Below are 72089 nucleotides of genomic sequence, written 5' to 3'. Positions count from 1 at the left end.
AAATCGGTGGAATTCCCGGTGGAAACAGAGTATGATAGCTAAGAAGAAGGAGAAAATTCTGGCATTTGTTTACAAAAAATGTGGAGGGAGTCAAAGAGAACACACAGAAGGCTGTTGTATAAAACACCTGCCTCCGGATTACATCTTCAAACTAAGGGCAACCATGGCATCCATGACAGAGAGGGCGTTCATCCATGTATACGGTTACGAGAGTTTAGTTAGCTACATTTTCAGACATTATACGTTTCTAATTTTGTCAGAAAGTCGTGGCTGCCCGACATGATTCAAGCTCATGACAATATTTCTATTCAACATGCCCTACTACCTAAGCACTGCCTGGAGAACGCTACTCTAGCTCTCTCTAAATCATCTCACAGTATCTCAGTGATTTGGCTCCACATTACAAATGTAGTTCTGCAAGTTCATGATTGACTTACGCACAGTTCAGATGCTGAATTTATGATGAGTTGAACAGAATAGAAATTAAGAGCGGGCTGGCACAGTTAAGAGCTGAGTAGAAATTAAGAGTGGGGCTGGCAAGGTTAAGAGCTTTGCTTGATATACCGATTGGTTTCATACAACTGCTCTCAACACCGCAGCAGACTTTGGGTAAAATTCAACCATAACAGCAACCTCTCACAGAAGTGTTCCACCTGCGAATCTGAGGCCATGATTGTGCTTCCGTTGTGGGTGTGGTAGAGAAGCAACCTTTCTTTGCATGCAATTAACGTACACTGAGTGTACAAAACATTAACAATATCTGCTTTTTCCATGACACACTGCAGACTGACCAAATGAACCCAGGTGAAAGCTATGATCCCTTATTTATGTCAAGTTTAAAGTTGTAATGTCACATGCACAAGTACAGTAAAATACCTTTCTTGCAAACCCAAAATTCAAGAAATAAGAAAAGGAAATATGAACTAATTTAATAAAGTAAGTAAGCAAGCATACTACATACAGGACATATTTAAAAAGTCAGTTCCAATAGCATGTTTACATCAAATCAACAGGATGAATCCACTTCAATCAGATTAGATGAAGGAGAGGAGACAGGTTAAAGAAGGATGTTTAAGCCTTGAGACAATTGAGAAACGGATTGTGCATGTGTGCCATTCAGAGGGTGAATGGGCAAGACTAAAGAGTTAAGTGCCTTTGAACGGTGTATGGTAGTAGGTGCCGGGTGCACCGGTTTGTGTCAAGAACTGCAAAGCTGGTGGGTTTTTCATGCTCAACAGTTTCCCGTGTGTATCAAGAATGGTCCACCACCCAAAGGAAATCCAGCCAACTTGACACAACTGTGCGAAGCATTGGAGTCAACATGGGCCAGCGTCCCTGTGGAATGCTTCGCCACCTTGTAGAGTGCATGCCCCAACGAATTGAGGCTGTTCTGAGACCAAAAGGGGGAAGGGTCTTTTAGGTCTTGAACTTCGTGAAAATTCTGTCAACTTCCAGCTAGCGTTTACTTTGAAAAATTAGGTTGTACAGATTTAAACATTGGCAATGTAGGCTACTGTTGCTATTTGATCATAATGTAGGCCTACCAGAGTGGCCTACCATCAAAAGCAATGGAGGAAATACATCCAATAACATTTGAACATGAAAATTGCTGTTCTATCATTCAGCCTGCAATAGCAGCCAATGTGTGTTCAATGTAGGCCTACATTGTCACGCTCGTCGAAAGGATTGGACCAAGGCGCAGCGTGCGTAGAGTTCCACATATTTTAATACATTTAAACTCATGAAACAAAACAATAACGCACAAGAACAAACGAAACATGAAGCTACTGTGCACACAGGCAACTATCTGTAGACAAGATCCCACAAAGCACAATGAGGAAATGGCTGCCTAAATATGATCCCCAATCAGAGACAACGATAAACAGCTGTCTCTGATTGGGAACCATACCCGGCCAACATAAACCAATAATCACCTAGATGACCCACCCTAGTCACTATCATGCCCCAACCAACATAGAGAATAAACAGCTCTCTATAGTCAGGGCGTGACATACATTCCATGAAACTTTTGAAAAAAACATGCAGGGCTTGACACTAAGTTTTCACTGCATAATATTTAGAAGTAGTCCCCTTTCAGTTTTAGAAGAAGTGACTGCTAAATGCTAACTCCCGTTCGTATAAGCTAATAGCATAGCTAGCATAGAGAAATCAGTGGGGGTCAAAGTCGTTTTTAACTGTAATGCAGTTGATTGGTGAAGATGACATTAACATGTACTTTGGAATGACATCCATACAAGCATTTTACCTTAACATTGTGTGAAATACACATACAAACAATAGCATAAGTGTAGGATAATTTTGCTGGGGGGCAATGAGGATATTTGGGATCTTTCCCCCACGGCATCTTTCCCCCATGCGTTTCCCTGGCATTGACATTGTTTTGGTCGAGTTCCATTGACCTCTTTATCACATCTATCCCGCACTTCCAAAGAGAAAGTTATGTTTTTTTGTTCGGTCAGCCGATAGAGCGCTGTTTGAACTAGGGTTAAGAGAGATAGTCTTTGTAGTCTAGTTCTCACCAGAGACTCATAGCGCTCTGCATGGTCCACCCATGGTGAAGATAGGGTGACTTTAAGAAGGGACTAGTCATGTTGCAGAGAGACTGTCTAGGCCCTGAATTGACCATTAAGACAACATCAACACGTTCTCCTTCTTTTCTTACCCTGTCAGCCCTTTCCTTGTTTCTGTGAGGTGACACGTGTAGCAAGTTCCTTCCAGTGCTAACAATACCTCTCTTCTTCTTTCCCCCTAGCCACTATCTCCCTGTATTTTGTACAGACATGCCTTGAGAGTGTACCTCTCTCCCCAGAACCCAGCAGCACTGTCAGGTCTGGTAATTGAATCTTACTGTCGCCATCGTGGTGTTCTGTTCCACTCTGTCTCCCTACCAGAGTCTAGGGTTGTGCCCTAAATGACACCCTATTCCCCTAGTGCACTATTTTTAACCAGAGACCTATGGGCCCTGATCAAGGTATTATGGTTACATTTTGGACACAGACTGGCTGCAACCACATGCAATTACCTGCTGCAGCTCCCCAGTGGCTTCAGTACAGGCGTACCAGCACACACACGCACATGGACACACACCAATCCCACGCCCAGTTGCAGCTGTTAACTAATTAATTTGGTACAGGTGCTACAACAATGATACAGGCAACACTCAGGATTCATCTGTAGCAAATCATCAGAGCAAGTGAGGAGACACTGGTGTATTTTGTCAGTTGAATCAACTTGTAGAAGGAAGGTTACGCAAGCATACTGTATACTGTAACTGATGAACCCTGATCCCTCTTCATTTATCTTTGATGCACCTGCAAGTAGAGGGACACCGTTTTGTGCACAAACGTGAACATCCCAGTTAGCCTCTCTGAACTCTGAGATCGTGTGTGTGTGTGTGTGTGTGTGTGTGTGTGTGTGTGTGTGTGTGTGTGTGTGTGTGTGTGTGTGTGTGTGTGTGTGTGTGTGTGTGTGTGTGTGTGTCAATCTGGGATGGCCAGGCAGCCGACCACATCCTTATCTTCACCTGTCCTGTCAGAGGCTAACTTCAGTGTCTTCCTGAGACAACGAAAAGGCAGGCAGGGAGAATAGAGCGGAGGGGATGTGGGGGGAGGGAAAAGAGGAGAGGAGAGGTGAGAGGGGATAATGCTATCTGTGTCACACACTCTGGGAGGGACGTAGGAGGATGAGCAGGAAGAGGAGGAGGAGGGGGGGGGGGGTGTGAGGGTGAGGAGGCAAGGAAGGATACATGGTTGAGTAGGGGAGGAGAGTGACGGGGTGATGCTATCTGTGTCAGACACTCAGGGAGGAGGGGGAGGAGACGGGGGAGGCGTCGGGAGAGAAGGGGACAGGAGGGGAGGCAAGGGGAGGTGAGAGGGGAGGAAAAGAGCGATGGAGGGTGGAGTGACAGGGCGATGCTATCTGTGTCAACCAGTCAGGGAGGAGAGGAAAAGAGGAGGGGTCAATTAGAGAGACCAATGTCACCGTGCATAGAGCTCCTAGGTTATTACAGTAAACTAAAACTGAAACTAAAATGAAAACTAATACCTTTGACTCCAAACAAAATAAAATAAAATTCAACCATTATGAATTATGTTAAGTAAAAAAAAATGTTGTGCAAAAATCGAAAGGGATTTTCAATGGGGTTTTGAAGCATTTTTTCTCATGGGATTTTTAAGCTTCTGAATCTGGCAGGTCACAATGAGCGTGACTTTAAAAGAGTCAGTGAGATTACTTTGCCACGAGCAGCACAGCAAAAGCAACCGACTGTAGATGAAAGTCAAGGAGTGAAGTCAGGGGAGGTGCATCTGCAACAGCTGAAAGTCAGACACTAATGTAGTTTTCCAACAGCAAGGCTCAGATCAACATGGCAGTGCTGTTAATAAAAGGTTTTCTTTATAATGTTGAAATAAACATGTATCTAACCCCCATATCACACACTCACAAACTGAAATCATAATATAATATTATGTGTGTATGTAGCAGACATGAGTCGTCATGGTCATGTGATGGGTAGCCCTGCCTGCGACTACAAAGTCAGTGTTGGCCTTCGGGCCAAAAGGGAATTTCCTTTTGGTCTAATGGTCAAGACGGTGGTTTCTCCCACGGTACACCCGGGTTCAAATCCCATTTGTTACATATACACATTGTGCAATCAATTAGTGACAGAGCCTAAAATATCATATTTCATAAATCACAGCAAATTGGTTCCTGTTTCAGTCATGTCTTTGGTCATGTTCGTGTGGGTCAAACAAAAACACCCTAATGACTGGTTGATAATAGAGCCTCCCATAATGCAGGCGAAGGCTTCAGGACGAAGTTGATGAAGAGCAGTTGCAGTTGCAGTTGACTGCTGTCAGAAATGAATGACATCATTATATTTGTAAAGTTTATGCAGTCAACATGTAGTCGCATGTCGGACAATTTTTATCTCCATAAAAGCAAAACACTTTGAAAGGCGGTGACCAATGATGGTCACCGACTTGACAAAAATGATCCGCTCAAATGCATCCATTGAAATGAGCAGATGCAAGACTGCTCTCACACTGACCTACAGATACTAAATCGACTGCTAATTCAGAGACATAATGAACTCCAGTCAGTCAGTCCTTACGGTAATAGGGCCTGGTGTTGCGTTCCAATTGGCACCATATTCCCTACATAGAGTCCTATGGGCCCTCATCAAGAGTAGTGCACTATAAAGGGAATAGGGTGCCATTTCGGATGCGACCCTAATGTTCAGACAGACCGAGGGGAACTCATTGAGCATATTCATTCATTCAGATCGGAGAGGTGAACCAGTGCAAAAATTTCACATCTTCCTTATTAAAGCAATTTTTCAGGAACGTCGCTCTGCTTACAAATGCACTCATTAGCATTAACCACATATATTGGCCTTTCTTTCTACCCAGACTAGGTTCCATGCCAGATTCATCTATAAGTAATTATTCAACTTCCTCTTTCTACAATGCAGATAGCAACGTGATCACCAGAGGAGAAAAGGTATCCATCCAAAAAAAGGTGGATAGAAAACGCAAGGAGTGACCTTATTATTCTCAATAGCTTTCACGATAGCTTTCCAGAAAGTGGATAAGTGTTTTATACTATTTACTAGATCAATGAGGTGTTGCTATGATGGTAATCAAAATAAAACATATGCTATAAGTCATTTTTTATTATTTCTATTATTCTCAAAGATGATTGGATGAATCAGGGTTAAGGGGATAGAAGCTTGAGGCTGAATGGAAATGAATAAACAATGCTGAGCCCTGTTTCCCCCGTCATCCCCATCTGGCCCAGGTGAAGCTCATCTGTAGGTACAGATATAGGATCTTCATTTGATCACCCAGTTGCAGAAGAACTTTCATGCAATGCAGGAAATGTAAAACTTGTAGTGGTTTTGAGGTTTAAAAAGGCATCTGAAGATTGTAATTTCCATTTGGAAATTTCAGGTGTGATTTCCCATTATAAAAAATGTATCAATCAATCAATGAAATGTATTTATAAAGCCCTTCTTACATCAGCTGATGTCACAAAGTGCTGTACAGAAACCCAGCCTAAACCCCCAAACAGCAAGCAATGCAGGTGTAGAAGCACGGTGGCTAGGAAAAACTCCATAATAAGGCCAGAACCTAGGAAGAAATCTAGAGAGGAACCAGGCTATGAGGGGTGTCCAGTCCTCATCTGGCTTTGCTGGGTGGAGATTATAACAGAACATGGCCAAGATGTTCAAATGTTCTTAGATGACCAGCAGGGGCAAATAATAATAATCACAGTGGTTGTCGAGGGTTCAACAGGTCAGCACCTCAGGAGTAAATATCAGTTGGCTTTTCATAGCCAATCATTCAGAGGATCTCTATCGCTCCTGCTGTCTCTAGAGAGTTGAAAACAGCAGGTCTGGGACAGTTAGCACGTCCGTCCGGTGAACAGGTTAGGGTTCCATAGCCGCAGGCAGAACAGTTGAAACTGGAGCAGCAGCACGGCCAGGTGGACTGGGGACAGCAAGGAGTCACCAGGCCAGGTAGTCCTGAGGCATAGTCCTAGGGCTCAGGTCCTCCGAGAGAGAAAGAAAGAAAGAAACAAAGAGAGAAAGAGAGAAAGAGAGAAAGAAAGAGAGAAAGAGAGAGAGAATTAGAGAGAGCATATTTAAATTAACACAGGTCACCGGATAAGACAGGAGAAATAGTCCAGATATAACAGACTAACCCTAGCCCCCCGACACATAAACTACTGCAGCATAAATACTGGAGGCTGAGACAGGAGGAGTCGGGAGACAAAACCCCTACAAAAATGTCGACTACATAATAATTCACACTTCCTTTCACTGCAGGATTATTTTCCTGCTATAGCAAACTGGCTCAAATTAAAATCTTAAATCTGTAGCACACACACACACACATACACACACCTGCTGCCAGGTGACCTGTCACCGACTAGTCTCAACAGGATGGTCAGACAGTTGTCTGAGGACCAGTGGTGTAAAGCACTTAAGTAAAAATTCTTGAAAGTACTACTTATGTCGTTTTTTTGGGGTATCTGTACTTTACTTTACTATTTGTATGTTTGTCAACTTCTACTTTTACTTCACTACATTCCTAAAGATAAGTATGTACTTTTTACTACATACGTTTTCCCTAACACCCAAAAGTACTAGTTACATTTTGAATGCTTAGTAGGACAGGAAAGTTGTCTAATTCACACACTTATCAAGAGAACATCCCTGGTCATCCCTACTGCCTCTGATCTGGCAGACTCACTAAACACATGGTTCGTTTGTAAATTATGTCTGAGTGTTGGAGCATGCCCCTGGCTATCCATAAATTTAAAAAACATGAAAATGAAGCCATCTGTTTTGCTTAATGTAAGGAATTTGACATTATTCATACTTAAGTATATTTTAGCAAGTACATTTACTTTTGATACCTAAGTATATTTTAAACCAAATACATTGACTTTTAATCAAGTAGTATTTTACTGTATTTTACTCACTTTTACTTGAGTCATTTTCTATTAAGGTATCTTTAGTTTTAAGGATGACAATTGGGTACTTTTTCCACCACTGCCAAACCGCTGTCTGTTTTAACGGATCGCAGACGGCAGATGGTACTGTGGCCCCAACTGTAAGAGAGCCGTCATAAAACTCCTTTCATTGCCTGTACAGCAAGCCAATACATGTTTTAAAGTTGCTTCCTCTAAGTGCACCATCCACCAAGTGCTTTAGTCAGAGCATCTGAGTAAAACATGTGATTCAAGTCTAACCATAAAACACCCATGCATTTCAGACTCTCTCACAAATTCAGACGAATGCGATATTATCACGATTTCCTCAAACTAACTGCCAAACCCAGCGGTTTCCTTCCAAAAGCTTCTGTTTCGCATATTGTGGTGAGGTTGGTAAGTTTATCATTGAATCAGAGCCTTCGATCCTATGAAGGAAGACACATATGCAGGAAGGGTAGTTACAGTAAGAGTTATGGGTACCACACTACACTGCTCAGAATGGCTGAGGTGGTTTGGTTGGAGCTGGTACACGCTGCAGACCACATCAGAATGCACAAATGTGCCACCCTGACAGTAAACATATAATTTCCTCTCTGCCTTTGCTACCTGTGTGTCATTGTGGTGGGTAACTGGCTGGTTAATATCCTGCATTTCACATGAATCTTGTTCAGACTTGAGGAAAGTCAGAGACCTAAGTGGACTTATGCATCTTCCTTTTCATAGCTCTATATTATGCATCTTCCTTTTCATAGCTCTATATTACTCCAGTTATTCTGTGGTTCCAGTAGCTAGCTACACCATACCTTCCTCTCTAGTGTGATCTCTTCCCTCCCTCAACTCAACGGTTTCCAGTGGAGAGATGGAGAGATCCTCCCCCACCCACCTGATTGGAGTCAGTTACACAGTAAGACGCTGTAAGATGTGGTTATAGGAAAAAGTGTGGGCAGAAACCATTGACCTTTACCTATGCTAGAGGCTCTGCATGATAACATTCACACCTGGCTGCTGCCTCACTGGCTCTAAATAATGAGCATACAAGAACAAAATGGTTTTAAGCTGCATATCATGACATTTACACTCTAAATCATCTCACAATGTATTCCATAGAAAAAAGGACATACACTTAGAGAACATAAATAGAACAAAGAGTCACGGTAATAGAACACTGAGCAATTAGAATATCCATATGCACAGTATAATTCTACAATAAAGCAAACCGTTTCCCATGTATTGCTCAGTTTATAACTAATCATTAAAGTGATCTAATGTAGGCTTCATGGGGAGTGTATACAGGATACAGGATATAGGCCTGTGGTTTATCCTAACAATAGAGACACTACTGATGTGAAAATAGGGTCGTCAGATAGCAAACGCCCCCTTGTGCTAACATTCACTAAAGGGGTTCTGTGGTTGTCACATTGACAAGTGGCAGTGTGGTTTGTGTAGAATTACTATGACAGTTTATGCATCAGGTCCTCACTGCGTACACAATATTGCATCAGGAGAGAATAAGAAGTGTAATGATGACTCAAAGATGACAGGTGGACATTGTACAGTGCCTTACATTCTTGCATTACAACCTGTAATTTAAATGGATTTTTATTTGGATTTCATGTAATGGACATACACAAAATAGTCCAAAATTGTTGAAGTGAAACAAAAATAATTACTTGTTTAAAAATAAAAAAAAAAAAACAGAAAAGTGGTGTGTAAATATTTATTATCCTTTATATAACTAGGAAAGTCAGTTAAGCACAAATAATTATTTATAATGATGGCCTTGTTCAAAGGCAGAACGACAGATTTTTACCTTGTCAGCTTAGGGATTCAATCTAGCAACCTTTCAGGTATTGGCCCAACACTCTAAACACTAAGCTACCTGCCACCCCCTTTGCTATGAAGCCCCTAAATAAGATCTGGTGCAACCAATTACTTTCAGAAGTCACATAATTACTTAAATAAAGTCCACCTGTGTGTAATCAAAGTGTCACATGATCTCAGTATATATACACCTGTTCTGAAAGGCCCCAGAGTCTGCAACACAACTAAGCAAGGGGCACCACCAAGCAAGTGGCACCATGAAGACCAAGGAGCTCTCCAAACAGGTCAGAGACAAAGTTGTGGAGAAGTACAGATCAGGGTTGGGTTATAAAAAAATATCCAAAACTTTGAACATCCCACGGAGCACCATTAAATCCGTTACAAAAAAATGTAAAGAATATGGCACCACAGAAAACCTGCTAAGAGAGGGCTGCCCACCAACATTTATGGACCAGGCAAAGAGGGCGTTAATCAGAGAGGCAACAAAGAGACCAAAGATAACCCTGAAGGAGCTGCAAAGCTCCACAGTGGAGATTGGAGTATCTGTCCAAAAGCCATGTGGGAGACTCCCCAAACATATGGAAGAAGGTACTCTTGTCAGATGAGACTAAAATGTAGCTTTTTGGCCATCAAGGAAAACGCTATGTCTGTGCAAAACCAACACCCCTCAGCACACCAAGAACATCATCTCCACAGTGAAGCATGGTGGTGGCAGCATCATGCTGTGGGATGTTTTTCATCTGCAGGGACAGACAGTATATTCATCTGCAGGGCCTGGGAAACTGGTCAGAATTGAAGGAATGATGGATGGCGCTAAATACAGGGAAATTCTTGAGGGAAACCTGTTTCAGTCTACCAGAGATCTGAGACTGGGACAGAGGTTCACCTTCCGGCAGAAGAAAGTCCCTAAGCATACTGCTAAAGCAACACTCAAGTGGTTTAAGGGGAAACATTTAAATGTCTTGGAATGGCCTAGTCAAAGCCCAGACCTCAATCCAATTGAGAATCTGTGGTATGACTTGAAGATTGCTGTACACCAGCAGAACCCATCCAACTTGAAGGAGATGGAGCAGTTTTGCCTTGAAGAATGGGCAAAAATCCCAGGGGCTAGATGTGCCAAGTTTATAAAGACATACCCCAAGAGACTTGCAGCTGTAATTGCTGCGAAAGGTGGCTCTACAAAGTATTGACTTTGGGGGGGTGAATAGTTATGCATGTTCAAGTTTTCTGTTTTTTTGTCTTATTTCTTGTTTGTTTCACAATAAAAAATATTTGGCATCTTCAAAGTGGTAGGCATGTTATATACATCAAATGATACAAACCCCCCAAAAATCAATTTTAATTACAGGTTGTAAGGGAACAAAATAGGAAAAATGCCAAGGGGGGTAAATACTTTTGCAAGTCACTTCACCTGGAAACCTCAACCAACACTTTCCTCTAACTTCTTTCGACCAAATGCTTTTACGTGACTGTCTTTCTACTTCAAAGCCAACATATTCCATTTTAACTGCTTCACACAATCATGAACCTATGAATTGTTGTCTCTACAGCAAATAAATGTTGGGGCTTTAAGGAGCCATACAATTCCAGACAATTGACTTTATTTGACAGATGATTTATTTAATAAAAATAAAAAATCTTTCAGAATTACTGCAATCCATGTTTACGTAAATCAAAATTACTATGTGCAGCTGTGTAACAGTGAATGGGTTGCAGTAAATGGAATTACTCCAGGTTGAGAAAGTTTAAGCCAGACTTACTCAGACAGTGTGTAGGAGGCAGATGACTCAATCCCAAACCACTAAACAGTCTAAACCCAGCCCACAGTCTCCATGCTACTGTAGTACCCATGCTACTGTAGGTATAGACCACTGGAGATATACTGTAGCTCACCCACTAAGAACCAAAGTTACTATAATTCTGTTGGCTTCTCTGAAAAGACTTGCATTCATAGACCTTTGTCCATCTTGTTTTGAGTATTTCCAGTAAGCTGGCTACAAACTGTCCTTTCATACCCTTCTAAACTTCACCCAGAGTTCAGAAAGGAAAGAGTAAGTATGACACATCTGGTCAACATGAAAAACAGAATATGTAACAACTAGAAATGTTCCACTGGTTGTCATGACAACAAAATACCCCTATGATAAAAACCTTCCTAGCATGTCCAATAGAGTGATGCCAGCTATTCTCTCTAAGGCCATAGAGGAGAAAGGATTGATGTCCTCCTACCTAGTATAAGCGTGTAGAGAATGTTGAAGTCACTTTACAACACACAAGCTGTGACAAACATGATTGGCTATGCATAGTTCATCCAATGTCCTTGGAGCTGGCTTGCTTTTATTGTCAGCTTGGTGTAGCAAATGGGATTTCATTCGGAACTCTGCAAATGCAGTTTCACTTTGTATTTACCTAAATGAAGATCTGCTGTTTGTTTCCTTGATATTGTTTTATTACAGTAAACATATACTGTAACATCCCAATAGTCTCAATCATTCGCTTACTGTTTCCGATTTCCTGGAATTGTGGCATTGTAACAGACAACAGTCCCAGTTTCCTATAAATGTAGATAGCCATCAGTGGAAAGCAATACAGTTGAGTTGATCCCCTGTGATTTTGCAGGCTCAAGAGCAATCACACCCCCAACCCCAGCTCCCTGAAGTGAAACAACTAGTGATCAACACAACCAAACCAAAATGGCCACCCAGTCACCTAGACATAGATCTAGAGGATGGTAAAATGAACAGCTCTGTAGGAGCTACACTGCTGCTACCAGACACACAAACACACCGGACACGAAGGTGATGAGATGAGCTAGTCCACCATTACCAAACTTCAAAACCTTGTGGCACGCACGCCGGCATGCACAGACACACACACACACAAACACACACACACACGATGAGCTAGTCCACCAGGACTGAGCCTCATGGGGTACATGCAGTTAGAAAACAGTCATTACAACAAATGTGAAGTACAAACCACTGACAGTGTCTCTTCTTTTCCAGTATTGATTGAAGCATTTGACCATGTTTATGTTATTGTTACTTAAGCCCTGGAGGCCAGAGGGACAGCCAGAGAGAGAAAGTTATGTCTCCTGTTTTCAATGAACGACTTCATGGGAAGACTTTAAATTTAGTCAGACAAAATATCTCAGACTCATGGTGATTTGATCTGCATCCCAAATATCTGTCACGCGGGACTAGGTGGGTACAGGAATCAGACGCAGAGAGAGTTCCACTGGGGTATAGTGCTATTTACTAAGGCACACACAAAATATAAGCCCAACAATACAGGGCGCAGACATACATCGTGACAACCCAAAAACCACAGGGTGTCAAGTGTAAGAAAGAAAATACACCTCAGCCTACAATGCACTCACGTAACAAAATAAAGACAAAAAACAAGGGCGGGTCTACCTACTAAATATAGGGAAGCTCATTAACCGAAAACAACAGAAACACGGGTGAAACTAATAAGACAAAACAAACAGACAAACGAAAAAGGGATCGGTGACGACGACCGCCGAGCACCGCCCGAACAGGTAGGGGAGCCAACTTCGGCGGAAGTCGTGACAATATCAGCCTTTCCCCAAGCCTACATAGTTCACTACTTTTGACCAGGGCCGATAAGACTCTTGTCAAAAGTAGTACATTATATAAGAAATACGAAAAGTATGTGTACACCTGCTCATCAAACATCTTATTCCAAAATCATTAATATCGAGTTTGTCCCCCCTTTGCTGCTATATCAACATCCACTCTTCTGGGAAGGCTTTCCAGTAGATGTTGGAACATTGCTGCGGGGACTTCCATTCAGCCAAACGATCATTAGTGAGGTCGGGTGACTGATTAGCCTGGCTCGCAGTCGGCGTTCCAAATCATCCCAAAGGTGTTTGATGGAGTTGAGGTCAGGGCTCTGTGCAGGCCAGTCAAGTTATTCCACACTGATCTCAACAAACCATTTCTGTTGCCCAAAGTTGGAAGCACACAATTGTCTTGAATGTCATTGTATGCTGTAGCGTTAAGATTTTTCTTCACTGGAACTAAGGGGCCTAGCCTGAATCATGAAAAACAGCCCCAGACCATTATTCCTTGTTCGGGCAGGTAGTGTTCTCCTGGCATCCGCCAAACACAGATTAGTCCGTCTGACTGCCACATGGTGAAGCATGATTTATCCCTCCAGAGAACGCGCTTCGACTGCTCCAGAGTTCAATGTCGGCGAACTTTACACCGCTTCAGCCAACGCTTGGCATTGTGCATGAGGATCTTAGGCTTGTGTGTGACTGCGTGGCCATGGAAACCCATTTCATGAAGCTTCCGACGAACAGTTCTTGTGCTGACATGGCATCTATAGGAAGTTTGGAACTCGGTAGTGAGTGTTACAACCCTTTGACAGACAATTTTTACGCGCTACGTACTTTGGCACTCTGCGGTCCTGTTTGGTGACCTTTTGTGACCTACCACTTCATGGCTGAGCCGTTGTTGCTCCTAAATGTTTCCACTTCACAATAACAGCACAGTTGATCAGGCAGCTGTAGCAGGGCAGACATTTGACAAACTGACTTGCTGGAAAGGTGGCATCCTATGACGGTGCCATGTTGAAAGACACTGAGCTCTTCAGTAAGGTCATTCTACTGTCAATGCTTGTCTATGGAGATTGCATGGCTGTGTGCACTATTTTCTACACCTATCAGCAAAGGGTGTGGCTGAAATAGCCGAATCCACGAATTGGAAGGTGTGTCCACATACTTTTGTATAGTGTATTTGTGACCCAGTCTTAATTAGTTTCCTTTCTGAATAGATCTATGTTTTCACAGGCCTCACAGGACACATCACATAAAGGAATGATTATTTAAACTTTGGTTAACAGAGGACATCAAAGAACCATAGAGAATGGAAGGAAATGATTGGAGTGAAGGCAGTGCTGCTCTGTGATTGCACTGTGATGTAGTACAAAATGAGACGATATGTTATGTTGCCTTTGCAACATTTCTCTCTGTAATCTGTCCAATGTTAGTGACCAAGGTCAGGGATGGTGGATTGTGGTTTACTGTACTAGACAGAATGTAGATACTCACAGACGCGCAACACACAAACACACCCATGCACATGTGCGAATACACACACAAATGACAGGGAGGTTCTTGTCAGGAAGAGACAGAGACTTTGTCTTTGCTCTGTGTGGGTGGAGATATGTACGTCTGATTGTTTATAATCTCTTTATTTTCTTAAAATGCCGTTCTGCAATTTCACAGCCCAGTGTCTTTAGACACAAATGAGAATGAATTAAACAGTCATGGGTCTCTCTTTGTCTGCATTTCTGAAAATCACTTCAACTAAACGAAAATCAACCAAATGTTACCAACTTTGAACTAAGTTATCAACCAATTGTAATAAAGTATTTTCAACCAGCTTGAGAAAGATGTCATCACTCAGAACAGACATAGATTAACTCTATCGTAAGAAGCTTATTACGTTTAAATGATAAATTACTTGAAAACAACAAGAGCTCTCTCCAGCTCTACTGAATGTCAGATGCTAGTAACAAAGCTTTATCTTTAGCTGCAGGTTTTTTCTATTAATAATTAATGAACCCGATCATTGGACATACTGCTGACCCACTGCAATAGAAGACAACTAATGTGTTTACTTCAGGGTTAAAAGCCTGACCGGTTATCTAACTCCAGCTAAATCCGATATAATAAGAAACACAAATCTCTATCATAATAAAGAGGCTATGCAGTATGTTGGTAAAAATAGAGTTTAGTTGGAGTTGTTATTGACTGCTTCCATAGCCGAGGGAAGTAGTTTGGGGGGTGGGGGGTGTGGGGGGTGGTAGATGGATTTTTTTCCCCGCGCTGCAGACGGAAATATCGGTCCACTAATACGGGACTATTAAAGGCATTTACAACATAGATCAAGCCAACATGTTCAATATCTTGCAAACAGCAAACGTACATCTCACAAATAACTTATCAAAGTGGATCACGAATAGGTTTCTGTGAATACTTCAGATACTAACATGGGAACCTTTGTCAGACAGCACTTTCTTCTGCCCCAGGATTGGGGAATAACTGATTACTGTTAATCTGGTTATTAATTGTAACCAGTTACATTACCTGCAAAAATATTGTAATCAGATTGCGTATACTTTTGAAAAACTAGATTATTATTTTGATTACTTTTAATAGTCCCGCTAATACGGGTGATTTATACATCTATGTTGGCCTGGTATGGTTCCCAGTCAGAGGCAGCTGTTTATCGTTGTCTCTGATTGGGGATCATATTTAGGCAGCCATTTCCCCTTTGTAGTTTGTGGGATCTCGACTATGGATAGTTGCCTGTTAGCACTATTGTTAGCGTCACGGTTCATTTTGAGATTTATTGTTTTGTTTTGCTGTGAGTTTCACCTAGAAATAAAAAGAAGTGGAAACCAGATCACGCTGCTCTTTGGTCCACCCATTATAACGTTCGTTACAGGGCCCAGTGCATTACTTTTGTATTCATTATTATAATTTTTTAATAAAGATTTTTCAGGACCCTCAACACCCCTACGTCCCGCGGCTATGACTGCTTCCCAATTAGTACTTATTCCCTACATCAGCGCTCTCCAACTACCCTCCTGGCGAGGGTAGTTGGAGAGCTACCGTCCTGTAGGTTTTCGCTCCAAACTTAATCTAGTTCACGTAATTCTAGTAATTGGTTGGTTGATAAACCGAATCAGGTTAGTTACAACTGGGTTTGGAGCGAAAACCTACAGGTGGATAGTTCTCCAGTAACAGGGTTGGAGAGCCCTGCCCAACATAGTGCATTACTTTTGACCAGGACCCATAGTGTGTTCCTGCTCTGTTGGACATTCTATTGATGTCTTGTTTCGTCTCGTTTCTCAGAAATGTATTTGATAAGAAACCCAGTCAGGCTTTGAGTGACATGCTGTGATTCGCTGTGGCTCCACGGTGTGTGTTAGACAAGCCTGAGTGGATCAGACAGCGCAGAGTTCAGCGTATCTGTGTGTGTGTGTATTGGGATTCAGGTAAATGGGACCACTCAGTCAGGCAACCCAGGTAGCCTAGCGGTTTGAGTGTTGGGACAGTAACCGAAAGGTTGCTTGAATGAATCTCCAAGCCAGCAAGTGCTGTTCTGCTCTTGAGCAAGTTGAGACCAGTTAACCCCTAGAGCAACTGCTTCCTGGGCACCAATGATGTCGATTAAGGCAGCCCCCCGCACCTCTCTGATTCAGAGGGGTTGGGTTAAATGTGGAAGACACATTGCTGTTGAATCCATTCAGTTATGCAACTGACTAGGAATTTACAACATAGATCAAGCCAACATGATCAATATCTTGCAAATAGCAAACGTGCATCTCACAAATAACTTATCAAAGTGGATCACAGATAGGTTTCTCTGGATCTTCAGATACTAACATGAGAACATTTGTCAGACAACACTATCTTCTACCCCAGGGTTGGGGAGTAACTGATTACTTGTAATCTGATTACTAATTGTAATCATGTACGTTACCTGCAAAAATATTGTAATCAGATTCCGGATACTTTTGAAAAACTGGATGATTACTTAGATTACTTTTAATTGTAGAAAGGATGTTTGAGAGAGAAAAAATATATACATTATGACACTTTTCTGTTTTCTCAGTAACATTTGATTTTGCATTGAAAAAAGACAAGTTTAAATTTGTTCTTTGAGTATGCCCACAACTTCGAGACAACTATGATGACACCACAAATATGATTGGTGGATCCTTTTTGTCTTCTTCTAATGCCTCTTAAGGGGAAAGTGTTCCAAAAGTAATTGAAAATAATCACATTACGTTACTGAGTTTGGGTAATTACGTTATGTTACTGATGAAAATTTGGGACAGGTAACAAGTAACTGTAATGGATTACATTTCGAAAGTGACCTACCCAACCCCGTTCTGCCCATACATTGTGTAAAAAACAATAATATACAGACTGGTGAGAGAGACTTATGGTTTGATCTGAGGTGTTGTCTCACAGGGGATGTACACTGCAGTGTGTCAGGATGACTCGAATGAGACGAGAGAGCAACTACAACAAAGATACCAGTATCAGGATGTCATGTTGTCTAGAAATGAAAGTTTCTACAAAATGAATTTACAGCCAGCTTTGAAAGCATGTCAAAACAGTTTTCATGACAAGAAGAGTCCAACTGGGCACAGACGTCAATTCAATATCTATTCCACTCTGGTTCAACGTAATTTAGTTGAAATGACTTGGAAACAACGTTAAGTCAACCAGTGTATGCCCAGCGGGGAAGAGGATGTTCCATTTGACGAACTTATGTTAGGTTTACATGGCATGCTGCTCTCCCTCGATAGCCGCCTGGGTGTGAAATACGATGCAATCCCCTCCGCTGTCTGTGTAAGATATGCAGCCGTGGCGTGAAGACTTACACCCGGGCCTACACTAATAACTCTCAGACCCCCCACTCTCTCTCGCTCTCTCAACTTGCCTCTCTCTATCTTCATCTCTCGCTATTCCCCTCTCTCTCTCTTCCTCTCTCTCTCTACTCTACACCCCCATCTCTGCACCGATGAGCTCGCAGTAAGACCAGGGTATTCTTATCACAATGCATGAAGAGCAAGTCTTTCCAACCTCAGTGGAGCTGATGATATTCATCCTTCACATCCAATTCTGTCCCAAATGGCACCCTATTCCCTTTACAGTGGACCCTAAGGGCTATGGATGAAAGTAGCAAGCTATATAGGGAATAGGGTACCATTTGGGACAGACACTGTCTCTACAGATCTGTTACAAAATTTGATACTGAGGGTGCTGAATTTTATTTATTTTTTCATGGATGTATGGGTGTTATGGTCATCATAATCCTTTTCAAATGTAATCAAATGAAATCAAATTTTATTTTTTACATACATGGTATTTTTCACATACATGGTCACATACATGCATACATACACACACATGGTTAGCAGATGTTAATGCGAGTGTAGAGAAATGCTTGTGCGTCTAGTTCCGATCATGCAGTAATATCTAACACGTAATCTAACCTAACAATTCCACAACTACTACCTTATACACACAAGAGTAAAGGAATGAATAAGAATATGTACATAAAAACATATGAATGAGCGATGGCCGAACGGCATAGGCAAGATGCAGTAGATGGTGTAGAGTACAGTATGTACATATGATGAGTAATGTAGGGTATGTAAACATTATATAAAGTGGCATTGTTTAAAGTGGCTAGTGATACATTTATTAAATACATTTTTCATTATTAAAGTGGCTAGAGATGAGTCAGTATGTTGGCAGCAGCCACTCAATGTTAGTGATGGCTGTTTAACAGTCTGATGGCCTTGAGATAGAAGCTGTACCAGCTCTCGATTGTGCATATGTAAAAGTTTCTTCGTGTTTTTGGTGACAAACCAAATTTCTTCGACCTCCTGAGGTTGAAGAAGCGCTGCTGCGCCTTCTTCACCACGCTGTCTGTGGGGGTGGACCATTTCAGTTTGTCCGTGATGTGTACACCGAGGAACTTAAAACGCTCCACCTTCTCCACTACTGTCCCATCGATGTGGATAGGGGGGTGCTCACTCTGCTGTTTCCTGAAGTCCACGATCATCTCCTTTGTTTTGTTGACATTGAGTGTGAGGTTATTTTCCTGACACCACAGTCCGAGGGCCGTCACCTCCTCCCTGTAGGCCGTCTGGTCGTTGTTGGTAATCAAGCCTACCACTGTGGTGTCGTCTGCAAACTTGATGATTGAGTTGGAGGCGTGCATGGCCACGCAGTCATGGGCGAACAGGGAGTACAGAAGAGGGCTGAGAACGCACCCTTGTGGGGCCCCAGTGTTGACGATCAGCGGGGTGGAGATGTTTTTACCTACTCTCACCACCTGGGGGCGGCCCGTCAGGAAGTCCAGGACCCAGTTGCACAGGGCGGGGTCGAGACCCAGGGTCTCGAGCTTGATGATGAGTTTGGAGGGTCCTATGGTGTTAAATGCTGAGCTGTAGTCAATGAACAGCATTCTTACATAGGTATTCCTCTTGTCCAGATGGGTTAGGGCAGTGTGCAGTGTGATTTTGATTACGTCGTCTGTGAACCTATTGGGGCGGTAAGCAAATTGGAGTGGGTCTAGGGTGTCAGGTAGGGTGGAGGTGATATGGTCCTTGACTAGGCTCTCAAAGCACTTGATGATGAAGGAAATGAGTGCTACGGGGCGATAGTCATTTAGCTCAGTTACCTTCGCTTTCTTAGGAACAGGAACAATGGTGGCCCACTTGAAACATGTGGGAACAGCAGACTGGGATAAGGATTGATTGAATATGTCCGTAAACACACCAGCCAGCTGGTCTGCGCATGCTCTGAGGACGAGGCTGGGGATGCCGTCTGGGCCGGCAGCCTTGCAAGGGTTCACATGTTTAAATGTTTTACTCACGTTGGCTGCAGTGAAGGAGATCCCGCAGGTTTTGGTAGCGGGCCGTGTCAGTGGTGCTGTGTTGTCCTCAAAGCCAGCAAACAAGTTGTTTAGTTTGTCTGGGAGCAAGACATCGTGGTCCTCGAAGGGGCTGGTTTTCCTTTTGTAGTCCGTGATTGACTGTAGACCCTGCCACATACCTCTCGTGTCTGAGCCGTTGAATTGCGACTCTACTTTGTCTCTATACTGATGCTTAGCTTGTTTGATTGCCTTGCGGACATATGAACTGTGATGTAGATCACTAACTATAAGAGTCAATAACAATACTTTCTCTTTCCATCTGGGATGTATCCAGACAAAGCCTTTAGGAGAGCACTAGTGCCCTCTACCATCACTTGATTATTCTATTGTTATTTTGAGCCTATAATACCTCAAGTAGATATTTATTCATGTAATGGTTAGTGGATGTGTAATTGCCACACTGTGTGCCACTGGATATTGAGAAATAATGAATAACAATGTTTGTTACATTCATGAATGTATATCAACAGCATGATCAATCAGATGTGCTCCCCCAGTACACAGTCACTGTTTTGAACAGTGGATGGCAGCATTGAGGTACATTGCTACAAGTCTTAACTCACTGAACTCTCTCTTTATCGTGCTAATTACCTTCTATAGATCAACATTTCCTGTTTAAAAGTGCAAAGCTGTTATGAGGCTGTATTGAAGGTAGTTTCACACCTTTGCTGTCCTTATATCCATTGCAGGAGCATGCAGAATATCAAGCCACAACATCATTTATGACCTTAACGTGGGTGTGAAGAGGCACTCGCTCTACCCTGAGGTTATGCCTTCTCACTTTTCTCTCTTCTGAAAGAGAGCCTAGCCTATAAGGTTAATGACAACCATTCGTGTGGCAAATTATTTTAGTTTGATGTTGTGGAGGAAAGTGAAAAAAGGGAGTTAGAGATAGAGGACTAGGCTCTAAATACGAGGAAGAGAGATGGCCTTGTGGTTTAGGGCCCTGGCTGTTTTTCTAATTAGTGGTTTTGTGACACAATTCTCTATGTTTTTGTTTTTATAGGGTTTTCAGGGACAGTATTTCCTCTACCAGTAATAATTCAACGTTGTTTAAACTTTTACTGTGAGTGAAGTCATATCCTCCCAGACGCGTACTGTACAGAGTACACTTAGAAAAAAGGTGCTATCTAGAACCAATACGGGTTCTTTGTCTGTCCCCATGGGAGAACCATTTGAAGAACCCTTTTTGGTTCCAGCTAGAACCCTTTAGGGTTCCATGTAACACTCTTTCCACAGAGGGTTCTACATGGAACCCAAAATAGTTCTACCTTAAATCAAAAAGGGTTCTATCTGGAACCATAAAACGGTTATCCTATGGGGACAGCTGAAGACCCTTTTGAAACCCTTGCAGATGCTGTGTGCAGTAGGTAACTATCCCTTCAACCATTGAGAGTTATTCAAGCATAGTTCACCAAACCACTACTGTTACACAAACATACCCTTGTCTTGGAGAACCCACACTAAGATGTCTTCATTCTTATGAGATGTGTGTGTGTGTGTGTGTGTGTGTGTGTGTGTGTGTGTGTGTGTGTGTGTGTGTGTGTGTGTGTGTGTGTGTGTGTGTGTGTGTGTGTGTGTGTGTGTGTGTGTGTGTGTGTGTGTGTGTGTGTGTGTGTGTGTGTGTGTGTGTGTGTGTGTGAGAGAGTTAGAGAGAGACAGAGACAGAGAGAGCAATAGAGAAAGGTGTGGTTGGGGGCTTGTAACGGTTTTCCCTCCACTTCAAACGCCAACCTGCAGTGGAAACTTCCCTTACGCTCACTCTCAGGGTGGGTGTCTACTGCCAAACTCCTTTAAATCCAGGAGCTGCTACTGTAAAAGATGAACGCTGAGGTAAACACTTTCCAAGAGTGCAAATGTGATCATGCAGGAAAAAAAGAAACTCAAACTGAAAAAGTGTGAATTCTTCAATTTATCATACGCTTCTCTGATCTGAAAAACTTTTGACTTCTAATCTTGATAATTTGTTTACACATTTTATTTATTTTTCTGACAGTGTAATGTCCTAGGTACTGTGCAGCTCCATTTTTCTCAAATAACACTCCAATTCATCTTATACTGAATAAAAATGTTCAGGACACAATCGATAAATACCACACTCATTCTGCATTACAAACTATATATACTATTGATAAATGAGTAATTGATTACTTTTATTCATGTTATGCATTATAATAATCATTATAATTTATACATTAAAATGTATATGTATTTGGGGATTCATTCCTAGCCTTAACCCTAACCCTTATCTTAACCCTTACTCTAAACTTAACCGTAACCTCAGCAAGCATTTGCTTACCAACAGTTAGTTTGTTAATAGCATGATCATCTTTAGAACATCTACAGACGAACAATGCGGACTATCCAAATAAAGTGTGTCTAATTTCTTTATATCAAAAGTTCTGTATAATAGAAATTAAATGTTGAACATGTATTTTATTTGGTTATGTATCTTTGATGTGACGGAAGTGTATCATGATGGCTAAAGGTGCTTCACATTATCTTGTTTTTATTACCAGTAAGTAAAGTGTCATATCACATCAGCAGTCTTTTTGGTATTCAAATCCAAAGAGTGAAACATCTAACCACTTGTTGGAAGTGACTAACATGACCAGAAGTTCACATGCGTGACATAGGAACAACGCATCACATGAAAACATAGAATGTCAAACCTCTCTCAATTACATTTTTTTGTTTATTTTCATTCTGAGTGTACAGCAACTTTTAGAACCAGCATTGAAAAACAGTTGCTAGGTCATTTCAGACAAGTCTGGTCTTTACCACAGGAGCGAGCAGCAGAGGCGAATAATGAATCTACAGTACAGAACAGAGCTTACTGCTTATTCCACGTCTCACAAGAAAAATATTAAATAAATAAACAATAATATATATGCAGTACCTATCAAAAGTTTGGGTACACCTACTCACTCAAGGGTTTTTCTTTATTTTTACTCTTTTCTAGATTGCAGAATAATAGTGAAGACAACAAAACTATGAATAACACATATGGAATCATATAGTAACCAAAAAAGTGTTATACAAATAAAAATATTTTATATTTATGATTCTTCAAAGTAGCCACCGTTGCCTTGATGACAGCTTTGCACAATCTTGGCATTCTCCCAACCAGCTTCACCTGGAATGCTTTTCCAACCGTCTTGAAGGAGTTCCCACATATTCTGAGCACTTGTTGACTGATTTTCCTTCACTCTGCGGTCCATCTCAATTGGGTTGAGGTCGGGTGTTTGTGAAGACCAGGTCATCTGACGCAGCACTCCATCACTCTCCTTTTTGGTCAAATACCCCTTACACAGCCTGGAGTTGTGTTGGGTAATTTTCCTGTCGACAAAACAAATGATAGTCCCACTAAGCGCAAATCAGATGGGATGGCGTATCACTGCAGAAAGCTGAGTTGCCATGCTGGTTAAGTGTTTCTTGGATTCTAAATAAATCACTGACAGTGTCACCAGCAAAGCACCACCACACCTCCTCCTCCATGCTTCATTGTGGGAACCACACATGCTGAGATCATCCATTCACCAACTCAAATCATCAGAGCAAAGGACAGATTTCCCACCGTTTGAAGGTCCATTGCTCATATTTCTTGGCCCAAGCAAGTCTCTTCTTCTTATTAGTGTCCTTTAGTAGTGGTTTCTTTGCAGCACTTTGACCATGAAGGCCTGAGTCGCTCAGTCTCCTCTGAACAGTTGAGATGTGTCTGTTACTTGAACTCTGTGAAGCATTTCTTTGGGCTGCAATCTGAGGAGCAGTTAACTCTAATGAACTGATCCTCTGTAGCAGAGGTAACTCTGGGTCTTCCTTTCCTGTGGCGGTCCTCATGAAAGCCAGTTTCATCATAGAGCTTGATGGTTTTCAAATTGACTGACCTTCATGTCTTAACTTCTACTTCCTCCCAATCCCGGGTCCGGGAGCACCCCCATCAGTAAAAAAGCTGACTAGCATAGCCTAGCATAGCGTCACAAGTAAATAGCAGCATCTAAATATCATTAAATCACAAGTCCAAGACACCAGATGAAAGATACACATTTTGTGAATCCAACCATCATTTCTGATCTTTAAAATGTTTTACAGGGAAGACACAATATGTAAATCTATTAGCTAACCACGATAGCAAAAGACACAACTTTTTTTGTCCACCATTTTTTTCCTGCATAGGTAGCTCTCACAATTTTGACCAAATAAAGGTATAAATAGCCACTAACCAAGAAACAACTTCATCAGATGACAGTCTGATAACATATTTATTGTATAGCATATGTTTTGTTAGAAAAATGTGCATATTTCAGGTATAAATCATAGTTTACCATTGCAGTCACCATCACAACTCTCCCCAAAGCAACTAGAATAACTACAGAGACCATCGTGTATTACCTAAATCGTGTATTACCTCACCATAAAACATTTATGAAAAATACACAGTGTACAGCAAATGAAAGACACAGATCTTGTGAATCCAGACAATATTTCAGATTTTCTAAGTGTTTTACAGCGAAAACACAATATAGCGTTATATTAGCTTACCACAATAGCAAACATCACAACAGCATTGATTCAAGACAAAAATTGTGATAACGTATAAACCACCAAAATATATTAATTTTTTCACTGACCTGCTCAGAATTCTTCAGATGACAGTCCTATAACATCATATTACGCAATGCATATAGAGTTTGTTCGAAAATGTGCATATTTAGCGGCACAAATCGTGGTTATACAATGAGAAAAGTAGCCAAGCTGCCCAGAAAATGTTGGGAGAAATCTTTGGAGAGGCACCTATTCTAATCAATAAATAATCATAAACTTGACCAAAAAAAATACAGGTTGGACAGCAAATGAAAGACAAATTAGTTCTTAATGCAATCGCTGTGTTACATTTTTTAAATTAACGTTACTACGCATACAGCGTGCGCTAAAGCGAGACCGCACCGAAATTCATGGAGGAATTATTATTTGACATTTGTCAACATAAATACGAATTAACAACATAAGACTGCTTACTATTTGCTGAGCTTCCATCAGAATCTTGGGCAAGGTGTCCTTTCTCCAGAACAATCGTCTTTGGGTTGAAAGATGTCCTCTTCTCCTGTAGAAATAGCAGCTAACGCTAGCCATCCACCGGAGAGGTGTCCAACTCGCGATAGCGTAAGACAAAGAAATTCCAGAAAATCGCAATAAACTGATATAAACTGCTATAAGTCGGTTTAAATTAACTACCTTATGAAGTTTTTAAGACAAAAATCAAATTAAATCAGAGCCGGAGATATAGAACTGCTAAAACGAAAGCTTTTCAGGACGCCATTGTGATGGCCCTCTTGCGCCAGGCGCCCCGTTGAAAAGAATGGTACTTCCGTTCCATGAGCCTTTATAGTGCCCCAGATGGTGCAATCCACTCCATTCAAATTCTCACCGCTTACTGACATCTAGAGGAAGGCGTATGCAGTGCATGTAGCCCCATAGCTTGCATGGGGACTTATAAACTGACCCTAGAACAGGGACCTCGATTTCAGAAATCTCACTTCCTGACAGGAAATGTGCTGCAGAATAAGTTCTGTTTCACTCAGAGAAATAATTCAAACGGTTTTAGAAACTAGAGAGTGTTTTCTATCCAATAGTGAAATAATATGCATATTGTACGAGCAAGAATTGAGTAGGAGGCAGTTTAATTTGGGAACAAATTTTTACAAAGTCGAAATGGCGCCCCCCTATTGACAAAATTAAAGGTAATGATGGACTGTGTTTTCTCTTTGCTTATTTGAACTGTTCTTGCCATTATGGACTTGGTCTTTTACCAAATAGGTCTATTGTCTGTATACCACCCCTACCTTGTCACAACACAACTGATTGGCTCAAACGCATTAAGAAGGAAATAAATTCCACTATTTAACTTTTAACAAGGCACACCTGTTAATTGAAATGCATTCCAGGTGATTATCTCATGAAGCTGGTTGGGAGAATTCCAATAGTGTGCAAAGCTGTCATCAAGGAAAAGGGTGGCTACTTTGAAGAATATAATATAGTATATATAGAATATAATATAGAATATAGTATATTTTGATTTGTTTAACACTTTTGTGGTTAATTCAAGATTCCATATGTGTTATTTCATAGTGTTGATTTGATGTCTTCACTATTATTCTACAATGTAGAAAATAGTAAAAATAAAGAAAAACCCTTAAATGAGTAGGTAGGTCCAAACTTTTGACTGGTACTGTATATATATATACAATACCTTCGGAAAGCATTCAGACCCCTTGACTTTTCCCAAATGTTGTTACATTATAGCCTTATTCTAAAATGAATTAACTTAAACAAATTCCTCAGCAAGTTACACACAATACCCTATAATGACAGAGCAAAAACAGGTTTTTAGACATTTTTGCAAATTCATTACAAATAATAAACAGAAATACCTTATTTACATAGGTATTCAGCCCCTTTGCTATGAGACTCGAAATTGAGCTGAGGTTCATCTTGTTTCAGTCACGCTCCCACTCTGGCGCTCGCGGGCACCAGGATACCCTTCATTACGTACACCTGTCTCCATCATTACACGCCGCTGCGCGATATTGGACTCAAATGGACTCCATTTGTTGATTACCCCCTCTTTATCTGTCTGCTCCTCGCATTATTCCTTGTGTCAGCATTGATGTCGTTATTTTTCCCCTGTCGAAACGCTGTTCCTGTCCTGTTTCATGTCCGTTGTTCTTTAAATGTTCTCCTGGTACCTGCTTTCTAAGGTCTCCAGTGTCGATCCTCACTGTTTCTTAAGATCATCCTTGAGATGTTTCTACAACTTGATTGGAGTCCACCTGTGGTAAATTCAATTGATTAGACATGATTTGGAAAGGCACACACCTGTTTATATAAGGTCCCACAGTTGACAGTGCATGCCAGATCAAAAACCAAGCCATGAGGTCGAAGGAATTGTCCGTAGAACTCCGAGACAGGATTGTGTTGAGGCACAGATCTGGAGAAGGGTATCAACAAAATTCTGCGGCATTGAAGGTCCCCAAGAACACAGTGGGCTCCATCATTCTTAAATGGAAGAAGTTTGGAACCACCAAGACTCTTCCTAGAGCTGGCCGCCCAGCCAAACCGATCAATCGGGGGACAGGGCCTTGGTCAGGGAGGTGACCAAGAACCCGATGGTCACTCTGGCAGAGCTCTCCTGTTCCTCTGTGGAGATGGGAGAACCTTCCAGAAGGACTACCATCTCTGCAGCATTCCACCAATCAGGCCTTTATGGTAGAGTGGCCAGACTGAAGCCACTCCTCAGAAAAAGGCACATGACAGACCATGAGAAACACAATTATCTTGTCTGATGAAACCAAGATTGAACTCCTTGGCCTGAATTCCAAACTTCACTTCTGGAGAAAACCTGGCACCATCCCTACAGTGAAGCACGGTGGTGGCAGGGACTGGGAGACTAGTCAGGATCAAGGCAAAGATGAACGGAGCAAAGTACAGAGAGATCCTTGATGAAAACCTGCTCCAGAAAGCTCAGGACCTCAGACTGAGTTAAAGGTTCACCTTCCAACAGGACAACGACCTTAAGCACACAGCCAAGACAATGCAGGAGTGGCTTCGGAACAAGTCTCTGAATGTCCTTGAAGTGGCCCAGCCAGATCATGGGCTTGAACCCGATCTAACATCTCTGGAAAGAACTGAAAATAGCTGTGCAGTTGACACTCCCCATCCAACCTGACAGTGCTTGGGAAGAATGGGAGAAACTCCCCAAATACAGGTATGCCAGCGTGTAGCGTCATACCCAAGAAGAATCGATGCTGTAATCGCTGCCAAAGGTGCTTCAACAAAGTACTGAGTAAAGGGTCTGAATACGTATGTAAATATGATATTTCCATTTTTTTTATATAGATTAGGAAAAATCTCTAAAATCTTGTTTTTGCATTGTCATTATAGGGTATTGTGTGTATGAATGAGTGTGGGGGGGGGGGGGGGGTTTGTCAATTCTAGAATAAGGCTGTAAAGTAACACACTGTGGAAAAAGTCAAGGGGTCTGAACACTTTCTGAAGGCACTGTATATAATGTATTTTTGCTTTTGTCCATGTTTTTTTATTATTTAGAGCTCTTAGGCAATATGCAGGCAAATGTGCTGTCAGAAATCTGAAAATAACTGCAATCGCCCCTATAATAATAATAATAATAATAACAACAGTAATAATAATAATGATGATAATAATTAAGTGTTATTATTATATATTAATATTAATAATTAATAATATAAATATTGATTTTAAGTCACAGCCTACTTTATAGCCCATCAGCTTGGTTGATATGCACTTTTTAGTAACAGTTTAATAGGCTAATACAATTCATATTATTATGAGAATTGTACCTACTGTAATTATTCAGTAGCAGTATCACTTTATTATTCTCCTATTATTATTATTACCATCCTATTGTATCCTATTCAATCATTGTTTTCCCCATTTACTCGGAATCACATTGTATTAGTGTTATTTTAGCTAAATGTAATGTCAATATGTTATATGCCAAAGAACAGGCTGTGAAGTCCTGTAATCGATTGCCGAACACAGACAGGCAGTCAGAGAGAGAGAGATCCGTTTCTCTGTGTTAGACCAAGTTCCCAGAATAGACACTCGCTGACTCGTCTGCTTTGCTTTCTAATATGGAGGAAGTATCGGCGGATTAACTGTTGCTGCCTGCGCCACTACTGTAATATATTACAGTGTGATCCAAGAAAGATATTCCAATGGGTGAAATGTGTAGGCTAGTCCTAATTACCGAGCATAGGTGATGGGATTATTCAATCTCCTGCGTTTATAAAGTAAAGAAAGAAAGAAAACCAATGCAACTCAGTGATGATATTTAGCCTACAGGGATGACGGTTACTCTGCTATAATGACATGTAAAATATGCCCGTGGAAAAACGCTCAACATTCGACCATTGATTCATCCAGACAATACAATGCGTGCTGCTGTCTCCACGACATCCAGCGAGACAGGTGGGTCTCACGTATGAAAGCCAGACGGCTCGCGACTCAACCGTGATCCGATACCTGTTGATGCAGGAGTGGGGGGTTCTGCGAAGTCTATGACACCATTCGAAATGTTTTTTCCCCAAACAGCAACGCCAAGAGAGACATCGTATGGGCACTATAGTTGAGGAGATGTTCTGTCTCTACTGAAATGTATTTCTAACTGCACCTGAGAATATTTTGACAGGTTAGTATGAGACAGCATGTTATCTGGCATATCTCTCTGGGACTGCCTACTGACTCACTCACTCACTCTGTCTTTATCCAATACCTTTTGAATATCCTACGTATGCTTCTCTGATTCTTTAGCCCCCCTCTGTTTAAAATAGGCTGCTCCTTACTCGTTTTTCTATGGCTAATTCCTTAGGAACCGGTGTATCCAGTTCTATCCCCTCGTTCTGTATTTTATTTAGTCTAAAAACAAGTTGAGTCTTCGACCTCATTGCTGCTGTAGTAAAAACAACATCCAGTAATACACAGTCTATAAATGTTGACGTGTCCATATTTAGGCTTATGAAGGTGTACTTCATAGAATACTGTAGGATACAGGGAAGGTGTGTGCGGGGGTCACGTTTGAGGTGGAAAGTTGACGGTCTAGTTCAGCACAGAGGAAGTAACTACCAAAGCTATTTATTGAGGAGTGCGCTGCTCTGTTCCCTAAACTTTATTCAGGTTGTATGCAGGACAGGACAGTGTTATACTCAACTGAAGTTTTTTTGGGGGGGGCATCCCACTTTTTTTGGAGGAGAGTATCCCCTCATTTCTTTGTTTGTTATTGTCTATCAAAAACATATTAGGCTACTGAGAATTTGCGTTTGAATTTTAAGACGTGCAGCTTCCGCAGACGAAGATCACTGATTATCACTTGAACAGGGGAGACACAAAAGGTAATGTCCAATCAAACATTTTGTCAATTTATCAAGTTACAGGCATCCTACACATTATAATGCACTGGGAACGATTAGGCTTCCATCCTTACAAAACAACGTTATGTAACTTTGTAATACGTTCATAATAACAGTTTCAGAATTGTTTTATCTGGACGCAATATATCAACTTCGACGATGCTCCTTCTGCGTACTGTTTAGGAGCGATTGATCGATACATTGACAGTGTATCCCATTTGATTGCTCATGTCATACAATAACATGGGATGGCCGATTGTGTCAATCAAATGCTTGATTCATATCATATAAATGAGAAAATCAACCCATATAGTTTTTCTTAAACTGAAGGGAGATCTTTGGCTGTCAGTTAGCCTACACACGTGCACGGCGGAGCGTTTGTAGAGACAGGTGTCCACCACGGAGGCGCGGATAGCTGGTGAAAATACTTCTTATGGGCTTTCCGTTTATTGCAAATGAAGCACTTCTCATTTCAATTGTCAAAAATATAAAGGTAAATTATATTGATTGAATTAATCAAATAACGTATGTTGCTTATCACTAAAACAACTGTTTTGTATTTATTTATTTGAATAGCCTAGTCTACCCATGAATGACTGACTATAAATTCGAGAGAAAATACTCTTAAAAATATGAACATATCATGGCTCTTAGTCTCATTTATGAATCGTTTGCATTGTAGGCTAATAGATATCCAAATGATTGAAGAGTCAATTATTAGGGAAAATCTAAGTGCATGCCATTTTTTATTGACTGATTAGGAATATGTTTTGTGTGATTTGTATTGTATTGTATGTAGAAATAAGTGGTAATCATTTACAAGACATTTGCCAAATGTTGACATCTGTATTCTAGTTCCTAGTAGAAAATGTTTTGCTAGGTCAGTCCTCAAGATTGAGTTTCTCTTTTTTTTTCTGAACTATGAGGGCTTAGCCCCCTTGTGGGTCATACTATGAGGACAAACTCCTCTTGTGGATGAAGAGGATGAAGCTGTACTCCTCTTGTGGGTCCTCCTCTTGTGGGTCATAATTATCTTGTGCATCAAACATCAATACTACACAATTTCATCTGAACCACCAACAGATAATACATGTCTACAACATTTCCGTTGATACTGATAGCAGACATTAGTTTTGGCCAGTGGTGGTTTGTTTGCACCTCACTACTGTTCTCTCAGACATATTTATTATAAGCTTAAAGCCTTTGTCAGAGGACGTGAAACTACTAGAACTGCAATGTGTGTTCTCACTCCATGTACATGTATAACCCATATTATAGTTTTAGCTGAATATATGTGTTACTTCTCTAACAGTGCAACTTTCAATGAGCCACTTCATTCTATTCAAAGGCTATATTTTACAACCCACCAGCCCTTCAGCAGCTTTTTGGGAAGTTGAACAATATAGTTTTATGTTGCGAGACAATAAACTGGTGGTGTGAACTTTTCGGCTTCAGTTTTATTTGAACACTGTATAACACTGTTTTATATATCATATAATTGTACCAGTCATAATACATTTAATGTATTTTCAATCAACCTTTATTGTAATATATTAGTGAAATATCTCAAATGAATCATTGCCTTTTTCAAAATCAAAATAACCTCTAATTTGGCTATTTTAGCATTTATAAATATTTATTATCATTCATAATGGCTTATTAATTAAATGTATTAGGAAGTGTTGCCTAAACGTACAATGATCACGTAAAAAAAAAAATCGCTCCACCCAAACAGTATAATATGGCTAATTTCATAAGGATTTAGAAGAGGTTATGAAGAGAGGGCCCACTGGGCACAGACGTCAAATCTACATCTATTCCAAGTTGGTTCAACTTCATTTCATTGAAATGATGTGGAAACAAAGTTGATTCAACCTCTGTGTGCCCAGTGAATAAGCATCGTGGTTCAGCTCAAGTGCTCTTCTAATGTATTGTTTCTTTTGATACCCAAAGCTCTCCACCAACTATGGAAACAGAGGCAACTGATGGATATTCTGCAAGTAAGTCAACTCTTCAATCACTCTCTAACCTGAAGCCTCCTGAACTATTCTAATTCTTTAAACTTTTGAAAAGTTGTGTTAGCGAGATCCTGTTTCACATTGCAGATGCTGGATGTGTCTCTCAATTGTCATTTTATGGTTTTATACAAGCTGGTCTTTCTAATCAAGTTTGTAGCGTATCCATCCGTATCTATAAAAATGGTAGATTTTTAATTGTTCTGGTTCCCTGAAGAGAGGCCTAGGCCTACAGGGATACTGGGCAGATGGACCAGGTGTAGGAGCAGGGGCGGACAGTCCTGCTAGGAGAAGGAGATATCCCTTCTCCTCTCCCACCCTCCTTCTCCTTCTCAAGCTACATGTGTTCTGATCCTGTAAAACGATCCTGCCAACTTCGCTCTCCTAGAGATGTCTTATCATCAGTAGGGTGGTTCTGTAGCAGGTACACAGTGGTACTTCCCTCCTCTTTACATTCCCCTTCACAGATTCCCACTGATATAACATACTGACAATCTGGAGTTTGACAACTCCTTTTTGTGTTTGTTGGTAATAGGTTTGGGATGAGTGGTCAAAAACATGAACGTTATAGTGTGAAGGAAAAAAGTAGGATGAAGTAGGATATAGTGCCTTCTGCTTTCATCTCCACTAACATGTTCATAGGCAGATTGGTGAATGAGATCTCTCACAGTCTAGAGGGAAGGTCCGGAGGTTGAGAGTTTGACAGGAAAAACCAGATCCTTGCTCCAGCCGGTGTGTTTCCAACAAGCCACAACATAGTTACTCTGTCACCCGGGGGAGAAATCCTGCACAGTTCCAACCCTTGATCATTCTTACTTTGTGTCATTCCTGTTTCTGTGGCTCATTATTGTCCTCCCACTCAGAAAGGATGGCATTTTTATAACCAGCCAACCACTTGTTGCTGATAGTTTAACACAACAGGTTCTCAATCTCATTTCATAAGACAACCTGCAGTAACTACCATGTCTGATAAGTTAAATCATATACACGGTAGCCTATATCATCTTTGTCATTTTCATACATTTTATTTTCCTTTTGGCAACGCCAACACATGGAACAATCCATATCTGATGCGTTACACACATTGTCTTCTTCCAGTGAAGCCTCCACTGTCTATACAAGTCATCTGGGCCATGGTGTGGTGGTAAATACAGTATTGAGTCAGCTAACAAGTGGTGTGAATCAAAGCTCTGATTCTAACTTAGCAGACTGTGTGTGTGTGTGCGTGTGTGTGTGTGCTGTTGGCCCCGGTCGCTGATGTGGCCATACACTGTCTCCTCAACCTGGCCCACGGGTTCCAGCATGCATCACTTTGGGGGCAGCGAGCTGCAATTTTAACTATTGTATGAGGAATGGCAGATGATAAACAAGTGAGTGTGTTTGAGTGCACACATATGACTGTATCAAACCATTACATTTACATTTGAGTCATTTAGCAGACGCTCTTATCCAGAGCAACTTACAGTTAGTGCATTCATCTTAAGATAGCTAGGTGGGACAACCACATATTACAGTCATAGTAAGTACATTTTCGTCAATAATGTAGATATCTGCCTCCCGAGTCACGCAGTGGTGTAAGGAACTGCATCGCTGTGCTTGAGGCGTCACTACAGAACCGGGATCGTGACCGGGAGACCCATGAGGCGGGGCACAATTGGCCCAGCATTGTCCGGGTTAGGGGAGGGTTTGGCCGACCGGGATTTCCTTGTTCCATCACGCTCTAGTGACTTCTTGTGGCGGGCCGGGCGCCTGTAAACTGACTTTGGTCGCCAGTTGGACAATGTTTCCTCCAACACATTGGTGCAGCTGGCTTCCGGGTTAAGGCAGCAGGGTGTCAAGAAGCAGTGCGGCTTGCCAGGGTCGTGTTTCGGAGGACGCATGGCTCTCGAGCTTCATCTCTCCCGAGTCCGTAGGGGAGTTGCAGCGATGGGACAAGACTGTAACTAGCAGTTGGACATCACGAAATTGAGGAGAAAAAGAAAATAAATAAAAAACAGAGCTAAGTGTGAGTGTTAGTTCACTAAATACTTTATTTATTATTATTATTAATTTATTTATTTTCGGTGGGGGGAGGTGTGAGGAAGGGGTGTGAGGGGGGGTGCTGTGGGATTATTTAAAATACTCTTTGAAGATGTAGGGTTTCAGATGTTTTCAGAAGAGGGGCAGGGTATCTGCTATCCTTGGGGTCCCAAGACAGAGAAAAGCTTGGACTGGACTGTGGGAGTTGCAGTTGCCCTCCCTTGAGCAGAGCCTGAAGGTATGAAGTGGCAGTTCATCTTGCTGCTCCATAGGCAAGTACCATGGTATTGTAGTGGACGTGAGCTTTTTTGATGTTTGCAGAGAACGCCAGGGTGTTGTCCAGGGTCATGCCAAGGTTCTTTGCACTCTGGAAGGGGGACACCGTGGAGTTGTCAACCGCGATGGAGAGGTCTTGGAGCGGGCAGGCCTTCCCCAGGAGGAAGATCAGCTTCGTCTTGTTGAGGTTGAGATTGAGGTGGTGGGCCGACATCCAACCTGAGATATCTGCCAGGCACGCAGAGATGCTTATCACCACCTGGGTGTCAGAAGGGGGAAAGAGAAAAGAAGTTGAGTGCCATTCACATAGCAATGATAGGAGAGAACATGTGAGGATATAACGGCGCCGAGTGACTTGGTTTATAGAGAGAAGAGGAGAGGGCCTGGAACCGAGCCCTGGGGGACACCAGTAGTGAGAGTAGTGAGAGACACAGATCCTCTCCACATCACCTGGTAGGAGTAGACTGCCAAGTAGGATGCAGAGTGTGCAGAGCCTGAGACTCCCAGCCCTGAGAGGGTGGAGAGGAGGATCTGATGGTTCACGGTTTCGAAGGCAGCGGATAGATCTAGGAGGATGAGAACAGAGGAGAGAGATTCAGCTTTGGCAGTGTGGAGAGCCTCCGTGACAGAGAGAATCAGTTTTGGTTGAGTGACCTGTCTTGAAGACTGACTGACTGGTTAGGGTTAAGAAGATCATTCTGAGAGAGATAGGGAGAAAGTTGGTCAGAGACAGCACGCTCAAGTGTTTTGCAAAGAAAATAAAGAAGTAATACCAGTCTGAGGTTTTTGACGTCAGAGGGGTCAAGTGTTGGTTTCTTGAGGAGGGGTGTGACAGTGGTCAAGGATGAGTTGATGAGGGAAGTGAGGAATGGGAGAAGGTTTCCAGAGATTGTCTGGATAAGGGAGGAGGGGATGGGGTCGAGCGGGCAGGTTGTTGGGTGGCCTGACCTCACTAGTCGCAGGATTTCATCTGGAGAGAGAGGGAAGAAAGAGGTCAAAGCGTAGGGTAGTTCTGTGTGAGTGCGACCAGTGGACTCAATAAGCTGAGTGAATGAAGAGCGGATGTCGTCAGTCTTCTTTTTAAAGTGGTTGACAAGTTGTCCTCAGAGAGGGAGGAGGGAGGGGGGCGGATTAAGGAGGGAGGAGAAGGTAGAAAAGAGTTTCCTAGGGTTAGCAAGCGTGTATACTGTATATATGAAGGCCTACCACAGTTCGTCATTGAAACCAGTTTCAGCTAAATGGCCTTTAAGGGTTTCAGTAATAATTACAAGTACATAAAACATATGAACACTAACATTCACGTGCTACGAGTACACACCACCTTTGAGACACACTGAGCCTTTACCTGACCTGGCCCTACAGAGCAGCCAGGCAGCCGTCAAGACGTCAACACTTAGCACAGTAATGGAAAATCCTTCATGACAAATCTGGGCCACCCCTATCTCTACAACAGACACCACTGCCATTGGATAGCCACCTGTCAGTCACCTGAGATTTCATCCAACCCCAGCGTGGCGTGCAATCGGAGACCAGACCCAGGGATTGTGTCATCATGGTCATGGACCACAACTCCCAGTGTGTCTCACTCAGCAGCAGCCAATCACAACAATGTAACACCACATAAAATACAAGCATTTTGTTTTAGCTTCCATGAGAGAAGCTTTGGCGAAGATTAACAGTTAGACTGTTACTTTCAGGTACTTTCCTGTAAACCTATATTAAAAAAATACTCCCAGGTGCTAGCTGATACAGTGTTGTCTTTGCTGTGGTCTGGCTCCTGTGGGATTTGACACCTGGGTCAGTGGGGGTGCTGTGGTGTTGCTGCTGTTGTATTGTCTGAGAGGCTGTGCTGGGGCCAGGCTGTAATGGGATAAGGGATTGTACAGCTCTCCTTCTAAGTGGACAGGACAGGACACACAGCTATAGCTATCCCATGGCATTGCCTGTGTCAGGGAAGGTGCTGACAGGCTACAATCTGATCTGATCTGTATGGAGAGGACACGAGGCTGACAGAAAAGGTAGCCAGCAGACAGCAGCCATACCACCTTGCACTCTGGTACTGTACTGGCTAGCACCTAGAAGCTAAGCAAGTGCTGGGTCTCATCCACGGAAAATTTGTTTGCTACTGAAAGTGGTTCAGAATGATTTCCTGTTATGAATTAGAAGTGTGAAATACAGCATTAAATTTTCCCCTGGCTAAGTATCTCCGGGTATCATCAGACATTTTTACACTTTTTTTTTAGATGGTGTGATTGCTACAATTGACACCTCTCAAAGCATTTATCTGAGGAGGTCATGACATTTGGAGATTGGAGTTTGTATGTACAGTATGTACTGTATCTGTATGCTGTTCAGTGCAGTGCAATGCTGTGCAATGCGATGTTCCCAGCTCTCTTGTTGTCTGTCTGTCACCCAGGTAACGGAGACTGCTCTCCCAGGAAGACAGAGAACTCTAGAATGTTGGTGGACCTGTCGGCAAACACACCCAATGTACAGCAGCCCCAGGGTCCTTATTCACCGACTGGTGAGTGGATACACACACACACACACACACACACACACACACACACACACACACACACACACACACACACACACACACACACACACACACACACACACACACACACGTCAAGAAACAGTTTATTTTCTTTTATCAAAGGGTCATCAGAAATGTATGTCTTATCTGAAGGGTCTTGCGTAGTTCCCTTCCATTAAATTAACAGAAATAGGAAGAGCTGAGACATGGTGCCATTCTTCTCATTGTCTTCAGACATGTCACCATGAGGTGGCTGAACCAGAAAAGGGAAGTTGTTTCCCGCAGCATCCCCCAGTATTAGTAGCCTGGTCCTAGATCTGTGTCAGAGGGAGAGAGACTCACAGATACAGCTTGTGTCATCCCGACCCAGAGGTTGCCTAACACCACTCCGCCATGACACCACTTTTGTAACACAACACTGAAATTAAGCAGTTGTGTCAGTGTGTGCAAAACTACAAAACATGTTTGCCTATACACTTATGTTTAGTATCAAGCTATTAGTATGGTATAGCATTTAAAAGTATTTTTTCATTCACTTCAGCAAAATACCTCTACAGTTCCACTAGCAAAATACCTTATGGGTGACTCTTCTTGATCTTCTTGATCTCTGACCCCTGATTAATGTAAACTATGAGGTGTTCAATACACAGCCAGGTATGGGACAGGTATCTTTACTCAGATTAGCTTATGATAGCACTTTTCACTTAGCTTGGATACCTACTGTAGTTTCTCCTCCTTGGTAACATAACCCGTCATGCTTCGGGAGTTTCTTTATATTTTATTTATCTGGGTTCTATAAAATTCTGTTGTCGCAGCAACCATCTCAAGTTCAGCCAGCTTCGACAGAGAGTGGCGAGCTCTTCATGTGTGTACCCCACCTACAATACCCCTCAATCTGCTAGCTCCATGTTGCCAGGATACAGCACTGGAGGATAAATTCAATGTCATGCTGTTAGTAAAAGAGGAGCTCTTTCAGTTCACACAAGGCTAAGAGATAAAAGGGGAAATATTGCTTAATAAAATACTGCCATGTTGTTACAGAGATTGCCATGTCATTGCTGACAATAGCAGGACTCCAGAATTCTATGTGGTCTGTGTTGAAAGATAGATGGAAGTTGTCAATCATATCACCTCAGTGGAGTGGATAGTGTGACTTAGTGTCAACCCTATAGCAGTCACCATTACTTAGTGTCAAACCTATATTAATCACCATCACTTAGTGTCAAACCTATATTAATCACCATCACTTAGCGTCAACCCTATATTAATCACCATCACTTAGTGTCAACGCTATAGCAATCCCCATGACTTAGTGTCAACTCTATATTAATCACCATCACTAGTGTCAACCCTATATTAATCACCACCACTTAGAGTCAACGCTATAGCAATCACCTTTACTTAGTGTCAACCCTATAGCAATCCCCATGACTTAGTGTCAACCTCATAGCAATCACCATGACTTAGTGTCAACCTTATATCAATCACCATGACTTATTGTCAACCATATAGCAATCATCATGATTTAGTGTCAACCCTGTAGCAATCACCACAGTAAATGTTGTTGTCAACCCTAAAGCAATAAGCACACAGTCAACCCTAGATATCGCCACACTCCACTTGTATATAAAATAAATATTGGATGAAATATTGAGTTTGGTCTTATTGCTATTAGCTCATAGAAACGCATTGAATAACAGATTCATACATGGAAAAACAGATGGTAAAATAAAATCTAAAGGAAGTTTGTGTCTGAGAGATATAGGAAAGATCATGAACTTATTTATATATATTTTTGAAACATATTTAACCCCTTTTTTTAGGCACCAACATTTGAACTGGTAGCAGGCTACCTTCAGACTTGGGAAGCTTGTGGGTGTCCTAGAGAAAAACATGCACGTGTTCGTGAGAGTCTCATCTTTCCATAGAGGGTTCATATTAACGTGTTGCCCAAACTGTTCGGCAAAGGGGCAGGTGCTCCAGCACACCTAGGGCTCCATCTGTGCAGGTGCCTGGTCTAGTATGAAGGAAGACTTCAAGTTTTTGCGCTAAGCTAGTTAGCATTGGCTCACCAAACGACCTTTAACTTCCTTCATACCGGATGCAAACATAAAAATGGTACTCACGAGTTCATCTGACTCTCGGGACGTAGAAACTGTAAGTGGCCTTATTGCCAAATCCCCTTTAATGGAGCCTAGGAGCCTAAAGGGACAGTCAGGGAATGGATTATATGGATGTGAGAGGTTTGGGGTTATTGCTCTTGCTCCTTCCGTACCTACGCTATGATTATAGTTTCAGTCACAAATCACAAACAGGCTTGACTGGATGGTTATGATTAACGTCCGTATCAGGTTTTCCTTCAGACTACTGTAAAGGAATGCAAGAAGTCTCCTTCTCACGGTATGATGCCTCTGACCTTGTATGACCTAAAAACTTGTATGTACTGTATATGCTGTATATGCATATGTTGTATGTATATGCAGTACAGGAAAAAATGTGCTCTATTGTTCTTTTTTGAAATGTGTGTTTCTGTTCTTGTCTAATAGAGTTATGTATTTTGTCATGCTTTATGTTTTGTGTGGACCCCACAAAAAGTACAGTAGCTGCTGCTTATGCAACACTTAATGGGGATCCTAATAAAAAAACTAATTCCACATGTTCAAGATTAAGGTCCCTACGTATATGCTAAGCATACCAGAATGTTAAAGCGCAAAATACAACTTTTTGGGTAACCCGACCAAATTCACATAGAAACATGAGATAGATCTGTCATTTCCATTGAACGTAAGTCTAAGATGCGGTAGATATGTTCTTTGTGTGCTGTTTCTATGCGTCCCGCTCTTAAGTTTTTTTTTGTGTCTTTTACTTTCAGTTTTATACACCAGTTTTAAACTGCTGAAAATACGATAATTTTGGTTATTGAAAATATACTTTAGATGGTACAACGATTCTCTACACAATAGATTACTTGTTTTGGCAAACAAACTGAAATTAGGAAAACTTTTTGAATTTAAGCAACCAGGAAATGGCGGGACAATTTCTGCATATTGTACCTTCAAATGTTGTGTGGGAGAGGACGATCTCTAATTATTCTGTGGCTATGTGTGTGTGTGTCCCTAGTGACTCAAGAGTCAAACGTTACTAAAGCCAGACTGGAGGAGTATGTATCTGGGCCATATTTGTGTGTCTGTGTGTCAGTCTCCCTATAATGTCGGATGAGGGATACTGAGAGTCTGGTGGCCAACCCAGTAGAGTTGAGGCATTTGTGCCTTTAGTCAGCCAGAGTCCCCCCCCCATCAAGACATCCAGCCAGTCTCCCAGTGCCAGTCAAATCTAAACCCACAGAGGCTAAGCAGCACCTGGCCGCAGCCCTCTGCTCTTCCTCTCCTCCTCCCCAGAGACGAGGGCTGCGGTCAATTCGAATTAAAGGCAGTCAATTCAGGAAGTGATTTTAAATTCAAATAAAATGGGAAAAAAAATATTTGAAATTAATAGCTTCTACTTCTCAGTTTTTTGAGAAGTAATTGAAAATAGATACCATTTTTTTATTCAATTTTGAATACCCCAGCCCTGCCAAGGACTGAGTGGAACTAGACCAGCCTGTTTCTCAGCTGTCCCTCCACAAATCTCTAATGTTCAGACCAAGTCACGTATCGCCCGTCCACTTCTGGGACGAACCCCGCTTTTCTCCACATAACTACTTTACTGTGTACATTCCAGAAGACTCAGGTTTAAAATAGATAAAAGAAATAATTGAGCTTCTGAGTGGTACAGCGGTCTAATGCACTGCATCTCAGTGCTAGAGGTGTCACTACAAAACCTGGTTCGATTCCAGGCTGTATCACAACCGGCCGTGATTGGGAGTCCCATATGGCGGCGCACAATTGGCCCAGCGTCATCCGGGTTAGGGTTTGGCCAGGGTAGGCCATCATTGTAAATAAGAATTTCTTCTTAACTGACTTGCCTGGTTAAATAAATTAAATACTTGCATATAATTAACAATAACATACCAATAATTAACAATTTTTTGTCAGATTTGATGAGTCCCTGCCTCTAGGGGTTAGCATTAACTTTGGCAATTTATGTTGAGCATCATTATATTACTTATTTCTCCAGGGGAAATAACATGCAGATTTGATGAACTTGTTCCAATCAATGGATGTTTACATTCAAAGAGAAACAGATTTACAAGGTTTAGACTCGTAACCTAGAGCCACTGCACCTCTTACTGGAAGAACAAGGATTATCCACTAAAGCCATGTCATGTGATTGTCATGTGATTGTCTGAAAAACTGTAATTGGATTGGTCATACCTGTCTCTTCCAGAACACACCATCAAACAAGAAGAAGAGACAGAAGATGAAAGGGACAGGAGAACCACAGCTGAGGATATGGGACAAAGTGGGGAAGAGGAATCGGGATTGGAAGAGCCCATGATTGACAGCCCAAACAACCTACAGGATGGGGTCCCTGGGTCAGATGGGTCATGTGACCCAGGAACTCGGCTGCCCAATGGTAAATGTTTCTCTAAAGTTGTTAACCCTTATGTCCCTTTCACAGAATATTTTACAAACCTAATGTACTTTATATTGAACAACATTGACTCAATACTCTCTGATGTATCTAAGAATTGTCAATGTTTTATCATTAACATCTAGCAAACTGCAAAAACCCATTAGTTATACGTTAATAAATGATGAATAAATTATACTTCACGTTGTAGCTCCCTATGAGATATGAATTTTACAGACTCAAGCAATTGTACGGCACTCACCCTATGATTTAAAAAAATTCTGTGAGTCAGAAATTGTTTCTACGGGTGTGGAGCTGGAGAGCTTTGCTCTTTTGTAGAATACAATAGTTTAGCCTTGGAATGATTTTCATGGATAACATCCCAGGAATCCTCCACAACCTGTTCCCGAGCCCTTCACTGACGCCATTACTGAGCCTCGGTCTTCACAGATTTAGGATCACGTTTCACTTTTCCAAACGTTCGGCCGCAGATCAAGAGACGATCATCAAGATGATGATGAGACTACTGTAGTTTACTGGTGAACTGGGCAAACTTTTTGCATAGATACAGACAAACATACTTTCATGGTAAAGCTGGTATTAAAGATGTACAGCACTTCAACACAATGGAAGATTTTAAGACACACTGTAAGACTCCTTAAGTCTTAACCATTTACTATCTGAAGAGACTTTGACTGCCACACTAAACCTTATTAACTTCTACCAGCTTAGTGGTGTTGGTGGTGTTTGTGTATCTGTGTGTAGAACGCATACAGCCCTACCGGGCGCCTAGTGAAGGATGAAAACTCACTGTATTTCTACACCTACTCTGTGGTGAGAGAGGGAGCTGTAGAAGAGACCCAGAGCAGAGCTATTAGGGTGGAGATCTAACACCTTATCTCACCACACTCCAGACACTATTACTGTAGTAGCAGTAGGCTGTAGCTCAAATGTATCAATTGTACACAGCACACATCAGGCACCACACGTTAGTGTTTTTCTACCCACTGACAATCCTCCTAGAAATATATTCTCTGCATTATTTGAGATGTTACAACGTTCTCAGCTAAGGCGTGTTGCTTGCCTTTACCAATCAAACCATGTTTTACCATTGCAATGTGTTGATTGTTGTCGAGTAGCTGTGAACCTCCATTTCCGTCTTTCTCAAGTTTGTTCGGTCCACTAGCTGAGTGAAAACTCAAGACTAGGTGGCTGGTGGTCTGTGGGTATTGTGTGTTGCTTTTCTGGCTATATGTAAAAGGGGGAGTGAGAGATGAGAGCCTGCACTTCCTGTGCCCCTTCAAGTAATAGGTCGTTCCAGTGTAACACTTCCTGTGCCCCTCTCAGGTGATAGGTCGTTCCAGTGTAACCAGTGTGGTGTGTCGTTCACTCAGAAGGGCAATCTGTTGAGACACATCAAACTGCACACGGGGGAGAAGCCCTTCAAATGCCCCTTCTGCAGCTACGCCTGCCGCCGTCGTGACGCACTTACAGGCCACCTACGCACACACTCAGGTCAGCCCCTCTACCTCCTCTCTTTTTTTGTTTCTTCCTCTATGTTCTTATCCTCTTCCTCTTTTTCATCCTTGTCTTCCAATTCCCTTTGTCTTGGGTCCATGCTTCCTTGAACTTTTTTATTACTGTGGTTACTCCTTAGTATTTATCCTGGTTTCAATAACTTCTAAAATAGTCCATACTATGTTGATGCTATAGAACCGGCCTATCTCGATGTAACTTAAATCATGATCTGGTCTGACCCGTGTCTAAGTTTTTGTGACAGATTAGCAACAGACCCACAAATATCTAACCCTGACAGGGTTTCGTATTGTTGGATGGATGCATCTCTCTGGGGATTTTTGTGCAGACAGACAAGGGCTGTGGTTAGGCACCCAGGACATGCTGTTCCTATAACCTGCTCAGCTCACGTCTCCTCAGAGAGGAACTCTCTCTGTTATCTGTAGAGATACAGTATGGGGAGACCAGAGAAACACTGCCCTGCTCTAACTGTAACCCACTTTCCTATCTCTGCGTCATAGGCCTCTGTCTCTGTGTTCTCTTCTGCCTCTTCTTTGAGATCCGGGACAGACGACAGTAAAACCTCATCTCTAGTGTTGTCCTCTTAGAAGTACTCACATGTACAGTGCAGTCGGAAAGTATTCAGACCCCTTGACTTCTTCCATATTTTGTTACGTTACAGCCTTATTCTTAAACTGACTTAAATTGTTTGTTTTTCCTCATCAATCTACACACATTACCCCTTATTGACACAGCAAACACAGGTTTTAGAAATTATAAATGTAAAAACCGAAATATCACATTTACATAACTATTCAGACCCTTTACTCAGTTCTTGGGTATGACGCTACAAGCTTGGTACACCTGTATTTGGGGAGTTTCTCCCATTCTTCTCTGCAGATCCTCTCAAGCGCTCTCAGGTTGGATGGGGAGCATCACTGCATAGCTATTTTCAAGTCTCTCCAGAGTTGTTTGATCGGGTTCAAGTCAGGCTCTGGCTGGACCACTCAAGAACATTCACAGACTTGTCCCAAAGCCACCCATGCCTTGTCTTGGCTGTGGGTTTAGGGTCAATGTCCTATTGGAAGGTGAACCTTCTCCCCAGTCTGAGGTCCTGAGCGGTCTGGAGCAGGTTTTCATCAAGGATGTCTTTATACTTTTCTCCATCTTTCCCTCAATCCTGACTAGTCTCCCAGTCCCTGCCGTTGAAAAACATCACCACTGCATGATGCTGCCACCACCGTGCTTCACTGTAGGGATGGTGCCAGGTTTCCTCCAGATGTGATGCTTGGCATTCAGGCCAAAGAGTTCAATCTTGGTTTCATCAGACTAGAGAATCTTGTTTCCCATGGTCTGAGAGTCCTTTAGGTGCCTTTTGGAAAACTCCAAGCGGGCTGTCATGTGCCTTTTACTGAGGTGTGGCTTCCGTCTAGCCACTCTACCGTAAAGGCCTGATTGGTGAAGTGCTGCATTGATGGTTATCCTTCTGGAACGTTCTACCATCTCCACAGAGGAACTCTGGAGCTCTGTCAGAGTAGCCATCGGGTTCTTGGTCACCTCCCTGTTCCTGTTTTACATTTTTAATACATTTGAAAACATTTCCAACAACCTGTTGTGTGTAGATTTATGAGCGAAAAAAAATATTTTATCTATTTTAGAATAAGGCTGTGTCTTATTAGGGCATTGTGTCACCAAGAGCAGCTTCAATGCACCTTGGCATAGATTCTACAAGTGTCTGGAACTCTATCGGAGGGATGCGACACCATTCTTCCACGAGAAAGTACCATCATTTGGTGTTTTGTTGATGGTGGATGGAAACACCGTCTCACCCGTTCAAATCAGGAATCTCCCATAAGTGGTCAATTAGGTTGAGATCTGGTGACTGAGTTGGCCATGGCATATGGTTTACATTGTCTTCCTGCTCATCAAACCATTCAGTGACCACTCATGCCCTTTGGATGGGGGCATTGTCATTGTATGGGGGAATAGCCATGGTAGCCAAAATAATGGCCTGCACAGCATTTTTATACATGACCCCAAGAATAATGGGACATTAATTGCTTAATTAACTCAGGAACCATTCCTGTGTGGAAGCACCTGCTTTCAATATACTTCGTATCCCTCATTTACTCAAGTGTTTCCATTATTTTGGCAGTTACCTGTATTTCCATGTTGAAGCCAGTAAAAACAACCACATCGGCGAGGCTACATGTTTGTTATAACTAGGCCTATTGTAGTAGCTACTGTATACTATTTAATACACTATCTTCAATGGATAGGACAAACATTCATGGCTCCAGGGGAAGAGCCATTAGGCCTACAGTGTGCACACATTGCTTTATGCTCATGGAACGAGAGATTTAATAAATCCTGCTTCTGACCCGATCCTACTTAGAAATATTGCTGTTGTTAAAAATGACTATTGATTGTTTTTCCTTAAAATTGGAGTTCCCCTTTCCTGCAGTCAAATGACCTAGTGGCCTCATGGGTGGAATTTTATTAATACTTTTTCATAGTTTCATAATTAATAAACATGATTCATTTATTTTATGCAGAAAATCCAGTTTTTCTATGTCAAATGATTTTGTTATATTTCAGTTTTCTGTGATATATATATAAAGTGTCCTATTGGGATGCAAAGTCAAAATGTAGCACATTTCAACTCTATTTGCAGCAGGTAGCCTAGTGGTTAGAGCATTGGGCCAGTAACTGAAAGGTTGCTAGATCAACTCCCTGAGCTGACAAGGTAAAAATATGTCACTCTGCCCCCGAACAAGGCAGTTAACCCACTGTTCCTAGGCTGTCATTGTAAATAAGAATTTGTTCTTAACTGACTTGCCTAGTTAAAGGTTAAATAAAAAAAAGTATTATTTCTGACATGGTACAACTGTCTTTATTTTAAATCCCATAACCATGTGTGTGAGGTGTATACTTTTAATTTGTTTAAGACGACCAAGAAGCACTCTGTGTGACCTTGATTTAGCCCACTGCAGTAAAAGGTTTTAAAAACCAAACTTATGTTGAGAATATACAGTGCCATCAGAAAGTGTTCATACCTCTTGACTTATTCCACATGATGTTGTGTTAGAGTCTGAATTCAAAATGGCTACAAAAAAATCTCCCCCGTCTTCAAATAAAATGTTATTGGTCACATACACATATTTAGCAGATGTTATAGCGGGTGTAATACTCATGTTCCTAGATCCAACAGTGCAGCCGATAATGATAAACTGAAAACTTGTTTTTAGACATTTTTGCAAATGTATTGGAAATGAAATACAGAAATATCAAATTTACATAATTATTCACACCCCTGAATCATTTCATGTTAGAATCACCTTTGGCAGCGATTACAGCTGTGAGTCTTTCTGGGTAATTTTCTCAGAGCTTTGCATACGTGGATTTTACAATAAAAACACATTATTTAAAATTAAAAAAAATCAAGCTCTATCAAGTTCAAGAGAAGAGACAGCCATTTTCAAGTCTTGCCATAACTTTTCAAGACGATTTAAGGCACAACTGTAACTCGGCCACTCAGGAACATTCAATGTCGTCTTCGTAAGGAACTGCAGTGTATATTTGGCCTTGTGTTTTATGTTATTGTCCTGCTGAAAGGTAAATTTGTCTCCCAGTGTCTTTTCGAAAGCAGACTGAAGCAGATTTTCCTATCTGATTTTTCCTGTGCTTAGCTCTATTCAGTTTTCTTTTTATTTAAAAAAAACTCCCTAGTTCTTGCCGATGACAAGTATACCCATAACATGATGCAGTCACCACCATGCTTGACAGTATAAAGAGTGGTACTCAGTGATGTGATGTCTTGGATTTGCCCCAAACATAACACTTAGTAAAGTTCATTTCTTTGCCACATTTTTTGCAGTTTAACCTTAGTGCCATATTGCAAACAGGATGCATGTTTTGATTATATTTTAATTCTGTACAGGCTTTCTTCTTTCCACTCTGTCATTTCGGTTAGTATTGTTGAGTAACTACAATGTTGTTGATCCATCCTCAGTTTTCTCTTTTCACAGCCATTAAACTCTGAAACTGTTTTATATTCACCATTGGCCTCATGGTGAAATCCCTGAGTGGTTTCCTTCCTCTCCGGCAACTGAGTTAGGAAGTACGCCTGTATCGTTGTAGTGACAAGGTGTGTTGATATACAATCCAAAGTGTAATTAATAACTTTACCATGCTCAAAGGGATAATCAATGTCTACTTTTCACTACAAAGATACAGGCATACTTCCTAACTCAGGGATTTCACCATGAGGCCATTGGTGACTTTGGCTGTCCCCATAGGATAACCCTTTTCGTTCCATGTAGAACCCTCTGTGTAAAGGGTTCTACATTGAACCGAAAAGGGTTCTACCTGGAACCAAAAAGGGTTCTTCAAAGGGTTCAAAGGGTTCTGTAACCCTTTTAGGGTCTAGATTGTGCCTTTTTTTCTAGGAGTGTCGTTACTCCACAATACTAACCTAATTTGCAGAGTGAAAAGAAGGAAGCCTGTACAGAATAAAAAATATTCCAAAACATGCATCCTGTTTGACACAAGGCACAAAAGTAATACTACAAAAAAATGTGGCAAAGAAATTTGATTTTTGTCCTGAATACAAAGTGTTGTGTTTGGGGTAAATTCAATACAACACATTACTGAGTAACACTCTCCATATTTTCAAGCATAGTGATGGCTGCATCATGTTATGGGTATGCTTGTAATCGTTAAAGACTGGGGTGTTTTTCAGGATGAAAAAGAAACGGAATGGAGATTAGCACAGGCAAAATCCTAGAGGAAAACCTGGTTAAGTCTGCTTTCCACCAAACACTAGGAGATGAATTCACCTTTCAGCAGAACAATAACCTAAAACATAATGCCAAATCTACACTGGAGTTGCTAACCAAACAGACAGTGAATGTTCCTGAGTGGCTGAGTTACAGTTTTGTCTTAAATCTACTTGAAAATCTCTGGCAAGAACTGAAAGTTGTTATCTAGGAATGATCAACAACCAATTTGACAGAGCTTGAAGAATTATGAAAATAATCATGTGTAAATGTTACACAATCCAGGTATGGAAAGCTCAGAGATTTACCCAGAAAGACTCAATAGCTGCCAAAGGTGCTTTTACTCAGTATTTTACTTAGGGGTTTAAACTTAATTCCAATTTGACATTATGGGGTATTGTGTGTAGGCCAGTGAAACAAAATCTAAATTGAATCCATTTTAAATTCAGGCTGTAACTCAACAAAATGTGGAAAAAGTCAAGGGGTGTAAATATGTTCTGAAGGCACTGTACATGGCTCGAATGCAATGCAATTTTGTCTGCTATTTATGGAGAAGTGCAAATATGATCTGTAAGATGGTTCCATGGTGTTTGTAAAATGTTCATTTGGTAGCATTATAATGGTGAGTGGACATTCCCCCTTTCTCTTCATATTGGATCTTTGTCCAGCGCCTTTGAAAAGTTTGGATGTGCGTAAAACCATCCATAGTTTAAGTTGGCTTGTCTGTGTTCAACATATTTAGCATGTTTAACATATTTAGCAGATATGGGTCGGGCTATTTAACGAACTAGGCTATAATGGACTAACAATCAAAATTGGAGTTGAGTACAATGCAATTACATGAAAACCATAAATAGACAACTTGAAGCAACCACATATTTAACCATGGAGCATATTCTTATTGGCCATTGAGGTGTCAACCCTCGACATACCCGCATCATTTTTATTAATCAAAACCCAGCTCTTTCACGCCATCGCCAGCTACTGCGCACATAATTCTGGTTGTGAAAATAGAACAAATATTTCTGACACACCCCCAAACCTATAGCGCTACCAGATTTACCATTGCGTTAAGTTCGTTAAAATAGAGCCCTTTGTATCTCTCTCTCCTTTTCTGTCAATGCTCTCAAACACTCTTTACATGTCTCGTTTTTTTCTCTTTTGATCTTTTTTAAATTTTCACTTCCTGTTTTGTTAGGCTAAATTGATTATTTACCCTCCTCCAGTCAGTGTAGATGGCACATTTAGGTGTACTGTAGTTCCCTATGCAGTGCTATAGTATGTAGTAGTGCTGTATGAATTCCCTCAGCCTGCCTATACTACACTACCTGAGAGTTGAATGGAATGTTACACTACCTGAGAGTTGAATGGAATGTTACACTACCTGAGGGTTGAATGGAATGTTACACTGCCTGAGAGTTGAAAGGAATGTTACACTACCTGAGGGTTGAATGGAGTGTTACACTACCTGAGGGTTGAATGGAATGTTACACTACCTGAGAGTTTAATGGGATGTTACACTACCTGAGGGTTGAATGGAATGTTACACTACCTGAGGGTTGAAAGGAATGTTACACTACCTGAGGGTTGAATGGAATGTTACACTACCTGAGGGTTGAATGGAATGTTACACTACCTGAGAGTTGAATGGAATGTTACACTACCTGAGAGTTGAATGGAATGTTACACTACCTGAGGGTTGAATGGAATGTTACACTACCTGAGAGTTGAATGGAATGTTACACTACCTGAGAGTTGAATGGAATGTTACACTACCTGAGAGTTGAACGGAATGTTACACTACCTGAGGGTTGAATGGAATGTTACACTACCTGAGAGTTGAATGGAATGTTACACTACCTGAGGGTTGAATGGAATGTTACACTACCTGAGAGTTGAATGGAATGTTACACTACCTGAGAGTTGAACGGAATGTTACACTACTGGAGGGTTGAATGGAATGTTACACTACCTGAGGGTTGAATGAAATGTTACACTACCTGAGGGTTGAATGGAATGTTACACTACCTGAGGGTTGAAAGGAATGTTACACTACCTGAGGGTTGAAAGGAATGTTACACTACCTGAGGGTTGAAAAGAATGTTACACTACCTGAGGGTTGAAAGGAATGTTACACTACCTGAGGGTTGAAAAGATTGTTACACTACCTGAGGGTTGAAAGGAATGTTACACTACCTGAGGGTTGAAAAGAATGTTACACTACCTGAGGTTTGAAAGGAATGTTACACTACCTGAGGGTTGAAAGGAATGTTAGGAACTCTTCTGTGGCGTAGGGAGTTGGTTGGAATGGCGTTCTCTAGATGAAAGGCCTCTTCTCCTTTCACCTCTCTCTCTCTGCCTCTCTCCCTCCATCTCCCTGCCCCTGGCACACTGCCAGGAAACAGGTGGAGTGACAAGAGAGGGAGGTTAGGTGTGGGGAGAGAGACAGAGAAACAGAGAGAGAGACAGCGACAGGTGAATGCTTTGATGTATTGTGCAATCCGAGGGGCAAGACAAGAGTATACTTTCCCTGTCAAGACACAGAGTGGCACTACATGGACTGTGTTGTATCTGAACCCCTCCCAAACACATTGTTAAATATGAATATCAAGTTATTCTTTTAATTGCTGTTCAAATATGTGCAAATGGTTCATCCTGAAGGTGTTTTAGATGCTACATTAAGAGTGATGGGCTCACTCATTTTGACATTACATGAGACAACAATACGTTTCAGGGAGAGGTTCCTGTTTATCACCCAACTGGATGCAGCCAACTGTATCTGAAGGCAGAGAGAGATGAGGCTATTTGCATGTTCAAGAATAGCTGCTGAAAGTGGGATTTTTGTGATACATTCAACATCTGCAAATGGCTGGAGGTTTTGTAAATGAGTAATAGCATAAAATGTGTGTGTGTGTGTGTGTGTGTGTGTGTGTGTGTGTGTGTGTGTGTGTGTGTGTGTGTGTGTGTGTGTGTGTGTGTGTGTGTGTGTGTGTGTGTGTGTGTGTGTGTGTGTGTGTGTGTGTGTGTGTGTGTGTGTGTGTGGCCTATTCCAATATGAAAGTGTCACTGCCCATCCGGCTGGCTACAGTTAGCAGGTGCTGTGGCCAATATCATTGGAGCAGACAGACAGTTCAGGGTGTTTTTCAATTACAAGGACATTGTATTAGGCTACATATGGAGAGACTCAAGTAAAATAAAGCAAGTGTTCTGTAATGATGATGATTATGACCTGTTAATTACATGATAATGCCATTGCTAGTTTAAAGCTTACTCATGAACCACAGTTTCAAATGCACTAAACCAATTGGTATTCACAGGCCACAAAATTACATTAAGACAAGTAACCTATACTGTCATTTGAGATCAGCTTGAAAAAATGTAAGCCAGACGTTCACACACTCACCAATATTTCCAATCAATTCCCATAGACTTAATGAAATGTTACATAAGCTTATCTGTGTCTTACTTTTTAAGTACTTGTCAGACTGAAACATGTTATTCCCACAGTAACAGGTCAGGTAGTTTCTAGTAACTGGTGTCACCTCTGGTACTAGAACATTTTCTCATGTGAACGACGCCTATTCTGAGCCAGTGTCTAGGCCACTGCTTGGTGTCGTCTGGACCACAGTTCCCCCTTGACGACTCATCCCGAAGACTTTCAGAGCCTTGTTTCTACTACAGAAGACTTAGAGTTGTACTTTTCAGTAGTTTTAGCCTTTAGTTGCCAAATCACGGTGAATGCATTAATTCATTCATGAGTAATTCATTCATGAGTGAATGATTGAAGTACAGTTAATAAATGAATGGCGTAAGATTGGAAGGAAGGCAGGACAGAAGGAAGGATCAATGTATGGATCTTCTCTAGGGGAAAGCTAGAGGAGGTTTTGCACAGTCTCACCAGCATAGACTCCATCAGAATGGAACTGGCAGCATGAATCACTCCCCACCTCCAGCTGCTGAGGAGAAACACAGACGTTGTTTAGGTCTGACGTTAGAGTTATTTTCCTTCTTCTACGGGATCTGTGTCTGTGTACAGCAGGCCAATTGAATTGTGCACCATAGTAGTAGTGATGGGCTCCCGGAAGAGTTGTAGGCTTTACCAGTTGTTCCAGGGCGTATGAAAGGCAAATGTGTGTATTCGAGTATTTTGGTATATCTCGCCTGCCCACACCTTCTCTGTCTGGTTGGCAATGATGGTGTGTGGGATCCCACTAATGGAACATTATCACTCCATGAGCTCATAGCCCTGCTCTAGTTTCTGTGTTCTCCACGGGTTCTATGTGTTTACTAAAACCTCCTAGAGAGTTCACATAGAATTGCGTTACTGGTCTGTTATGTGAGTTGATGAATGAATGAAATTAATAGTTTTTTCCCTTTGATGTCATTTCTCTAATTTAGTGGGTAAACCACACAAGTGTGACTACTGTGGGCGGAGCTACAAACAGAGGACATCATTGGAGGAGCATAAAGAGCGCTGCCATAACTACCTTGAGAGTGCTGGCATGGATCCCACCTCCGTCACTGGGCCTTATCCAGGTGAGTGTGAATGTCCTGCTCTGGTACAGAGACCTGCTATATGGTATCTCTGTTGATGGTATGGACTCAGAAACATTTGCTTTCTCTTTGGCACCTTTTTTACACCTTGCACTTTAACCTTTAATCATTTATAATTTAGGTATGAAGTTAAATTAAAGATACTTTTATTTTCTCTTCCTCCTTCCTTTTTATGGTTTGTGTGAGTATCCTGTGAACTCTACTTATGTTACTTTTACACACCAGCCACCTACAGTACTACAGTACTACCTACAAGCCTTGGTGCAGACCTCTCACACACTCTCATGCTCTGACCCCTGACACCCAGGTGAGGTCCCTAAAGAGCAGAGGCCCCTGGCGGAGGCCGCTGCCATGGCAACATTAAACCGGCCACCTGTCATTGAGAAACTGCAGAGTAACGTAGGGAAGAGGAAGAGTACCACTCCACAGAAGTTTGTGGGTAAGCATCATTATATCACTTCCTGTCTGGGAGCACCATAATGTGTTCACCATAAGGATCAATAACTCACAATTATTAATTGTAGCTTAGATAATTATTGTATATAAAAGGACAATAACTAATTTGTAATTTTCATAATTATGGTATTAACGGTATCAGTAGCGTATTTATTTAATCCCATTTTGGGATTGAATTTGACCTGTTCTGTTGGATTAAATTCAGTTTACAGTATTAACTCTTTATTTGTTATGTTCAGTTCAACATACAGTCACTGCAACAGAATGAGTGTATACATGCAAAAAAGGAATTGAATTGCGTGCCTGGGCAGAGGTACATTGAAACATGATGCTGTTGTTTTGCATCTAACAGATGACCTTGACTTAATGGTAGAAATGAAGACACTATTCACATACTGCACACTTTAGTTTTATTAATGTATATTCCACTTTTCAGATCTGGTTGTTCCACTCTGAATATGTCTCAATCTTTTTCATTTTTCATCTTAACATTTTGATCATTTTTTCATACATACATTTGAAAAATATATTTGTTTTGTATTAAGAAACAATTGTTACGGTGTTGCAAACATTTTGTTGGCATATAACCGCCAATTTTTGCATATTAGCGCGGAAGACAAATATTTGTTTTTTATTATTTACTGCTCTATTAGATAGAGGAAAAGATCAAGCGAGACACAGAGAGCGGATGAGAGAGACGAGGACATGTTTTCACTCTGTGGTTTGTTACACCTGTATCTCTGCAATAGCTCTTATCGAGAGAAGAGCAAAACAGCTCACCGCATCCCTGATCTGGAGGGGTTAAACAGTGCATTCAGATGGATGGGGCTTTCCACTATTAAACAACACAAGAGACAATACAATAAGATGAAAACAACAGAACTTTGATAGTGTTTAGCTTATTAAAAAATGGAAAGGTTAGACACGCACACAAAATTAAGGCACTCTTTCATATTCTATAGACTTACAATTGTATGTATTCTGTACTATCCAATGGTGTCATTCGACCGGACAGTTTCTCTTACAGTGAGCTTATGCATAAGTGAGTTTCATTGTGGTAATATGCAAGCTGTGCTCTGCAGGTGAGAAGATGATGCGTTATAGTTACCCGGAGCTGAGCTATGAGATGGGTCTGAAGTATGAGAAGGAGGCAGAGCTGATGCAGGCTCACATGATGGACCAGGCTATCAACAACGCCATCTCCTACCTGGGCTCTGACTCCCTGAGACCCCTGGTCCACCATCCCCACCCCCATGGTCCCCACGGTCCACAGCCGTCTCTTTCTATGGCTGAGGTGGTACCCATGGTCAACCCCCTCTTCCACCACGTCTACCCTCTGGGGTCAGGGCTGCGTATGGACCGACCGGGTAGCCGCGACGCTCCACCTCATCCTTCACCTCTGCCCCCTCCTCCCCCTGACTTCCATCCCTCCTCCAACGGGCCCATCGCCCTCACCAGACCTAAGCAGCACCACCCACAGGGTACCAGAGAGGAAAAAGAGTCTCCTAGCAACAGTGGGCTGGACTCGGCCGACTCTGCCCGGAGCAGCCCACAGGATAGGCTGGGTTACCACTGGAACAACCCCCACCACCATCCCAGATCCAGCCCAGCATATGGCGGCAGAGAGGAGGGGCGAGGTGGGGCTGAGGTGGCCCAGGGAAGGGCGGCAGAGAGGCCTATAAGTCGGGAAGGGGTGCGTGTGTTTGGGCGAGAGGGGCGGAAGATGAGGGTGTTCCAGTGTGAACACTGCCGCATTCTCTTCCTGGACCACGTCATGTACACCATCCACATGGGTTGTCATGGTTACAGGGACCCGCTGGAGTGTAACATCTGTGGCCATCGCAGTAAGGACCGCTATGAGTTCTCATCTCACATCGTCCGCGGGGAACACACCTTCAACTAGAGGGATGGACTGGACAGAAGCCACCACTGGTCCCCGCCCCATCCCATCCCACCTCAGGACAGTGATGTTGAACTAACTGTGTGTGGTCAGTGCAACCAACCAGTAGAGAGAGAACTAACCAACATTTGCTGCAGCATAATGATACTAGCTATATATCATTCCAAACAAATATATGAAGGTCTGGGCCAAATACACATTTTAATTGTACAAGGTGTTTTGAAGAATTTGAGGTTGAGATATGTATCACAAGTGAGGGATTTTTTTTGGAGTGAAGAAGATCACAAAGAAGTAGTACACCTAGAAAGTTTTGTCATGGTGTGTCTCTGTGAGTAGTTCTATTATAGTTTATCACTGTTCCTTTTTTGCTGAATAATGTACTGTTGGACTTGTTCGTTGCCACATAGACTGCCATGTAAGGTCTCAACTTATCAAGGGGCTTTCCCTGACCCCACCAACTGAACCATACTTTAGAATATAATATTCTTTCTTGCATGATTTCTTGCAACAGACTGTATATCTTCTCTGTCTTTCTAACTGCTAACTGCACAGGCGTGTTGTCACACTAGCCACATTAAAGAATTACATTTTCTGCAGAGGGAAAGAGAGTAGTGAGAGAGAAAGAGAGAGAGCGAGAAAGAAAGGGAGAGAGACAAAGACAAAGAGAGAGACAAAAAAAGAGAAATATGGAAGTAAGTGAGGGAGAGGGAGAAAGAGACGGAGAGAGAGAGACAGAGAGAGAAAGAGAGCGAGACAGAGAGAGAGAGCGAGACAGAAAGAGAAAGAGAGCGAGACAGAGAGAGCGAGACAGAGAGTGTGTATGAGAGAGAGAGAGCGAGACAGAGAGTGTGTGTGAGAGAGAGAGCGAGACAGAGAGTGTGTGCGAGAGAGAGAGAGAAACAGAGACGGAGACGGAGAAACTTACTCATGATTTACCTTTTCAGACATTGTCAACAGATTTGTTATAGTTTTGTTCATTACCCTAGCTAAATATCTGCTTTCTGTGGAACAGTTCCTGTAACCTTTTCAGTTTCACAGCACTTCACAGAGGAAAGGAAAAGCACTGCACTGCAACCCGCCTCCTCCCTAAACCTGTTCTCTCACTAGCAGACTGATGCCTTGACGAATGGGGAGGACGGGAAGGGATTCCCTGTTTTGAAGCCAGTCCCTGTTTTGATGGTTCAATAGTAACTTCAAATCTCCAGCTCCCAAGTTGCCTTGAACCCACACATGTGTCTTATAATAGACAGGCTGCTTTCTGCAAGCGCAATGTCAGTGCATGCGCTCTACTCCTGGGTTGGGATCAATGCCATTTCAATTCAGTAAATTCAAAAAAATCGATGAGGAAAATTTGAATTTGGATTTGCAGTTTATTTCTTACATTGATAGAATTGGAATGGCATTGATACCAACCCTGCTGTACATTGCATGTGAATGTGATGTGGAAAGGATTGTGCCCAGTACAATTAAGCTGATGCACTGGTACTGTTTAGTAGATAGATAGCAGTGTGGTTTAGGGTTTTTAGAAGTGAAGACATTTTAGAAGTAGAATGCCAGTGAAGGGTGATGGTATGTATGTGGATCAAATCAAATCATCTATGTGCACTTGGACAAATGCTTAAGACAATGTACATGTTGCTCTTTTGATAACAAATATTTTGCTGGCAAAATATGTAATGTCGCTGTTGTTCTGTTTATTATGCAGCATATACCATATTTTGAATTGCCACAGTATTTTGTCCTGATGGTCTTTGGCCATAGGAATGGCCCTATGTGTATATGGCCAGGCTTAGTTCACTGTCCAGTTCAAACTTCTTCACTCCTTCTGTATGTTATGTGGTACGGTATGTAACCTCCCCAATCAAGTGGCAACTTATTTCTCTTTATATTTCAAAACACATACTGTACTTTTATTGCAACAGCTTATTATTACTGTAAAGTATTGGCAATGGTATTTGTTTACATCTTTTAGCTATTGTAGTAGCAATTACATGCATTCTGCATTCCCTCAATGCATTATTCTTTTTAAATGAAAGCCCCTATTTTGTATTTACTCACACCTTTATCTTTGATAATTCATATTTCTATAGATGTTCTAATGCACCGGTATAGTTGTCTTCAATCTACTGTATGTCTGCCTATTGTTTTTCTAACCACGTCCAGAATCATTACTATTCTTTATGAAGCAAGCATGGATGCTAACAAATAGTTTTAGAATATTTGAAAAACATATGTCAGCCCACCTGTAGCAAAGTGCACACGATTGCTTTACTATCTGTTATGAAATAATTGCCGTAGATTGTAGATAATCTTACTGTATTCTGATTTGTCCCATGTGTACATCAATTGAGGTAGACAAAGTGAGCACCAAGATTAGGCTATTTAATAATTTTCTACATAACAAAAAGTCAGACTACCGCACAGGGAAGAAAAATAATGGATTATTGTCTGTGAAAGTGAGATCGATATTGTATAGTTACATTTCTTTTTCAGATTTTTTTTACTACAGATGTAGGATCTTAAATTGTTCACCCTGTTGCAAGAGAACTTTCCTGCAAATGCATTTGAGGTTTAAAAAGGCTTCTGAAGTTAATAATTTCCACTTAGAAATTTCAGACTTGTTTTTCCCTCATGAAAAATGTGTCAACCCCTACAAAAATATCCATTTAATTATGCTCCACATAATAATTCACATTTCCTGTTGCTGCAGGATTATTTTCCTGCTTTAGCAAACTGGCTCAAATTAAGATCCTACATCTATATGTGTGTATGTAAAGGCCTTAGCACATAAAGTGCTTTCCCACTGTGCACAGGCGTCAATTCAAGTCTATTCCACGTTGGTTCATTGAAATGACGTGGAAACAACGTTGATTCATCCAGTGTGTGCCCAGTGGGTTGTTGTTGGAGCTGTATGGTCCGTCTTACCTCTGTACGTACTGTACAACCTTGTTAAAGAGTGATACATATAATGTTGAAGCATTGTGTGTAAATATATCTGGAGGCTACAACCTATATATGAATTTATATGAGCCTATATGAACACAAAGAAGAAGTGATCTTATTGACAGACTCCACACTCTTAGAAGAAGAGCATACTTGAAGCGGAATTAGACACTCTCGATTGTGGTGTATTTTATATGTACTAAAAACTGCACTGGATTTCAATTTTCTTGGTAAATGTATAATTTGAATTGTTGTGTAAAAATTATGTTTTTTATTATTATTATATAACAAGTGCTAACGAACAATACTGGTAAAAGAGAGGGTTGCTGTGTACTTTTGTATACATAATATGACTGGTGAATATTCTGGCACTATATTAAAATGGGTTAGTAATGTGCACAGATATGCACTGATGTTGAAATTATTATCATGTGGGGGTCTCAGGTATTTGTACTCTATGTACTTCTATACACTGTTGTATTTCTTCCAGTACATCTTGGAATACATCATTTCTTTATCAACAAAATCTCAAAATCATAATTTGGGGTGTTGCTTAAAAAAATAAAAAATATAATTGTATCACAATCATTTAACTTGCACGTTTACATTGCCGATAGAAACACCAGCCACTCTGCTAGTAAACAAGCATGTTTACAGCTTCAAATTATGTTCATTAAAAGAAGAAATACATCTCTTAAGGACTCTTGCTCCTTTAATTCTATATATGACACAATATTGCTTATTAATTGCTTTAATTAATAGGTCAATCTCTGAATTTGGTGGATTATGTGATATTACAATGTTACAAAAATTAAAATACCTCAAGAGAATATTGAGGTATTACCAAAACCAATGCTGCTAATATCCTTGACATGAGAAGAAGATACAGGGCTGGAAATAGTTAAATATATGTTTGTAAGGCATAGTCTTCCCACTTTTAAAGTATTGATTTTACTGATATTGATGTCAAGATGTTTACAATATGTACTAGTAGAATATCATGAAGCAAGGCATTACCTGTTTATATGTTAAAATACACTATATACACATACAATCTATGTATTTTAATACCTGCAATTCTCATATACAGTATATGAGGACACAGGATTGTAAAAAGATGTGACCCATTCTTGGTCCTCACTTGTGACCCTGTCTCTCTCACACTCAGGTTGCACAACTGATGTTCAACACATTCGACACAATGGTTATTTATGTGACAACGAAGAGTCTGCACATTTCTTTTTTTATACAATCAAGGTGTGGTGTCTCCCCACAACCCTTGAGTATTTATGTCTGTGCATAAAAACACTCAGTTGTATCTCAACTGTTGTTCCAAATGTGTTGTGCCGCACATGTTCCAAATGTGCGGTACAACTCAAGTGTGTAGGCGGCCATACAGCCAGACTCCCGTGGGCGAGAAAATACTAAGTGGCCCCTGGCCTCCCTGTGCTAAGATGAACCATGGGTTTGAGAGAGACTTCCTCTGTGACGTTTCTCTGGCGTTTGGGCAACATGCGGCCTGCTTCATGTGCTACAGATCCAGTGTGAAGATACTGGACAGTAAGCGTTGTTCAGAGGAGTTGGGGACACAGCAGCTATTCACACACATTTGTGCTGTGGTCAGGCTCGGCCAAGATCAGACAGAATCAACCCCATAAAGTTCATCAAGTCAGGCAGCTCAGTAACACTACTGAAGCCCTCCTCCGCAATCCTGAATGATCCTGAAATGTCCAAATAAACTGAGCAGATCTAAGATGTGACCCTGTTGATTCATCTCATCCCAGAAAGGTTACTGCAGTTTGGCTTAGTCTAAGCTTGGAAAATAACCAGCAGTCTGTTTGGTTGGATGGCAGGTCATTCAAACTGGGCACAACACATAGTTTCAACATGGATAATTGGGTAATATTTGGTTGAGACGTTGATCATTGAGATTATAACCTACAGTATATTCACCCACCCAAAAAGAAAGCCAAAAGTTAGTTGGTTTTCCAATGTGTTATCACTATGCTTTCAACATTTAAACGTGTTAACCCTCGCAAAGCTGCAGGCCCAGACGGCATCCCCAGCCGCGTCTTCAGAGCATGCGCAGACCAGCTGGCTGGTGGGGTTATGGACATATTCAATCAATCCCTATCCCAGTCTGCTGTTCCCACATGCTTCAAGAGGGCCCCCATTGTTCCTGTTCCCAAGAAAGCTAAGGTAACTAAGCTAAATGACTACCGCCCCGTAGCACTCACTTCCGTCATCATGAAGTGCTTTGAGAGACTAGTCAAGGACCATATCACCTCCACCCTACCTGACACCCTAGACCCACTCCAATTTGCTTACCGCCCCAATAGGTCCACAGACGACGCAATCACAATCACACTGCACACTACCCTAACCCATCTGGACAAGAGGAATACCTATGTGAGAATGCTGTTCATCGACGACAGCTCAGCATTTAACACCATAGTACCCTCCAAACTCGTCATCAGGCTCGAGACCCTGGGTCTCGACCCCGCCCTGTGCAACTGGGTACTGGACTTCCTGACGGGCCGCCCCAAGTGGTGAGGGTAGGTAACAACATCTCCACCCCGCTGATCCTCAACACTGGGGCCCCACAAGGGAGCGTACTCAGCCCTCTCCTGTACTCCCTGTTCACCCACGACTGCTTGACCATGCACGCCTCCAAGTCAATCATCAAGTTTGCAGACGACACTACAGTGGTAGGCTTGATTACCAACAACGACGAGATGGCCTACAGGGAGGAGGTGAGGGCCCTCGGAGTGTGGTGTCAGGAAAATAACCTCACACTCAATGTCAACAAAACAAAGGAGATGATCGTGGACTTCAGGAAACAGCAGAGGGAGCACCCCCCATATCCACATCGACGGGACAGTAGTGGAGAGGGTAGAACGTTTTAAGTTCCTCGGCGTACACATCACGGTCAAACTAAATTGGTCTACCCACACAGACAGCGTGGTGAAGAAGGCGCAGCAGCGCCTCTTCAACCTCAGGAGGCTGAAGAAATTTGGCTTGTCACCAAAAGCACTCACAAACTTTTACAGATGCACAATCGAGAGCATCCTGTCGGGCTGGTACGACAACTGCTCCGCCCACAACCGTCAGGCTCTCCAGAGGGTAGTGAGGTCTGCACAATGTATCACCGGGGGCAAACCACCTGACCTCCAGGACACCTACACCCCCCGATGTCACAGGAAGGCCATAAAGATCATCAAGGACAACAACCACCGAAGCCACTGCCTGTTCACCCCGCTATCATCCAGAAGGCGAGGTCAGTACAGGTGCATCAAAGCAGGGACCGAGAGACTGAAAAACAGCTTCTATCTCAAGGCCATCAGACTGTTAAACAGCCACCACTAACATTGAGTGGCTGCTGCCATACATGTAAAAAATGTATCACTAGCCATTTAAACAATGCCACTTCATAAAATGTTTACATACCCTACATTACGCATCTCATATGTATATACTGTACTCGATACCACCTACTGCATCTTGCCATCTTTATGTAATACATGTATCACTAGCCACTTTAAACAATGCCACTTTTATATGTTTACATACCCTACATTACTCATCTCATATGTATATACTGTACTCGATACCATCTACTGCATCTTGCCTATGCCGTTCTGTACCATCACTCATTCATATATCTTTATGTACATATTCTTCATCCCTTTACACTTGTGTGTATAAGGTAGCTGTTGTGAAATTGTTAGGTTAGATTACTCGTTGGTTATTACTGCATTGTCTGAACTAGGAAGCACAAGCATTTCGCTACACTCGCATTAACATCTGCTAACCATGTGTATGTGACAAATAACATTTGATTTGGTTCAGATGTCAACTAAATTTCTATCACTGTGCTTTCAACCATTTTAAACCACAGCAAAGTTCAAATGGAAATACAATATCAGATATGTTTTATTTTCATGTAATAGATTAATGTGTTATACCTGTGCTTCATTTAATAGCAGAACCAAATTACCTAAATTGCAGTTGAGTAAAAATTATATTAATAGTACATGGTGAAAATTATCAAGACCGGTCAAGATTCTGCAAAGGTAATTACAGCAATTGTGAAGATCTCCACAGACCTGCGATGACCTATGCATGTTGGAACATGCACGCTTTAAATGATTACAAAGAAATATATAGTTACAGTAACTCAAAATGTGGCTATTTTTAAGTTTGAATGTTACATCAGTTTGTAAGATAGCGTTAACTTTAGTCATAGTCACTCAAGAGAGGAGTGAATAGGGCTTAAATTCAACACAACACTCAGAGAAAAATGTTAAAAAAATGTTCCATAAAGCCCTCTGAACTTTTTATAGGTAACCAATTCAATGCATGCACAGAGCAGATCTACTGCAATATACAGGGCAGAGATGCAAGGACAAGGATTGACTTCTAGAAACTGACAGATAAGTTGTTAGCCACTCACTGGTCTTCTCTGGTGTAGAGAGGTGTTACATCAGTTTGTAAGATAGCGTTAACTTTAGTCTATGAACTGTATTACAAAAGTAATATTGAATTGTGTTTAGTTTACAAATCAACCAAATATCACAATTTTATGGAGATGTAGGCCTATAAACTGCTTGGATAGTTTGATCTGAGCCACTGGTTTTATCCCATTTTATAACTTTTATTGTTGGTTGAGTTGGAGATGTGAATCCAACATATATGTTAACTTGTTGACAAGTTAGTACTATTTATTGTATTTCAAAACTGATATTGAATTGTGTTTGGTTGTCAATGCAACCAAATATCAACATTTGAAGGAGATCTTCTGCTTGGAGAGTTTCATCTGTGCCACTGATTTAGTCTGGCTTTAATTCCAGGTTGTTTACAAATTAATAATGTGCACTGAACAAAACTGTAAACAACATGTAAATTGTTGGTCCCATGTTTCATGAGCTGAAATAAAAGATCATAAAAATTGTCCATATGCACAAAAAAAGCTTATTTCTCTAAAATGTTGTGCACAAATTTGTTTACATCCCTGTTAGTGAGCATTTATCCTAGATCATCTCCTTCATCCCTGTTAGTGAGCATTTCTCCAAGATCATCCATCCACCTGAAAGGTGTGGCATATCAAGAAGCTGATTAAACAGCATGATCATTACACAGGTGCATCTTGTGCTTGGAACAATAAAAATCCACTCTAAAATGTGCAGTTTTGTCACACAACACAATGCCACAGATGCCTCAGGTTTTGAGGGAGCATGCAATTGACATGCTGACTGCAGGAATGTCCACCAGAGCTGTTGCCAGATAATTTAATGTTAATTTCTCTACCATAAGCCACCTCCAACGTCTTTTTTGAGAATTTGGCAGTACATCCAATTTGTAGACAAACTCAAATTAAAGTCAGACTTAGTGGCAGAGATGGAACTATCCGAGCAGACAATACATCTCCTTCATATGTTGATATTTGGTTGCGTTGACAACCAAACACAATTCGATATCACTAAATGTCATTACATTTGAAATCAACCAGAGTTTGAAACCCTAGGCCTATGTACTGTCTATGTTTAGTTGAATCATGAGTTGAATTTAAACAATAGCTGTTGATGACTTTGCAAATGTTATATAGGCCTAAATAACATGCATTATTGATGGTATGAGTGTTAAAGTATGGTCACATTTCATTTTCTCTGTTAAACCTATCCTTTGGAAAGATTTTGTTCTTAAGTGGAAGTCAACAATAATTCTCACGATAGCACATTGGTTATAGTCAGCGACAAATATCATAGGTAAGCCGGGCTTAGTTAAAACCCTGGATGGGAGACCAAACGGTAGCTGTAGATAGATCAACTTCCAGTAGGAGGTGCTGCCTGACTATTTTCTTTCTTCTGATTGTGGAAATTCCACTTCACAATACGTTGACAAATTACGTTGAAACAACGTTGATTAAACAGGTTAGTGCCCAGTGCGTTGTCTTATGAGTTTGATGTTACAGTAGGAGGTTCCAGATATCTTAAGCCCAGATATAGCCACTCGGTGGTTGTGCAATTTCTCCTATTCCTGTTTTTCCTGCCTGGCTGTGGGGATGTTAGGGCTGGTCTGCTACACCATCTCTCTCTCTCTCTCGCTCCAAGACACACCCAGCACACATTACAAGACAATGCAGCAACAGGCTGTATACTGCTAGAGAAATGGTGCGAGAACCAAAAATTGTTCTATGGCTAACCCAGGTTACCTCTCTCTCTCTGTGAGTGTGTGTGTGCGTGTGCGTGTGTGGTGATTGACTGATGTGATGTCACAGCACATCACAGTGTCAGAGCCATGTCAGTAAGGATAGGGAGTAGTTCGGGGAGGGGCCTCCAGACAGGAGCTGTAAGGACTGGGGAGTGTTGGAGTGTTGTTAGGGGAATCCACAGGTGTTGGCATTCATCTGGCGCTACACTGGATTAAACAGGAAACAGTTGTCTGTTCTCACAGGACGGTCATTGTTTAAAAATGAACCCATCACACAGAGTGACAGTGGAATGTTTACATTTAATCTGGGTATTGAACTACTCATAGTGTCCAAGCCATTAGCTCTTGCCATTGTGCCCTTTAGCAAGGGGTTTAACCCGAACCCTAAACTGCTCCAGGGGCACTGCATTAGTCTGCGACTCACCCTGTGCTCCAACCTCTTCGTGGGAGAGTTTGTGTGTCTAGGGTTAGGGATATGATAAGCAACAATGCAAAGACCTGGCGTCAGTGCAAAGGCCTCTGTGTAATCTTGGGCTGGTTTGTGGTCAGGCAGCTCAAAGAGCGGGTGGAGAGCTACATGTGGGGAGGATGTTGGACTGTGGGGGAACTTCCACCTTCCTTCCTCTGCTGTGGGCCAAAAAAACTTGCAGAGAGAGGGAGTGTGTGTGTGTGTGTGTGTGTGTGTGTGTGTGTGTGTGTGTGTGTGTGTGTGTGTGTGTGTGTGTGTGTGTGTGTGTGTGTGTGTGTGTGTGTGTGTGTGTGTGTGTGTGTGTGTGTGTGTGTGTGTGTGTGTGTGTGGGTGGGTGGGTGGGTGGGTGGGTGGGTGGGTGGGTGGGTGGGTGGGTGGGTGGGTGGGTGGGTGGGTGGGTGAGTGAGTGAGTGAGTGAGTGAGTGAGTGAGTGAGTGAGTGAGTGAGTGAGTGAGTGAGTGAGTGAGTGAGTGAGTGAGATAGATAGATAGATAGATAGATAGATAGATGCAGTGAGCGAGAGATAGAGAGACAGAATGAGAGATACTGACAGAGAAGGCAAGAAAGAGAGAGAGAGAGAGACATACAGACTGTCATACAGACAGACATGTAAAAACAGCTAGCTGGAGCTGGTCTGAGCGGTTGGCTTCTGAGCCCAAACCTGCTAAGACCTTCATGCAGATTTGACTTGGTTCTGCCCATTATAGGGTTGTCCGGTTAGAACACGATGTTGAGGCCCATTACTGTCTTAATTGTCACCACCACACACACACACACACACACACACACACACACACACATACACACATGCGCACACAGCTGCTTCCATTGAAGGATTTTATATAGGTGTGGTTATATTTGCTGGATGCACACACTTCAGTTAGGAATAGCATGTAAAGTTCATCAGCAACACAACTATTTGCTTATTCTCTTATGACTGCAAACACACACTAACTAAAGGTGAGGGGTGGCGGTGTCCTGCAGCAGTGTGAAGGGTGATTGACAGTGCTGCAGGCAGGGAGACAGACAGACAGACAGACAGACAGACAGACAGACAGACAGACAGACAGACAGACAGTCAGACAGACAGTCAGACAGAGATAAAGGAGAGATGTGAGAAAGGAGAGCAATTAGTGCACCTGATAAGAGGAGAAAATGGCAGAGCAAAGTACAGCTGCAGGGTTGCTAGGCTTGTTACTGTATTATTGGGAAGTGAGGGAGAGAGAGAGAGATGCTTTCTTTGGCAATGGTAACATATGTTTACCATGCCAATAAAGCCCATTGAATTGAATTGAAATGAATTGATAGAGAGAGAGAGAGGTTGTGATGTTGGGGAGAGCTGTGGGTTTAAGCTGGGAGGTAGGTTTGGGGATGCAGGGATACAGACGTCCGTTGTCTGACAGAAATGGATGCACAGCTGCCAAGAGTTGAAGTGAAAACAGGAAATATATGTAAATACCAGAATAGATAGACTGTCTGTGACTTCACTGTACCTAACTACCCGTCTCTCTTTGAGGCTGCTGAAAGGTGACACCCCCCTGGAAAAAAAGAGAGAGAGAAAAAATAGAAAACGTGCTATTTCTGCAACTAAGCACTTAGGCACGATTTTCTCCCCTTTTAAATGTCAACGCGTTTGTTAGTTTTGCGGTTGCTGGGCCTGGGGTCAAGAGAGGAGTGAATAGGGCTTAAATTCAACACAACACTCAGAAAAAAATGTAAAAAAAATGTTCCATAAAGCCCTCTGAACTTTTTATAGGTAACCAATTCAATGCATGCACAGAGCAGATCTACTGCAATATACAGGGCAGAGATGCAAGGACAAGGATTGACTTCTAGAAACTGACAGATAAGTTGTTAGCCACTCACTGGTCTTCTCTGGTGTAGAGAGGTGTCTTGTGGTGTGGTGGGGCTGTTGCTACTAGTATAAGTGATGGGATCTTGGTAAAACGTGCCTGGATTGGTGGGTTACAATCTCAAAGATGATCGATCTGTAGGCTTATAAAGGCCTCTAGTTTTGGTCATGTCTTCTATAACCGTATTCAAAGAAAATCTGTACAATAATCATGTTAAATTCCTGGACGTCATTGTTTATAGTATTGGAAGCCTGTGGTTTGCCTGAAGTGATCTCACATCATCAAGTTTCCTTTAGTCACATCAGGTGACAGATAGTATTGATGAGTCAATGTAACCAATGTGATATTATCTAACCCTACTTTGTAAAAGTCCTCCAGTCCCTACCCCCACACGCTGACATCAAGGGCAGAGTGGTATTAAGATTGTACTCTCAGTATTGCTCAGATAAAACCAGTAATTCAATCTTGTTTCCACACTGATGGTTAATTTTGAGGGCAGACATCAACATAAGCTGTGGGCAAGTCCTGCCACACACACACGCACTTTTACAATCATGTAAAGACCACAATAGTCCTGTAATAAGGGAATTATCCCATTACCTTATTCTCACGCTTGTGCTGCCCTCCAGTGGCAGTACATTGAGATAAAAGGCTTCACAAAAAAGAGAGAAGATATGTGATTAAGATAACATCTGAATAAAGTCATTGAATTACTCTACAGCAGTGTAATGATAGGAATGATTAGGCTATTTTGGAAACTCGTTGGGATAATAATGAGATATTTTGCCATACATGTACTGTGAATGCAGTTCATATAGGTGCCAATAGATGGCAGTATTTTTCAGAAGTAACACAGTAACACAGCAGAGATACAATTATTTATTTTATTCAGTAGATGGCAGCAGTGTGCATCGTACAAACTCTTACTCATATTTCACTACTATCAATAACATCATTCACATTAAATACATCATGTAGCGATCTTTTTACATTTAGTATTGAAAAGCAATATTGCAGTATAAAAAGTGGAAAGTACACACACTAAAGTGTTAAAAATATGTTTTGAGCACAATAGTGTTTCTTAAACACGACTGCAAACTTCAAGGAGGAGGCGTCCAAGGAGTTGGACTGATTGGGAACTATGATGTCCATAACCCCACTTCCCCTCAAACAGAAGGAGCCCACGACCTCACTGCCCCTATACTGTAGACAATTATCCTGCCTCTGACTGGATACTGAGCATCTACAACCCACTGATTGTACACTGAGTCCACAACCCCACAACCCGCTACCCCTTCCTTATACAGAATCATCTTGACTCACTGCCAGGCCACTGAGCATCCTGCATCTGTCAGCACACACAGCTAGGGTGAGACGGTGGGATGGGAGTGAACATTTCCCCTAATGGGAAACAATTACACAGTCAGTGGGTTCTTCAGTGACTTCTGATGAGAGTCATTGGCTGAGGAAGTGGCCACGTAATCCTGTGTGTGTAATGTGGTAATGCAGCTTATTGCTCAGTGAATCGCTGTAGCTATGAGCCGAGCCGTAGAGTTGAGGCAGATAGAGACAGAGACAGACTCCTAGGGAACTATTAACCCCTATCATCCAGTAATCATCACTAGATTTTAACTCCTCCTAACCTGAATATTTAACACCTCCAACCCTACAGCTTCTGGGGATAGCCTAAAAGTTCTAAGCAATGTTTATTTGTCATATGCACAGGATAGAATGGGGTGTGTACCGCACAATGAAATGCCTACTGCTGGCACTGCACCTTATAGTCACACATAGACATTTGTATTTATTTTTCATTTTAGATAAAGAATGCTGAGGCTTATACTTTGAACAGCAACACTCCTACATGGTTGGTTCGCTTGATCTACTGCACACTCTAATGTAGCCAGTGTACACTACTGTACAGTACAGATTGTCATTGTAAGTGTTTGCTTTTCTGGGAAAATAAAATCCACTTACGAGAGGACATGTAATACCTTGAATTTAATATTCATACAGTACCAGTCAAAAGTTTGGACACACACATTCATTCAAGGGTTTTTCTTTATTTTTACTATTTTATACATTGTCAAATAATAGTGAAGACATCAAAACTATGAAATCATGTGGAATCATGTAGTAACCCCCCCCAAAAACATCAAAAAACATCCAGATATATTTAGTTGCCTTGATGACAGCTTTGCACACTCTTGGCATTCTCTCAACCAGCTTCACCTGGAATTATTTTTCAACAGTTTTGAAGGAGTTCCCACATATGCTGAGCACCTGCTGGCTGCTTTTCCTTCACTCTGAGGTCCAACTCATCCAAAACCATCTCAATTGGGTTGAGATTGGGTGATTGTACTTGAATGAGTATGTCTGTCCAAACTTTTGACTGGTGCTGTATATTGAAAGAAAAGTTTAGCTCTGACAATAACAAATGTCTCTACTGCAACTTTTGCACAGGCTCAGTGTTTGTATCCTAAATGGCACTCTATTCCCTATACAATGCACTACTTTTGACCCGGGCCCATAAAAAGTTGTACACTATGTAGAGAATAGGGTGCCATTTGGGAGTGTCATTTAGGAGTGTCTTGAAATTGGACACAAATCACACTTTGAATGACATATTAGTCATCTGTCCCATGTTCTCTATCATCTTTAGGCATTAGGTGTTCTATTCAGATCAAACCATTTTGAGAGAACACTCAGTCCTCCTGTTCAAGATAAATATAAACTCATCAACACTGCCGCTTATTATTATGTGAAACATGGTTATCATCACTACCATCACAACAAGTTAATGTGTTCATTATGAAATGAAAGCAGCTAGCATAAATCTGAATGAAGTTTTCCTATTTACAGATATTTCAAGATACAGTATGTTATTGAAATATATATGGTATGGAATGATGCGTTGCCCACAGTATCCTGCGCTTCTTAACATATACTTCCAGCATATCAATAAAGATGTTGCCCATAAGAAAATGTTTTCCAAGACTACCAAGCAGTCAAAGTTCAGCATACTTTCCAATGGCAAATCCATACATGGTTATTATATTTTAATGTGATCATTGGTATTCAATCTGCAAAACGGACATTTATGTATTTCTGCTGACATCACTGTCTATCGGAGGCTGTTAGCTTGTGCTATACATTACATAACCATACACTACTATATTGAATACACCAAGCATGGTGTCTTTCATTTCTGCTGCAACACATGGTTCTATTGTGACAGCCAGACAGGCTGTTGAATGAATTCCCCTGGCTGCGTCTCAAATGTTACCCTTTTGCCTATATTGTGCATTACTTTGGACCAGAGCAGAGCAAAGTAGAGCACTAGGATGATATTTTGGATGCAGGGTCCTTTTGAATAACCTTGCTGCAGGGGGATAGATTGCCTTGGTTGCAGGGTAGCAGTGAAACAAATAAGCACTGTGTCTGTATGAGGAGGAGTATGATAAAGTTGCTTCATAAGTTGCAGAACATTGTGTGTGTGGAATCATTATGAGGCATTAGCCCTCTGGAGGCTGCTATGGATTTATTGGCTCGCCTCATGCAGCAAAGTCTCATCCATTAAACAAATCAGGGACTTATGTATTAGATTAGCTACACCACTGGAACCAGGGGAGCCCAGGCAGGAAAACACACACACACACACACACACACATACATACACACACATACACACACACACACACACACACACACACACACACACACACACACACACACACACACACACACACACACACACACACACACACACACACACACACACACACACACAGTCTCACACAGACCGTCATAATTTTCTGTTTCTGTTTCATAAAAATCCATGGAAAGAATGATGTAATTGACAGCATTAAGAAGATACTGTCAGAGGAGCGATCTTTAAAATAATGAAATTACACACACAAACATAATAGAGTGGTTTGAATTGCATTTCAGGTGTTGTTAAAATGATAAAAGGCAGCCATTGGAAATGGTTTAGAGCAAGGAATAAGAATTATATTTCTTAATCACTTAGGTTGTTGTCAGCGATATTAAATGCTCATCACATTTAGTCGTGTTTTATTAACAATGTGTCTAAATGATAAGATGCTCCAATGTGTCAAATTAAGAGACGCTGAAACAGTAAACTTGTTGGTACCAGCTTGAGTCATTGATGTGTCCCAAATGGTACTCTCCCAAATGACATTACCTATGTAGTGGATGACTTTTCACCAGGTCCCAAGGGGTTGTGGTAAAAATATGTGCACTATAAAGTGAATAGAGTGCCATTTGGAAAGTACACATTGAGTCTTCCCACTTTGCTAGCTTTATGCTAAATGTGTCGTGATGTGGTAACCTCTTAGGTTATAGTCTAACTCCCCCCTGTGGTGAAATGTCAGAACTACAGTGTCAGTGAAAAAGTTAGTGTCATACAGTTCAATGCATTGTTATTGATTCTGCACTCAAGCAAAAAAACATTCCCTTGTGACCTTAAAAGCAAAAATGGAAAACTTCCCATTTTCTACGTTTTTGGGGAAGAAATCAAGGAACATTTGAAAAAAGGATGGAGGAAGGATAGATAGTAAAAAGGGGCTATTTGCTTAACATTTAAGATGAAGCGTAGGGGATTTAAACTGAGGCTCAAAGTGTAACACTTATGCCAGGTGGCACAAGTCTCTCCCAGGTTTCATACTTTCATAGCATTATCATTCTAGAAATTATGAGTTCATTGTGTTTTCTCTGAATCTCTGAATGTTATTTGGACTATGTGTTCAGCCGTAGTTGTTCTAAAATTAACCAATATACATGCAGTACCAGTCCAAAGTTTGGACACACCTACTCATTCAAGGGTTTTTCTTTATTTGTACTATTTTCTACATTGTAGAATAGTAGTGAAGGCATCAAAACTACGAAAGAACACATATGGAATCATCTAGTAACCAAATCAAACACATCAAAATATATTTGATATGTTATATTCTTCAAAGACCCTTTGCCTTGATGACAGCTTGGCACACTATTGGCATTCCCTCAACCAGCTTCATGAGGTAGACACCTGTAATGCTTTTCCAACTGTCTTGAAGGAGTTCCCACATATGCTGAGCACTTGTCGGCTGCTTTTCCTTCACTCTGCAGTCCAACTCATCCCAAACCATCTCAATTGGGTTGAGGTCGGGTGATTGTGGAGGCCAGGTCATCTGACACAGCACTCCATCACTCTACTTTTTGGTAAAATAGCCCTTCCACAGCCTGGAGGTGTGTTTTGGGTCTTTGACCTGTTGAAAAATGATAGTCCCACTAAGAGCAAACCAGATGGGATTGTGTATCGCTGCTGGTAGCCATGCTGTGGTAGCCATGCTGCTTAAGTGTGCCTTGAATTAAAAAAATTAAATAACAGACAATGTCACCAGCAAAGCACCCCCACACCGTCACACCTCCTCCTCCATGCTTCAAATTGGGAACCACACATGTGGAGATCATCTCAAATTCTCAAATTTGGACTATTCAGACCGAAGAATAGATTTCCACCGGTCTAATGTCCATTGCTCGTGTTTCTTGGCCCAAGCAAGTCTCTTCTTATTATTGGTATACTTTAGTAGTGGTTTCTTTGTAGAAATTCGACCATGAAGGTCAGATTCACACAGTCTCCTCTGAACAGTTGATGTTGAGATGTGTCTGTTACTTGTACTCTGTGAAGCATTTATTTGGGCTGCAATCTGAGGTGCAGTTAAGTCTAATGAACTTATCCTCTGCAGCAGAGGTAACTCTGGGTCTTCCTTTCCTGTGGCGGTCCTCATGACAGCCAGTTTCATCGTAGCGCTTGACTGTTTTTGCAACTCTACTTGAAGAAACTTTCAAAGTTCTTGAAATTGTCCACATTGACTGATCTTCATGTCTTAAATTATGGATGGACTGTCGTTTCTCTTTGCCTTTTTGAGCTGTTCTTGCCATAATATAGACTTGGTATTTTACCAAACAGGGCTATCTTCTGTATACCACCCCTACCTTGTCACAGCACAACTGATTGGCTCAAACGCATTATGAAGGAAAGAAATTCCACATATGAACTTTTAACATTCCAGGTGATTACCTCATAAAGTTGGTTGAGAGCGAGTGTAACGAATTTCCTCTTTGTCTGAGGAGGAGTAGCAAGGATCAGACCAATGTGCAGCGTGGTAAGTGTCCATAATAGATTTTTAATAAATCAAAATGAACACAGAACAAAAATAACAAAACACGAACCAACAACCAAAACAGTCCAGTATGGTACAAA

At 41.5% G+C, this 72089-nt stretch overlaps 1 protein-coding gene across 2 annotated transcripts; it reads left to right on the top strand.

Annotated features, from left to right (window-relative positions):
* The first annotated feature begins 28499 nt into the window (after positions 1–28499).
* On the top strand, positions 28500–57914 carry ikzf2 (IKAROS family zinc finger 2). 2 transcript variants are annotated; one of them, XM_055878339.1, is made up of 8 exons: positions 28500–29064; positions 31736–31782; positions 36509–36616; positions 40958–41146; positions 42491–42658; positions 51835–51972; positions 52298–52429; positions 53529–57914. In XM_055878339.1, the coding sequence occupies exons 2-8, from the start codon at positions 31749–31751 to the stop codon at positions 54347–54349; spliced, it is 1590 nt and encodes a 529-aa protein (XP_055734314.1). In that variant the 5' UTR covers positions 28500–29064; positions 31736–31748; the 3' UTR covers positions 54350–57914. The 2 variants fall into 2 exon arrangements, with proteins under 2 accessions (XP_055734314.1, XP_055734313.1); XM_055878338.1 differs by lacking the exon at positions 28500–29064 and adding an exon at positions 29562–29764.
* Positions 57915–72089: the final 14175 nt, after the last annotated feature.

The sequence above is a fragment of the Salvelinus fontinalis genome, chromosome 23 (genome assembly GCF_029448725.1).
Source record: "Salvelinus fontinalis isolate EN_2023a chromosome 23, ASM2944872v1, whole genome shotgun sequence".
In the NCBI taxonomy this organism is placed as follows: domain Eukaryota; kingdom Metazoa; phylum Chordata; class Actinopteri; order Salmoniformes; family Salmonidae; genus Salvelinus; species Salvelinus fontinalis.
Note: the sequence above shows the minus strand (reverse complement) of the source record. Positions and strands in the feature narration are given on the sequence as shown.

Coding starts and splice junctions, on each gene's coding strand:
- ikzf2 (XM_055878339.1), top strand. CDS start 31,749: ATGGAAACAGAGGCAACTGATGGATATTCTGCAA. Junction 36,617..40,957: donor GGGTCCTTATTCACCGACTG/GTGAGTGGATAC, acceptor TGTCTCTTCCAG/AACACACCATCAAACAAGAA. Junction 41,147..42,490: donor AGGAACTCGGCTGCCCAATG/GTAAATGTTTCT, acceptor TGCCCCTCTCAG/GTGATAGGTCGTTCCAGTGT.